This window comes from Haliotis cracherodii, unplaced genomic scaffold (genome assembly GCF_022045235.1).
Source record: "Haliotis cracherodii isolate W230 unplaced genomic scaffold, xgHalCrac1.p SCAF_1, whole genome shotgun sequence".
In the NCBI taxonomy this organism is placed as follows: Eukaryota; Metazoa; Mollusca; class Gastropoda; order Lepetellida; family Haliotidae; genus Haliotis; species Haliotis cracherodii.
In genome coordinates this window covers 77297483-77369571 of record NW_027266264.1, presented here as the reverse complement: position 1 = coordinate 77369571, position 72089 = coordinate 77297483, and the positions used below count along the sequence as shown (strand labels likewise).

The 72089-nt window shown below is 40.1% G+C and overlaps 3 protein-coding genes across 4 annotated transcripts; 1 reads left to right on the top strand and 2 right to left on the bottom strand.

Annotated features, from left to right (window-relative positions):
* Positions 1-36180: 36180 nt before the first annotated feature.
* On the bottom strand, positions 36181-39016 carry LOC139469155 (TIR domain-containing adapter molecule 2-like). Of its 2 annotated transcripts, none has more exons than XM_071251291.1 (2): positions 38945-39016; positions 36181-36858 (listed from the first exon to the last, which is right to left on the bottom strand). In XM_071251291.1, exon 2 carries the CDS (start codon positions 36842-36844, stop codon positions 36311-36313), a length of 534 nt encoding a protein of 177 aa, XP_071107392.1. In that variant the 5' UTR covers positions 36845-36858; positions 38945-39016; the 3' UTR covers positions 36181-36310. The 2 variants fall into 2 exon arrangements, with proteins under 2 accessions (XP_071107392.1, XP_071107401.1); XM_071251300.1 differs by having other exon boundaries at positions 38736-38977.
* A 4345-nt stretch (positions 39017-43361) lies between these two features.
* On the bottom strand, positions 43362-63684 carry LOC139477229 (ubiquilin-1-like). The gene is made up of 15 exons (XM_071259815.1): positions 63562-63684; positions 59799-59951; positions 59403-59450; positions 58814-58945; positions 58332-58457; positions 57331-57381; positions 56773-56850; positions 55886-56003; positions 54670-54849; positions 53794-53933; positions 53331-53414; positions 52182-52297; positions 51432-51660; positions 49284-49368; positions 43362-47206 (listed from the first exon to the last, which is right to left on the bottom strand). Exons 1-15 carry the CDS (start codon positions 63664-63666, stop codon positions 47145-47147), a joined length of 1707 nt encoding a protein of 568 aa, XP_071115916.1. The 5' UTR covers positions 63667-63684; the 3' UTR covers positions 43362-47144.
* A 215-nt stretch (positions 63685-63899) lies between these two features.
* On the top strand, positions 63900-67847 carry LOC139469144 (translocon-associated protein subunit beta-like). The gene is made up of 6 exons (XM_071251282.1): positions 63900-64000; positions 65198-65367; positions 65618-65716; positions 66035-66146; positions 67360-67437; positions 67662-67847. Exons 2-6 carry the CDS (start codon positions 65198-65200, stop codon positions 67770-67772), a joined length of 570 nt encoding a protein of 189 aa, XP_071107383.1. The 5' UTR covers positions 63900-64000; the 3' UTR covers positions 67773-67847.
* Positions 67848-72089: the final 4242 nt, after the last annotated feature.

Sequence of the window (72089 nt, the reverse complement as noted above, 5' to 3'; positions counted from 1 at the left end):
ACGCCATGGACGACGTCGGGCTTCATGATCAAAGATAAAAATCCGATCAGTTTGTTATCAAATCGTTCGACAAATGGCCATCCAGCCTGGGTTCTAGGGTTCCTGTCTGAGAGAGCTGACTATGAGCTTACTGTAATATACATGTGAAGCGTTCTCGAACTCGACATATACACTTTATTGTATATTTTTATTGTCCCGTTGGAATTTTTATCGCACTTTGGTCTAATATCGCCATTCCGTTTGTACGGAAATTCGGATAACTCGATATATTTTTTTCATGAGGACTTCGGGTTAACGAAGTTTCACTGTACATACAATCCACGGGGATGGGGAACATACGGGTACCGAAGTAGGTGTTATATATACTGTATATTATAATCTCGAGGACATGTGGAGACATGTAAAACAATGTAAAACGTTGTAAAATCAAATGTTTTGACATTACTGAAATTTGCAAATGCCCTTAAGTTTTTTAGCAGAATCCTCATGAAATTTCCCTCAAATAGTTTCAGGGAATATATAAAATGTGGCCCCCACTTGCTTGTAATACGGATTATGGTCAATCTTCGACCAGCAATATATCTCTTTGTACGGATTTTGAATGGGAGGATATGTCTTCAGGTTTAAGAGTCAGGCCAAAAGTTGTTAGTACTGATACGTGGTTTGGGCAAATGTCTTCCTCGGTTAACATACTGGCCTTATATGTGGCATAATCAGGTATCTCACTTATACCACGTTGTAGTGATGGTTATATATTATGGTTATGTTGCGTGAGGCCTTGTAAGTGTGGACAACAGGAAACTCATGAAGGGCAGGCAGACTTCGGGTGACAGCTGCCTGAGACAGAATGGTTTCATTACAGTTCTCATTCTGTTTCCTCCTTTTCCTCATTCTGTTTGTGTGTGAGTGGGTGAGTGAGTTGGGTTTAACGCCGCTTTTAACAGTTTTCCACTTGTATCACGGCGTGTAAGCTTAATGTGGGATGCAGTGATGCAGGTCTCAGATGGTTGGTTTCTGGCGTGTTTCAGTTTGTGCTTTCTACCAATAACAACGTCACGCACTGACTTCATCCACTCTGGAAGACATTCAACAGATTCATTTCTATTGGACCAAGTTAACTACACGCTTTGATAACCTCAATACTTATTTTACTGTTGTGATCCCAGTCTGTTCATGATATGGTTGGTCGTATTTGAATAACTGGCGAAGGCTGTTATTGTCAACACTTGTGAAGTCACCTGTGATTACATGACCAACAGGTTGGACGCACTAAGATGAGTCTTGCACCCACAAGTAGTGGAATGTACATTAGAAGCTGCCACGTCCCCGTTCTGCAACACGTTCCTAATATTGAACAAATAAGAAGAGATGGTGTTCGTATAAGAGAATGGAACTGTTGGTGGTTCTTGATATTTGAAATGCTTAGGGACATTTAGGGCAACTGATGTTTGTCTGAGAATGTTACATAAGTTCAAAGCATCAATTTTCTTGTTCGCAAAGTTCAAACTCAAGAAGATGCGGCCTGTCTTTTCTGATTTAGTGGAGTCTGTTTCTGATGTGGCGAAACGTTTCAAAGCAATATCAAAAACTATAATCTCTAGTCGAAAAACGAGTCATATATTGACAGGCAAGGCATGTAAGGGTTCCCAGGAACAGATATTTATGGATAACATCAAACAGTTAAGAAATGTATCTGTTTCGTTATGTCCAACGCAGGCATATCGACTCTACCAATTAATAATGGAGCAGTTAGATACATGATGTAATTTGTGGAATTAGTACACAATCCCACGTGAAACCCATGCTATCATATTATCATTAAGTAATTAGCTTGAAATCGATAGTTTCAATTTTACCCAGCTGAGTTTAACAAGATGAAGAAAGTTAGCCAGGAAATTGAAGCTTAACTTTGTGGGTCGATTAGCTTTTCATTAGTTCTTCGAGCTATAGTTTGTTTGTACTAGATACCTCCACAAGAACCACCGTCCTAATGTACCAGAGTCATTCAAACTGGCCGAAGTAAACAAATTAGATAATTTAATATGGACATACGTAAACCGTTAATTCGAGGAATGAGTTGGATCGATTGGCACCACAGCAACAGCAACTGATCAGGATGTTCGATTGGCACCACAGCAACAGCAACTGATCACGATGTGGATGTGTAACGTCTTGGCTAAATACTGGTAATATCTAGGTTTCCCTTGTTATTGATTCCCATTTGAATCATATTCCGTACCATGCGTGTACGTCACTGGTGGCTACACTGCGTGCAGTTTACAGGCCCGCATGAATATATATTTAGTCGATAGATAAATCAAAGATGTCTGCCAGGCGTCCCAAGCAGAGACAAGTGCGTGGAACAGGGGAATTGACTTCCGTTTTTAAGCCTGGTTGGTAGACAGTAACCTTGACATTAGGGTTATCAATGTAAAAACATTCTTACAGGATTAAGATGAGTAACAGTTACGACGTCTCCTAAACCTAACGTCAATACTGTTTGAATTGGTTTATTGCCAAACCGTTTGTGAAAACGTTGACAGAGACCTATTATTTGACGTCTAGACACCTTGAACCCATGACTGACAATATCAGCCTGCCACAGAGTAGCCCATCTGGATACACGCCGAGGCCAAGGCTACTACACACAAAGTGACCTTGACATTCTAAGTCAGAAAATGTAAATATAATCGACAACACTCTTTTCATTAGTCATAAGAAATCTCTGCCAAAAGCAGAGTTGATGGTACTATTCCAACTACACCATGCGCATGTGTTTATGAATCATAGTGATGACACCAGGTGTTCGCGAAATGTAAGGCTTGTTGATCTTTCAGTCAATAGGAGGCGCGGGGCCCAGTCGTGTAAGGCTCCGCAATTCAGTGTGAAGAATTGCGTCCCTGGCACGCCAGAAATCTTTGATGGTAGGTTCGAATTCCGGTTCGCCCACATTATGTTTCTACGTTTGTCCGCACCATACCCGTGCTCACGGGTTTCACCAAAGTGGTAAACGTCTGAGACCTGCGCCACTTCCGGCTTTCTTCAGACATCAAACAGATACGCCGTGATATAACTGGAATACTGTTAAAAGCGGAGTTAAACCCAACTCACTCACTAAAAGTGGTACAAGAATCCAACTTAATCACCCACTTACCTTCACTATGTTCTTTATTGTCTTAAAAACCTCTAAAGAGAGATTACATTCATTTACAAAGTGGACCACACAGCAGGAGATGATAACGTATTGCTTATCCACTAAAGAACAATTAATATTTGTATTACAAGCTTCGAAGAATCTGGTTATCTGAAATAATGTTGTATGTCCTGAGCCTTGGTGGGTGTCCGACTGACAAGAAGACCAGGGTGCGGAACTGGTGGATTCTGAAACAGACCAGTACCAATGTTTGTCCTGGTACTATTGTCAAACTATTTCGCACAGATCCTTCACCAACTGCCACAGTATACCACCAACTTTCTTCGTTAGTTTGTTTGTTGTTTAAAGCCGCACTCAGCAAAATAGTCCAGCTATATCACGGTGGTCTGTAAATAATCGGGTCTGGACCAGACAATCCAGTGATTGGTAGCATGAGCATCGAACCACGCAATTTGGATACGAGGACATGCATCAACCAGGGGCGGCCGGGTAGCCTAGTGGTTAAAGCGTTCGCTCGTCACGCTGAAGACCCTGGTTCGATTCCCGACATGGGTACAATGTGTGAAGCCCATTTCTGGTGTCCCCCGCCGTGATATTGCTGGAATATTGCTAAAAGCGGCGTAAAACCATACTCACTCACTCACTCATACATCAACCAAGTCAGCCAGTCTGACCACACGATCCCGTTAGTCGCCTCTTACGACAAGCATAGTTGCCTTTTACGGCATGCATGGATTGCTGAAGATCTATTCTACACCGGTAATGACGTTTAAGGATCTATGAGGGGGCGTGTTTGCCGATATAAAACATAATCGGGATAACAAATAAAAACTTAAACTTTGCAATACTGGTCTTACATTAATCTGATCAAGTGTTTTTATTTGATAAAATACGCTGTTGTTCGGGAACAAAACAATAGTTAGCATTCAGAAGCCCGCGTTTCTTTATCTACTTAAAAATCATGTTCTTTGCGGACATAACAACTTGTTAATTTCAGTTCTCACGTTGTGCAAATACACCAAGAAACTATTTCCAACGTAAAATCAACTAACAACTTTATAAGACGCCGGCAAAATGCCAGATGATCAATCTCTCTTCCTTTTCAATATTTGTCAAAAATATATCAAAATTCGCTGATATTATTTTCATCAAAGATTAGCTAGTATTTTCTTTCTCGTAAAATAAACGTTTCTTTAGATTATACGCCTTATCATTATGTCAAATAACAAATGTGCTTCCAACCATATCTTGAGGAAAATCACAACGAAGCCTGGTCGTAATCCTTCACGAATTTAATTTCATATTGTTTACATTTCATACCCATTAAATAGCATTACTTCAATCTGAGATTTAGATTTCAATTCCGTTTTAGCTATAACTGAGCACCATGTTTTAATGTTCTCAAGATGGCGCCTAATTCCGTTGTGATTCGGTCATAATTAGAACCCGTTTCCTCCAAAGAAACGACGACAAAATAATCAAAATGGCGTTCCCCTGGGGCTCGCACGGTTCAATCCTTTTTATAAACGAGCGTTCAAATTTACCTTCAATTAAGCGCACTAGCAGCGATAGAACTACAGGGAATTCACAAAGCACAAATCACCAATAGAAGGCAATGGCCGTTTCCCCTCCTGCTTGGCTGGTAATTTGAATTGATTGGTGCCAGAACGTCTTTGATAAAAGCACAGTAACCATGTGTAGGCCGTATGCGTGCGGGCCTTTTTTCGTTTGAGTTAAGATTTATCGTGTGTTTTTTCATCATGCGAGGAAGAACACTTTGTATCTCTTGTAAGGTCATCATGTGAAATTGGCGTTTGATGTCAAAGGGTCCTCTTTTTCGACATCTTTTCGCTTTTTTCTTTCTTTACACAGGAAGAACGGAAAGCAGAAACGACCTCGTCAGGATTTCTGTCCACAGAAGTGCCACGGCGATGCATCATAGGGGTAGTTATTGCAGCTTCATAGCGATGAGGGATATACGTATTCGAAACGTCGTATACATTCAGTCTGCACACTCTAAAACACACTAGTTTGCGTTTGCGTGGACGTTATCCGTATCCGAAAAAAGATCGATTTGGTATAAATAATGCAGGATAAAATACATGGGAAATCCTTAATAGGGGTCAACTTGCGCATCTTTTACGTAGAATGTTTACCTATACGTAATCGTAAGCATTGCTCGTATATGTTATGATTTGAGACAATGTATTCGCAAGACGCATACGCAGAACACACACGGGCTTACGCATATGTATACGTGAACAAACTGGTGCATTTATAACACAGTCCCTTTTGGTGTAATATATGCATAAACTATGACATCAAGACTCGGTATGCAGTTAATTATATCCACTACTTGTATGTACGTATACTTGGAATAAAAAAATATTGAGCGCCTGTTTATGTTGGAAAACGTACTTGAGCTCCGAAATAGTAGATATATCCTGATCTCAAACCACCCCGCGGCTACCCCCAACCCTTGAAAATCTAATGGTTGCCTGCGCAGCAGATGACTGCACGATGATAATTTCGGGAGAATGGGCCGTCAGTATCCAGCAATCGTTCAAGCTGCAGCCGCTGGTGAGTGAGTGAGTTTGATTTTACGCCGCTTTTAGCAATATTCCAGCAATATCACGACCGGGGACACTAGAAATGGGCTTCACACAGTGTACCCATGTTGGGAATCGAACCCGGGTCTTCGGCGTGACGAGCAAACGCTTTAACCACTAGGCTACCCCACCGCCCCTGCAACAATGGGGATGAGTTGACCAGTATGACTACTCAGTGTACATAGTTTTCTGAAGATCACCTAGTGTCTGGTCAAGCGTGCTTACTGTGCAAGTGACCGAGGTAGAGATGTTATCACCCGGATTACTGGATAATTCACACACTAATGAATCATATTTGTAATCCCACTGATTACTTGATAATTCACTGGCCTAATGAATCATATCTATAAACTGCTGATAACAAGATAATTCACTCTCTAAAAGAATCATACTTGTAACCCGGCCAATTACTTGAAAATTCACTCGCCTAATGAATTATATCTATAATTCCGCTAATAAATAGATAATTTACTCACTTACTCACATTTATTTAATTCAGCTGATTACTTACTAATCCACTCACTGAATTATTCATGTTTGTCACCGGGCAAATTACTTGATAATTCACTTATTTAATGATTCGTTATTGGTGAAAGGTGGCAGAAAATCTGCAAATATAGCAATGCAGATGGTCTGTAAAATTATGTATCGCATAATACAAAAAAAATCATAACAATATTTGAATTTTGTTTTTAAATTAATTTTAAAAATACGATTCCAGCATTTCTACAGGAAGCTTTCAGAAAACCTCCATTAGTGAAGAAAAAAGAGACAAATAACATTCAGCAAGAACAGGAGCACTTTATTCAAACTTTTATCCCAGCTCATAATTCCATTTAATATCTTCCTTAAGAGACATTCAACGGGTGGAGGTTGCTGGTGTTTTCAGAAGCATAATTCAGCGCCAGGAGTGAGTACTTTCTGCCATGACTAATATTTACTCATGATTCCCTCACCTAAGGTCTGAAATCTTGCAGTAAATATTCCCATACAACAAAAACACGTTTGTATTTAAGACGGCCTAATTACATTGATCGTTGTATACTCGTGCAAAATCAGATTTCTCATTTCCAGGCCACCTCGCAAATTGAGTTTTCGTGAGGACTTTTTTCACGCAATAAACCGTTCCTGATAAATCAGTTCTTTATGCAGAAGCGAGTTAAAGACTGCCATTTCCATGTTAAATCTCCAGCGCAAATCCTTCAGTACCAGAAGCGGGCCCAGAAATTCATATCCGTTCCCTGTCACACGACCAAAGTGCTTGACAAAAGTCGTTCTGTGAAACCTGCCAACACTGTTAGCTGCCATGTAAAATTCAAAGGGTTTGTCCGGAAGATTTCTCCTGGCCATATTATCTGGAGCGGTTGTCTCAATAAGAGGAAATTTGTCAGTTCAATGCGTGGTATCTGGATAGGATTAAAGAAACGTTGGTTATCAGCATTTCAGAGAAGCAGGATCAACGTGGCTTACTTTGAGATGGGTTGGATAATTGGAAATTATTTTTTTTCCTTTAAAGCATCAAAGAGTTATCCATTTTAGAAGAAGGTTCTATGATTTCATATTTTCTGTAGCAAAATGTACTTTGTGTGAATTCACACAATGTGAATGTACTGGCATTTTCATTGTGAAAGATTACATGTAAATGGTCTTAGATTTACATTAATAGCATGTAGGGCCGCCTATTTGACAACGTTGGAGATGTATCTGAACAGTTTTGCTACAACTGCCTCAATAAAATGAAACAGTTCACATCCAATGAAGTTCGTTTTTCTCCCAAAATAGTTCTTAACTGTCAAACATGGAACCATAATGTGTTTCAAGTTACATACGACAGACTCGACAGCGACAGACGGGCATTAAAGTAGCTTACTTTGTAAATAAACAGTCAATGGTTGGGCCCCTATCGTATTAAACATCTCTGCGGATATTGCATGCCAATCAATAGATTCTTTGCTGGATTTCCCGGTGCCTTTATCCGTTCGTGATCTAAAAAGATTTAGCCATCAATCACGCAATCTGGACTCCGATGGAGAAGAATAGGCTCTCAAAATTCCACTGTTACCCCTAAAATTCCGCTTCCGGATAGCGATTCGACATCTGGAAGAACCTGAGTATCCTCCATTTTGAATTTACGCTTTCCGCAGCGTGCTCTTCGTGTCGCTTCCTGACAACGGAACAAAACAGCAAGCTTGGGTATTGTTGTGAATACAACCGATCCGTTCTTGGAGACACTGAAAGGTTTTGAGAGCCACTCAAAGTTAACTTCTCGAAAGATTTGTAAGAGGATTAGTAAATTCGAGAGACACTGTGTCCGGTCTAAGAGTGTATTCGGGTTCAAACCCATTTGAAAACATTAATATATTGAAGTATTGAGTGTCGAAGGTTTGGCAAATAAAGAACTTGTCGACAGATTTGGTGTCCAAAGAATTGTCAAGGGGCTTGTTTTGTGAGCTACATGTGTTCAGTAGAAACACTGCAGTAATTGTGTAATAACACCTCTTATTGGAGAAACACGGCTGACGTTAGGAGGCTCACTTGTTTAATATCAATTCTGTGAGTTTTTGTTTGGACCTCTGTGAGACTATTTATATCATACCGCCTCCGCCCGGAAAGGGGCCAGTAGGGGTTCGATTCAAGCCGCGTCATACCAAAAGACGTTAAAAGATGGCGCTCGGCATTAAGGGGCTAAAACAAGGACTTGTCGACATACATCAAAAAATTCAGCGAGTCCGGCCAGCCGATCCCGTAAGTCACCTCTTACGAGGTGCAATGGGTTACCGAAAACCAATTATAACCCCAAACTTCACAGGTATCTTTTAATGCAGATGTGACATATGTCAGTGGTCGCTTGCCAGAAACATACAACGACCTAGCAAAGTGGAGAAGAAATAGGCCAACGTCTTGTTGGATACTGGAAACTCACAACACCCCGACGCCATAGGGTATGCCTCTTACCTGTCGATAGGTGCTCGGGGCGGAACGTTTCTGATCGTTCACGCCCTGGCCTCATAACGTGAAGATCAAATCATTCCTTTATGCACTTCATTTATCGGTTCCAGGCTGTTTTCATCAGAAGTAAGATGCATGTCAGCCTCTTCGATCCTTGCAGGCATTCATCAGGACCCAGTGACGGACAAACCGTACATTGGGTTAAGGTGACCTCGTTTGCGTTCATGGTATTAATGACGTCAGTGACACCCAGTTCTTTTTCTGTAAACTGTTACAACTTATGACAAAAGCTAATGGTAGCTAATGACAAAATAGTATGGCCGATAAACGTCTCTAATACAATCGTAGTTAATTGCCAATGTCATTATAGCTAATAAATGCCACAAGAACACCATTTACAACAATATCAGAACGTCTCTTGCGTTTATGTATATTACCATTGCGGATGTGGGTGCATAGCTGTAGTTTGATGCAATGTCTCAGTATAACATGTATGCACTGAACTGTACACCAATAGAGGGCAATTGGCTTGAGTTGAACAAAAATGTTAACCGTTTAAAATAAAATTAAAAAACAACGAAACAAACTGCTATTTGTGTAATCATATATCAAAAAGACATGTAACAAAATGTTACAGTATTTTTTAATGTCTTAATTACTTTTTATTCAAATTTGGCTTTCTATGACACGTACAGTACATTAAAAGGAATTCTGAATGTCCCTAATTAACAAACCTGACCATCAAGAATACAACCTGACCGCCAATGAGGACTTCGTTTAAGAGTGCACATGGTTCATCGCAGTCTTAACAGATGTGCTACATAATATTCGTGAATGGTTCCAACATCGCAAGATATAATACTGCAACACGACGTCATTTGACATAAATACATGCTCCTACTATACACTTACACTTAAAGTGATGACTTAAACTACATCTACATCTATTCTCTTAAACTCAGTTGTGCCAAGTCTCATACATAAAGGATTTCATCTTTAAAGTAACGAATTTATTCTCTGATAGATCGTCTCCGGGCGACTGCAGCCTTCTTCTAGTGAAACGTTTCCTCCTTGAGACGTTAAACAGTCCAATCTGTCTCTAGGAAACCAGACGCGGGGTTGTAGAAGGAAAACATCTTCAGATACGGGTGTGAGGAGAACTGGTTCGATTGTCTTTGAAATGCCACGGACGACCACTTCTACTAAAGTAACCGACACTGAAAGGGCTTACTACAACGATGATAGAATGATAATTGCGACTAAAACCCCTCATTATTAATAAAGGTGATCGTGAGCGAGAATCGCGGCCCTCATACTGAATGTATTTGCTGATGAAGTGTCCTGGACTCACAGATAGGACATACGGTCACGCAAGATCTCTCTTTGATGTGACAATGTCGGTTCGTTTAGTCGATTGTTATTCTTCATCCAAAGAGAGCCTTTAATTATCAGCAGGCGACAAATCGATCTGCCATGTTTCAGGTGAGAGGAAACGAAGATGGTGATCCTGGAGCAGACGACATCCTGCTACAGACGACATGGACTGACACACGCACAAAACTCTATTTGCTGAATATCTACAAATTCAAACAGAAAGAAAACTACTGATGAAGAATATTATAGAAAGCGGGATAAGATATGAAAAAGGTTGTCATTAAGACTAGCACATGGTACGTGCATTGTAAGCCATCATGAATTGGTTTCTTGAAGAAATTAATCTAGAATATTGCAATACAGGTATAAAGATATTCGCCGCCGGCTCATTGTATCCTTGTCTGCATTGTGTTTGAATGTGTCTGAATAGTAAGAAAGTCAAGTTCTGGGAATGATTAACATTTAGATTATTGTTGTATCCCTCGATGGCAAAGGATCGAATACCATATGCCCAGACTTGTGATATTTATGTCCGATTGGCCTCGCTATTAATGAAATGGATAAAGGGTCACATGTCTGTACATTAGTAAGACACAGATGACTCATGTATGCATATACATACAACGTCAATTAATAACGAGGTGGTGTTGGATGTGTTGGTGGGTTAGATTATATAGGACTCATAATCACTTATGTATAATGTGTAAAAGATACACGGCCGATATAAATATAAATATGTCATAAATATGTTACGGTGACAGTATAACTCGACACCCTCGTGACACTGAAATTTATAGCTCGAGACAAGCGGAGTATTGCTGTATGTCCATGCTACTAATAAGGGTTCTAACAGAATCTAACCATTACATCGTCTTAACCGGTGTATCGAGACAATGGAGTTCGAGTTTATGAGCTTTCATTGCAGTATATTTCAATAAAAAGGGAAAAGCACGAGGGTGGATTATGCTTAGGTTTGAAGAAAACGAAAGCAAATTCAAATAATCAAATTGACTTTTAGAATCTTCTCAGAACTCACAAGGCCTAAATATGTAAATTTTTGTATGATGTATGGAAACATGTTGTTTGCTTATGTTTGTAAAACTAGAACATAGTCGTTAACCTTTTAATACATTTTCAGACAAAGCTAAGAATTCCAATATTATTACACTGATGCCATGATGTTCTTTAACATCAAAGGGGCGTCCGGGTAGCCTTCACGCTCGTCACGTCGAAGGCCCGGGTTCGAACCCCAAATGGGTACAATTTAATGGGTGAAGCCCATTTCTCTTGTCCCCCGATATTGCACGAATATTAATAAAACGGCGTAAAACCATATTCACTCACTCAATCAATTTAACATCAAGCAGTTAAACTTACCTAACGTAGTGAGTGAAAATATCACAGAGTGTACCTGAGGTACAACTGCGTTGGTGCCTTTTTTCAACCCAAATGGTGTTTGGGGCTTCGGACCCTGAGCCTGTAAGACCACGTTATAAGCACCTACGTGTTAATAATGAAATGGTTTTGCCGCGGCCATGTACCTTCAAAACCCAGCCAATCTCAGTTATTAGCTGCTTGATCCTCAAACTGTACAAAGGGCTAAACTAGCTATTCCTGGTGGTCAGATGGAATTGGTTTTCTTGTCACTGATAATCAGACCCCGGCTAAACAAAATGGTGATTTGCTACTAATTTAGGTAATGTCTAAGACGGCTTGGAGACGCACATCTTTGTGAAGGGTTTTCAATTCGTGTTCCATCTCATCTGACGCTTCTTCATCTGAAGACCAATTTATATAATGTTTTTAAGAGTAGGGGGATGGTTTACGTCTGATCCACAATCTTCAACTTCATTTTAGATTGAATGTTGTTAAACGGCCCATCGACAATTTGCCAGTTTTTATGCGAGACCTGATTATATGCTTCTCTGTAACAGAATGTTTTCGACAGTACGTGTAGAAAATGTATCCACAATTTCCATTCTATCCGGCATGCTTTACTGCGACTGTGGTTGAATACATATTTACACTAATGGTAAGTATGGCGTCACAGCAAGTATAGTCTGGAAAAACTCCACCTGTTCCATTTTTTTGGGCAAACATAGTTTATCACCAGTATGTGTTAAAAATAAACTGTCTAACGTACACTGGTTGCGACTGTCATACCATACAACATCCCCCCCCCCCCCCCCCCTCCTTTCATAACGTCTTGACCTGACCCCCTGAAGCTTTAACTGTCATACCCCACCCAGCCACCCATCATTCCACTGGACTCCCCGTCACCCCGTGTTCACCTGACCCCCTGAAACTGACACTGTCACTCCACTGTGTTCCCCGTCACCCCTTGTTCACCTGACCCCCTGAAACTGACACTGTCATTCCACTGTGCTCCCCGTCACCCCTTGTTCACCTGACTCCCAGAAACTGACACTGTCACTCCACTGTGCTCCCCGTCACCCCTTGTTCACCTGACCCCCAGAAACTGACACTGTCATTCCACTGTGCTCCCCGTCACCCCTTGTTCACCTGACCCCCAGAAACTGACACTGTCACTCCACTGTGCTCCCCGTCACCCCGTGTTCACCTGACTCCCAGAAGCTGACACTGTCTTTCCACAAGACTCCCCGTCAACCCTTGTTCACCTGACCCCCAGAAACTGACACTGTCATTCCACTGTGCTCCCCGTCACCCCGTGTTCACCTGACTCCCAGAAGCTGACACTGTCTTTCCACAAGACTCCCCGTCAACCCTTGTTCACCTGACCCCCAGAAACTGACACTGTCATTCCACTGTGCTCCCCGTCACCCCGTGTTCACCTGACTCCCAGAAGCTGACACTGTCTTTCCACAAGACTCCCCGTCAACCCTTGTTCACCTGACTCCCAGAAACTGACACTGTCAGTCCACTATGCTCCCCGTCACCCCTTGTTCACCTGACTCCCAGAAGCTGACACTGTCTTTCTACAAGACTCCCCGTCAACCCGTGTTCACCTGACTCCCAGAAACTGACACTGTCATTCCACTGTGCTCCCCGTCACCCCGTGTTCACCTGACTCCCAGAAGCTGACAATGTCTTTCTACTAGACTCCCCGTCAACCCGTGTTCACCTGACTCCCAGAAACTGACAATGTCATTCCACTGTGCTCCCCGTCACCCCGTGTTCACCTGACTCCCAGAAGCTGACACTGTCTTTCCACAAGACTCCCCGTCAACCCGTGTTCACCTGACTCCCAGAAACTGACAATGTCATTCCACTGTGCTCCCCGTCACCCCGTGTTCACCTGACTCCCAGAAACTGACACTGTCATTCCACTGTGCTCCCCGTCACCCCGTGTTCACCTGACTCCCAGAAGCTGACACTGTCTTTCTACTAGACTCCCCGTCAACCCGTGTTCACCTGACTCCCAGAAACTGACACTGTCTTTCTACTAGTCTCCCAATGAATCTAAAACCGTAAGACTCCACATTAGACCATGCCCAATCACTATCACTAAAATACCCATCCCTTTAAGCATTGTGTAAGATTCACGATCACAAGACAATATCGATGATAATATGGTGACACGAATACCACAATACATTCTCGTTGATCCTTCTTCAATTAAGTACACCCAGGTAACCTACGCCAAATCATTTATCACAATTAAAATCTTCACATCCTCTCTTGATGGCTAAAATTGATTGAGTATGACGTTAATTATGATAAGACAAGACAAACCAGTCACTCGACAAACAGGTGCAACAATACTCTCGGATCTATTGCAGCACTCTTGTCTCTACTTAACAGGCTCTACAACAGCCACACTTCCAGATCGACCTGACCATCTTCATATCTAAATGGAACTTAATTCTCATAATCAATAGTCTTATCTCCATTATTGACCAGGTGATTAGTAGTGATTAATACGCTGTCTGCCAGGTACGCTTTATTACGCCGTGATGTTACCATAAACTGATGGACCGCTATCACGCACAGGATTCGTGTATACGAGGAGATTTGCCGCTGATAAAACAGGGATTAGGTTCCCTCTGTAATTTACGGCACATCGTGAGGAGGACGGGCCAGAAATACTTGGAAATTGATACAGATACAAAAAAGCGTGATGCATGTGTTTTGAACTGAAGTATTAACAAGTTTTTGAGAGACAATTGTGTTAATTATACTTTTAAGATGTCAAAATTTTCATTTCCCGTTAATTTTTAATGATATAATCAACGGCGCAAAAACAATTATGTGCATTATGGACCAGAATTGTTTACAAGTGAATACAAATATGATTCAGAAAAGTGGATGAATATTTCTCTTCTTGTCTCTGTAGATCCTCAGTGCCGCATGATGGTGTACAAAAAGGCTCACATAGGACGTGGCAACACCGGTTGTTAGATATGTGAGTGAATGAGTTGGGTTCAACGCTTTGGTTAACAACCCAGTTCTATCTCGGCATGTCAACTTAAGGTGGGAAGAAAACCTGAACTAATACAGGTCTTTAAAGCTTTCAACTTTGGTGAATCCAACGTGCACGGGTATGATGCTGAAAAACCAAGAATCATAATCAGGGCGAAAATGTGATTTGAACCCACGATCATTTGATTCTAGTATTGTAAAGGGACGTAGCTCTCCATCTTTTCGACCCGTGAAGATTCCTGGGTAGAATAGGTCTTCAGCAACCCATTCTTGCCATAAAAGGCGACAATGCATGTCGTAAAAGGCGACTAACGGGATCGGGTGGTCAGGCTCGCTGACTTGGTTGATGCATGTCATCGATCCCAATTGGGTGGATCGATGCTCATGATCTTAATCACTGGATTGTCTGGTCCAGACTCGATTACTTACAGACGGCCGTCATATAGCTGGAATATTGCTGAGTAAGGCGTTAAACATCAAACCAACCAACCATCTTTTCGCTGCCACCAGTCACAGCTCACCACTGTGATAGGCGGTCACAACTGACATAACTCAAATACACGTTCGTCATGTTTTCAGACAAGTGATGATCCGTGACGACGAATACTCTTCTCCCAGGTAAAGTATTTTCTTTGTCTGTCAATTTCAATCTCAACTGTTTGTAATTGGTGTAGTGAGCGAGTTTGGGTTGGGTTGGATAATTGGAAATTACTTTTTCCCTTTAAGCATCAAAGAGTTATCCATTTTAGAGTGAGTGAGTTTGGTATTACGCCGCTTTTAGCAATATTCCAGCAATATCACGGCGGGGGACACCAGAGGTGAGATGAAATGGGGTTTAACGTCGCATCCATGATTATTGCGCTAATATAGCGACGTGGGGGACACCAGAAATGGGCTTCACACATTGTACCCATGTCGGGAATCGAACCCGGGTCTTCGGCGTGACAAGCGAACGCTTTAACCCGACCGCCCCTTTCATTGGTGTAGTAAGATTGTTAGGGGAAAGTTGGGTGTTTTCCGTTAGTTTGCAATGTGTAAAATGACTGAAATTTTATTGTCATTTTACAATTATTTTTCAGTCAGGGCTTTAGAACATCTCAATAGACTAATTATCCTGGATTAGAAGCCCCAAAATTAATATTATACATTGACTTCCGTTTTCGTTTTATCCTATCATTTTCAGTCACTGGATAATGAAATAAAGCCTAAATATGTTTGGAATTTGACATCATAATATTATAAATGGAAACATTATTGCAAAATGAAATATTTTGACGTTTTGTGAATTGCCTAGGTGAAAATTTTAGTCATTTTAAACATTGACTGTAACATTTACACATCCAATACATCCCAAAGATATACACAAATATTATATGTGTACATTGTTTCAAGGAATTTGAACATTGCATATACCACACTCAAGATCGAAAACGAAATCAAGTAGCGGCTTTGAGTGGACCATGTCTTCCAACACCCCGGTTCGATTCCGGTTTCGAATAAGGAGAAACGTTCACCCCGACTGGTGTCATGGCTGCCATCACATTTTTTATTTTTTTTATTACGTTTCACAGACCTGTGTCAAGACTGATATCGCATAATTCCGTTTCACTTAATTCTTGGTATACATGCGTCTGACATCAAATACAACAAGCATTTGAAATGTTTATTATTCTTTTTAAATATGACCGCCTCCGTGGCCTAGTGGTAGAGCGTCCGCCCGGAGAGCGGAAGGTTCGAGGTTCGATCCTCGGTCGCGTCATACCAAAAGACGTTAAAAATTTGTAGTTGCTGTTACCCTGTCTGGCACTCGGCATTAAGGGACTAAAACAAGGACTGGTCGGCTCGGAGTCAGTATACTGTGTCTGAGTGGAGTATTCATGTTAAACTGCGGCATGGTATCTTCAGTGGGCTAGCACTATAAATCGGCATCAATCCAAGCAGCCACACACACAGACATAATTTTATAAGTGCAATAATCTTTAACGCGACGTTAAACTTCACCTCACCTCTTTATATATATATTATGTTAAATTAATTGGTTAAAGTTCTGACAGTTGATTCATATCCTTTCAACTTAATCTTGGAAACATGTTTCAGAACCTCGACAGATGTATTCGGAATCTCAACAAAAATGATGTGTATGATCTATTCGGAAATAATGGAAATTGTGTTATTAATGTTATTAATCGGATTCATCATTAATAGAATGTGCAGATTGAATCCATTGAAATTTTTTTCAAAGGGCCGAATTGACACCCCCTGAGTAATGCGTTCCAAGTGAATACCGGCACATAAAAGCATTCGTTTTTCGAGAATTGTTCATCAAAATATGACAACTTGATGGCTTTATTCAAAATGATGACCACGCTTTTTAAGAAGTATCTAGAGATCTCCACATTGAAGAACAAGCTGCTCTCAAGCGAAGTGGTAAATGCATTATGAACATTTGTGAAGTTTGTCCTGGTAGATGAAAGGGGCAGTTTTGCTGGCAGTCTCTTTGAATCAATTACTGCAAAAACGTAAAGGTTCAAAGAGAGATAATTCAGCCCTCGAGGAGGTTACAAAGAACATCTCTTTACAGTTTCAAAAACGATTTTTTTGTTTTCATTTTAAGAATGTACTGTGTTTAAGAACTATTGTTTCCTGCCAAGCCAGCTCAACCAGAGTTCGCTTAATGCTTTTCCTGTGGAACAACGGGTGATGAAGACCAAAGGCTCCCATCTTGTCTAATCAAAGCTCCGTTTGCGCGATGCTCTATCCTAATAATAATATCACTCAAATATACAATAATACAACATGCGCTTACGAATTCCCGAAAATGATTCTGACGTATTTCTAAGGTCTGTTCATGAACATTTAGTAGATGGGCATCCGGCACAGATGAAGATTGTTAACCTACAGTTAAGGAACATTTGAATATAATATGTTTAAAAATACACAAGGCTAAACGACTTTTAGTAACATCTCCGCCCATGCTAGGTTTCCACTTTCCATTGTATCAAGTTAGTGTTAGCGTGCTTACCAACATGCATACTAAATACAGGCACAGATAACATAGTCAAAATATTTCACATCGGTAGGGTTGTGTCATACAACTAAAAGTGTTGGCATCAATACCATATGAATAGAAATGACAAAATATATTGATATCGGTAGTTCGCGAAAATGTATGTCTGAAGGTTACTGTACACAGGTTTATGTATGAACAATGTATGTCTGAAGGTTACTGTACACATGTTCATGTATGGACAATGTATGTCTGAAGGTTACTGTACACATGTTTACGTATAGACAATGTATGTCTGAAGGTTACTGTACACAGGTTTATGTATAGACAATGTATGTGTGAAGGTTACTGTACACATGTTTATGAATGGACAATGTATGTCTGAAGGTTACTGTACACATGTTCATGTATAGACAATGTATGTCTGAAGGTTACTGTACACATGTTCATGTATAGACAATGTATGTGTGAAGGTTACTGTACACATGTTCATGTATAGACAATGTATGTGTGAAGGTTACTGTACACATGTTTATGAATGGACAATGTATGTCTGAAGGCTACTGTACACATGTTCATGTATAGACAATGTATGTCTGAAGGTTACTGTTCACATGTTCATGTATGGACAATGTATGTGTGAAGGTTACTGTACACATGTTCATGTATGGACAATGTATGTCTGAAGGTTACTGTACACATGTTCATGTATGGACAATGTATGTCTGAAGGTTACTGTACACAGGCTCATGTATGGACAATGTATGTCTGAAGGTTACTGTACACAGGTTCATGTATGGACAATGTATGTCTGAAGGTTACTGTACACATGTTTATGAATGGACAATGTATGTGTGAAGGTTACTGTACACAGGCTCATGTATGGACAATGTATGCGTGAAGGTTACTGTACACATATTCATGTATGGACAATGTATGTCTGAAGGTTACTGTACACAGGTTTATGTATAGACAATGTATGTGTGAAGGTTACTGTACACATGTTTATGAATGGACAATGTATGTGTGAAGGTTACTGTACACATGTTTATGTATAGACAATGTATGTGTGAAAGTTACTGTACACATGTTCATGTATGGACAATGTATGTCTGAAGGTTACTGTACACATGTTCATGTATGGACAATGTATGTCTGAAGGTTACTGTACACATGTTCATGTATGGACAATGTATGTGTGAAGGTTACTGTACACATGTTCATGTATGGACAATGTATGTCTGAAGGTTACTGTACACATGTTCATGTATGGACAATGTATGTCTGAAGGTTACTGTACACATGTTTATGTATGGACAATGTATGTCTGAAGGTTACTGTACACATGTTTATGAATGGACAATGTATGTGTGAAGGTTACTGTACACATGTTCATGTATGGACAATGTATGTGTGAAGGTTACTGTACACATGTTCATGTATGGACAATGTATGTGTGAAGGTTACTGTACACATGTTTATGTATGGACAATGTATGTCTGAAGGTTACTGTACACATGTTTATGTATGGACAATGTATGTCTGAAGGTTACTATACACATGTTTATGTATGGACAATGTATGTCTGAAGGTTACTGTACACATGTTCATGTATGGACAATGTATGTGTGAAGGTTACTGTACACATGTTTATGAATGGACAATGTATGTCTGAAGGTTACTGTACCCAGGCTCATGTATAGACAATGTATGTCTGAAGGTTACTATACACATGTTTATGTATGGACAATGTATGTGTGAAGGTTACTGTACCCAGGCTCATGTATAGACAATGTATGTCTGAAGGTTACTATACACAGGTTTATGAATGGACAATGTATGTCTGAAGGTTATTGTACACATGTTCATGTATGGACAATGTATGTGTGAAGGTTACTGTACACATGTTCATGTATGGACAATGTATGTGTGAAGGTTACTGTACACATGTTTATGTATTGAGAATATATGCCTGAAGGTTACTGTACACATGTTTATGTATGGACAATGTATGTGTGAAGGTTACTGTACACATGTTTATGTATAGACAATGTATGTGTGAAGGTTACTGTACACATGTTTATGTATAGACAATGTATGTCTGAAGGTTACTGTACACATGTTCATGTATGGACAATGTATGTGTGAAGGTTACTGTACACATGTTCATGTATGGACAATGTATGTGTGAAGGTTACTGTACACATGTTTATGAATGGACAATGTATGTGTGAAGGTTACTGTACACATGTTTATGTATGGACAATGTATGTGTGAAGGTTACTGTACACATGTTTATGTATAGACAATGTATGTCTGAAGGTTACTGTACACAGGTTTATGTATGGACAATGTATGTGTGAAGGTTACTGTACACATGTTTATGTATAGACAATGTATGTGTGAAGGTTACTGTACACATGTTCATGTATGGACAATGTATGTGTGAAGGTTACTGTACACATGTTTATGTATGGACAATGTATGTCTGAAGGTTACTGTACACAGGTTTATGTATAGACAATGTATGTGTGAAGGTTACTGTACACAGGTTTATGTATGGACAATGTATGTGTGAAGGTTACTGTACACATGTTCATGTATGGACAATGTATGTGTGAAGGTTACTGTACACATGTTTATGAATGGACAATGTATGTGTGAAGGTTACTGTACACAGGTTTATGAATGGACAATGTATGTCTGAAGGTTACTGTACACATGTTTATGTATAGACAATGTATGTGTGAAGGTTACTGTACACAGGTTTATGAATGGACAATGTATGTGTGAAGGTTACTGTACACAGGTTTATGAATGGACAATGTATGTGTGAAGGTTACTGTACACATGTTCATGTATGGACAATGTATGTCTGAAGGTTACTGTACACAGGTTTATGTATGGACAATGTATGTGTGAAGGTTACTGTACACATGTTCATGTATGGACAATGTATGTGTGAAGGTTACTGTACACATGTTCATGTATGGACAATGTATGTCTGAAGGTTACTGTACACATGTTTATGTATGGACAATGTATGTCTGAAGGTTACTGTACACATGTTCATGTATGGACAATGTATGTCTGAAGGTTACTGTACACATGTTTATGTATAGACAATGTATGTGTGAAGGTTACTGTACACATGTTTATGTATGGACAATGTATGTCTGAAGGTTATTGTACACATGTTCATGTATGGACAATGTATGTGTGAAGGTTACTGTACACATGTTTATGTATAGACAATGTATGTCTGAAGGTTACTGTACACATGTTTATGTATTGAGAATATATGCCTGAAGGTTACTGTACACATGTTTATGTATGGACAATGTATGTCTGAAGGTTACTGTACACATGTTCATGTATGGACAATGTATGTCTGAAGGTTACTGTACACATGTTTATGTATAGACAATGTATGTGTGAAGGTTACTGTACACATGTTTATGTATGGACAATGTATGTCTGGAGGTTATTGTACACATGTTCATGTATGGACAATGTATGTGTGAAGGTTACTGTACACATGTTTATGTATAGACAATGTATGTGTGAAGGTTACTGTACACATGTTTATGTATGGACAATGTATGTCTGAAGGTTATGTACACATGTTCATGTATGGACAATGTATGTGTGAAGGTTACTGTACACATGTTTATGTATGGACAATGTATGTGTGAAGGTTACTGTACACATGTTCATGTATAGACAATGTATGTGTGAAGGTTACTGTACACATGTTCATGTATAGACAATGTATGTCTGAAGGTTACTGTACACATGTTCATGTATGGACAATGTATGTCTGAAGGTTACTATACACAGGTTTATGTATGGACAATGTATGTGTGAAGGTTACTGTACACATGTTTATGTATGGACAATGTATGTGTGAAGGTTACTGTACACATGTTTATGTATGGACAATGTATGTCTGAAGGTTACTGTACACATGTTCATGTATGGACAATGTATGTGTGAAGGTTACTGTACACATGTTTATGAATGGACAATGTATGTGTGAAGGTTACTGTACACATGTTTATGTATGGACAATGTATGTCTGAAGGTTACTGTACACATGTTCATGTATGGACAATGTATGTGTGAAGGTTACTGTACACATGTTTATGAATGGACAATGTATGTGTGAAGGTTACTGTACACAGGTTTATGAATGGACAATGTATGTGTGAAGGTTACTGTACACATGTTTATGTATGGACAATGTATGTCTGAAGGTTACTGTACACATGTTCATGTATGGACAATGTATGTCTGAAGGTTACTGTACACATGTTTATGTATAGACAATGTATGTGTGAAGGTTACTGTACACATGTTTATGAATGGACAATGTATGTGTGAAGGTTACTGTACACATGTTCATGTATAGACAATGTATGTGTGAAGGTTACTGTACACATGTTCATGTATGGACAATGTATGTGTGAAGGTTACTGTACACATGTTCATGTATGGACAATGTATGTCTGAAGGTTACTGTACACATGTTTACGTATAGACAATGTATGTCTGAAGGTTACTGTACACATGTTTATGAATGGACAATGTATGTGTGAAGGTTACTGTACACATGTTCATGTATGGACAATGTATGTCTGAAGGTTACTGTACACATGTTTATGTATGGACAATGTATGTCTGAAGGTTACTGTACACATGTTTATGAATGGACAATGTATGTCTGAAGGTTACTGTACACATGTTTACGTATAGACAATGTATGTCTGAAGGTTACTGTACACATGTTCATGTATGGACAATGTATGTCTGAAGGTTACTGTACACATGTTCATGTATGGACAATGTATGTCTGAAGGTTACTGTACACATGTTCATGTATGGACAATGTATGTCTGAAGGTTATTGTACACATGTTCATGTATGGACAATGTATGTCTGAAGGTTACTGTACACAGGTTCATGTATGGACAATGTATGTCTGAAGGTTACTGTACACATGTTCATGTATGGACAATGTTTGTCTGAAGGTTACTGTACACATGTTCATGTATGGACAATGTATGTGTGAAGGTTACTGTACACATGTTTATGAATGGTCAATGTATGTCTGAAGGTTACTGTACACATGTTTATGAATGGTCAATGTATGTCTGAAGGTTACTGTACACATGTTTATGTATTGAGAATATATGCCTGAAGGTTACTGTACACATGTTCATGTATGGACAATGTATGTCTGAATGTTAAATTTATTTTAAACAATTTTTAAACAAATGTCAGACTCTTTTGACCAGGAACTCTTTAACAAAGTTTGAGATTAATCTAACCAATGGTCCGATCGAAAATGTCGAACATGCAAAATCTTAACAGAAGATGACAGAAGATAGACCATGCCACTAAGGCATTTGCGTTACAGACCAGATGAGCTTAATGGTTCCTTCGTCTTTAATGTCTTTACATTGAAACAATGAAGCCACGTTCTTCCTTTAGTGAAAACCTGATGTCCACCTATATTGACAGTTTTTGATGTATGGCGATTCGGCCTAAGACGATTCCATGTAAATTAAAGCGACAAAACTTACTGTCATTATCGTTTCAGATCATCGATACTTAAACATACATTGCCACAAAGCTTTCAAAATGTTTTACTGTTGACATGTTTCAGGCATTATTGATAAAAGTGCAATTCCCTATTTTGACTTGTATCATATATTTTCGTGTTTTCGTCAGGTGAGGTGGGGAGGTGAAACGGGGGGTTAAACGTCGCGTCCAAGATTATTGCACTTATATAGCGACGTGCATGTACGTGTGTGTGTTTGTGTGGCTGCTTGTACTAGTCCGGACTGATGCCGATTTATAGTGCTAGCTCACTGAGATACCATGCCGCAGTTTAACATGTATACCCCACTCAGACACAGTATACTGACTCCGAGCCGACCAGTCCTTGTTTTAGCCTACAAGTACCATATTTTAACGTCTTTTGGTATGACGCGGTCGGGGATCGAACCCCGGACCTTCCGCTCTCCGTGCAGACGCTCTTTCTTCAGGTGTACAACTGACTTGCTGTTGTATGTGTTAGTAACGGGTGCAAGTGGTGGTGCAGGATACGCTTACCTTTCAACGAACACCTGGTATCATCACTATTTGATGGTGAATCATAAACACGTGCTACTGATATTGTCCGAATCGTACAGTTGACTCGTAATATGATTTACTAAGACCTTGGATGTTATAATCCTCCTCAAGCAACTTTTGAGCAAGAGTCGTATGTCTAGGGAGTTATCATGATAGCAATATCCAGACCTGGAATAATGACTGATCATCAGAAACAAAACACTTTGTCTCAGGTAACGTCACACTCATTATACGTGGCACAATCATAATGATCGTCGTTACAATATTTCAAACGAAGGCACACATGTTGCTGACAATGCCAGGAAAACACGGGATAAATTGGGATATGGATAAATAAACAGTAGAGCCACTATGATTTGTAGCTCATCTGATTGTTTAAGAAGTGATGTATGATAGCGTAAGACCCTTCATCCGCACTACAGTGACAAGGATCAATAGAGAGTTTAAGGACGAATTTAGAAAAAAAATACATATTTTTTGTAAAAAAGTCCAGTACCTTGAACAACCTTGAATTGTCTCATAGTCATTATCATCAACATAACATTCAGCTTTCTTGGCCTTTTGGCTCAAAAGAATTACCTTTTAACAAATATTTTGTTAACTTTTACATTTAAATATTTTGAACAAACAAAATTAAAAAATTGAAATAAAAAAAGATGCCATTATAAGAGGGGATATTCATACCAAGTTTCGTGGTCAGTGCCGTGGCGGCTTGTCGTCACAGGGTTATATAGTCTGTCATATGAAAGAGACCAAACTACGGACGGCTGTTGGTCCCTTGCCCATGCCTTGCTCAGACAACGAGTGTTTTCGCTTTCACCGCCCTTGTTGTTGGTTGGTAGAAAAAGCGTTGCCTGGGCCATCCTACAGACAAACGGTCCTTGTGTTGCTCAAACCTTTTCTGTTTAAAGTCTCGTCTGGTTGCCATGTCAACCATAAGCAAAACGTCTAGTTTGCTCCGCAACGTATACATACAACGCGATGGAATATGGTGGTAGGGTATTGTATATTGGAGTAAAAGATATTATTTTACATTTTTGCGCCTTCTTTGACTTTTATTAGCCATGACGACATTTTCACTTTGGTGACTATCATACTGTCAGGTGCAAAGCTCATATAAGGGTCAAAATTCATAACGGAACATTTGTGTTCGGCGTGGATGCCATTTTTAAAATTCGGTACGAAATTCTTGCGTCACGTGAGCGCTGAGTGTTCATTCATAGTTTTAGCTTCATACACGTTGTAATTTCAGTCGATATCAAATAATTGGTGTATATCAAGTTTCATAACAATCCATGCAGAAATGGCTGAGTTATGGGCATCAATACATTTTCTTATGGCTTCCGCGGAGGCCATCTTTAAAATTTAATCGGATTTCTCGGAGCACTTAAAATACTTAAGCGGGAATCCTCCGTGTATGATTTCAATTTTTAGATCTTGTAGTTTCAGGGGAGATGCCGAAAATACAAAAGTTGACTGAGAACTGGACTGACGGACAGCGTGCCACGACACAAGCTCACGTTCAGTCAGGTGAGCTAAAAATGTCCATTTCAGTATTTAATGAACTGGCCGAACATCGGATACAGAGGACGCGACCTCCTGATGACGATAGGACAGGGTTTCTTCACATGCCACAAACAGACTTGTTGGATGATTGGACGCCCCGGAAACTAGTTCCGCGGCAGCGTCTGGGGTGACCAGGTAATGGTTGCCGTAATAGGCTGTTTGAAGGATGTAGTGTGATAATTACTCTTCTTCAGATCGAACATATGCGTTATTTCATATTACAATAGGCCTATTTCGGTTTTACTATCTTGATATTCTATTGGAGAATTGTAGTTTTCATTTGTAAAGCAGCGTTTACAAAAAGGTATTTTTTTACACAAATGTAACAGAAGCAATGAAAATTATGCCATTAGAGTTCACTCTTGGGAGCACATGAAACACGGATCATTTACCCATTAGGGAATGGCCGTCATATTTTGAAAGCTGTTACCGATCTTTCTGGCAACCTGTGATATTGATTCCTTATATCGAACCATTAGGGCAAAGCTTGATGTTCTTTGATGTCAGGTGAAATGGAGAAAATCATATCGATTCATTGTTCCTCTTACATTGACGAGAGAAATCGGATTTGTACTTGATTCTTAGGAACGTAAGAAAACAATCTCAACGCAACTCTCTAATGTAGAATGTTATTAATTTCAAACCGTTATTTTGTTTGGACAAGTTCTTTGGATTGCACATTTTCTTTAGGTACCTGGTACCCCTGTGTTACGCATGATATCAGTAATATCGAATTTCGGATCTGTTGTGAATTATTTTTAGAAGTTTTACTATAGATTTACCTGATGGATTTTCCGAGCGCGTTTTACGACGATTGTTGTGTTAATTCCAAGTTATTTGATGTTTGAAACAACAAAATCTTAACCAAAGCAAACACAGTTTCTTTATTATTATTGACATGCTTTATAAATGTTTCCATACCTGTTTAGAATGTATTTCCAAACGCTGTCTTTGATCATTTTATCAACCAAATAGTAGGACCAAGGGATTCGAATTCTGATTGAGTGAATTTTTTCCAATTTTAGCAACACAACTGCACTTTAAAGTCGAAAGAAATCTGAATATCTGGTTTGCAATATGGGTCGTGGACTATTCTACCACTGGTTCATCTCATACAGACTCTACGCGTGAACATCCGGGTTAGAATAGGTCTTCAGCAACCCATGCTTATCGTAAGAGGCGACTATGCTTGTTGTAAGAGGCGACTAACGGGATCGGGTGGTCAGACTTGCTGACTTAGTTGATGATGCATGTCATCGTATCCCAATTGCGTAGATGGATGCTCATGATGTGAATCACTGGACTGTCTGGTCCAGGCTCGATTATTTACAGACCGCCGTCATATAGCTGGAATATTGCTGAGTGTGGCGTCAAACAACAACACACTGATCCAGATTCGAACATTTATAGGTCACCGTGATTCTGATATGGTATAAAGGCCCCGATTTACTCAGTTACTTGCAAGGTCTTCGTTATCTGATTTACTGGGGTAATTCTTGTGGGTCATAAATTTGACAAATTGGACTGTTAGTCATTGTCTGAGATTGGATTTGTTTATTTATAAACAATTCCCTTTAATAATTGACAAATGCGTATGATTTATTTTAACGGTTCAGGGAAACGACTATATTTAACATGTGATCGTAGAGATATATGTGTTTATGTCAATTTCATGAGAAGAGTTATTTTTTATAGCCTAGATTATCTATTTTTCTACATAGCTGCGACATTCCATTTCGGTATTCCTGATTGGTTCTTTGTTTCAATCGTTTCCCTAAATATTTCACTTTTTCCAAACGCTCAAAAGACAAAAACTTTCCTTCTTTGTGAACTTTTGCTTGCTTAAACTTTTTCTTTAAAGAATTGCGAAAAAGAAAACTTTCTCTTCAATGACAAGCAAAACCCATTACGAAATTGTGTGATAAACGTTCATGATTTGGAGACGACGAAAGCACCTGAGCCCACCATGTTGAAAGTGTCACACTCGTCCCCGGTGCCGAGTTCAAGATTACGCAGACTCGGGGAACAAAGCTATCCAATCAAACTTCTGATTTCCGACCATAGTCACAGACGTACAGAAAACTCAGATGTCAGGTACCGAGGTTTTCTGTCGAGCTCAAGAAACAATAAATCAGACAGTGAGTTTATCACCCAGCGGCAGGTGGCGACAGACATAACGATAGCCATTTTGATGGCTGTATAGCTTGCCTGCAGCCTAGAGGACGAAGGTGACGGTAACATCATACAAGCGATAAACACACTATCATCATGGTGGCATTTGCATATGTGTCTTTAGTGGAAATGAATTACGATTTCTCTCTGAAGGTTGCCATAATAATGGCCGTTATGGAAGAAAGTTGCCCGATCACAGCATTATCTGGCAGCCGTTATGTCTTTGGCTAAAAGGGTTTGATTGTTGCTGCTACTAATATATCAGATGAGCATATGAGCCTGCCAGGTGCGGCGAACACTATTTTTCATATCCCGTTATGCCCATCTGGGGATAGTTTTTACTTTGTGGGTCAACTACATCCGGAGTCTTTCATATTCGAAGTAGTTCTTGCTTCTGTGTCAAATGTAAGGCACAACCTAGTTACGGAATATGATAATTGATATGATCAAAAATCTCTGTTTTACCTTACTTTGTCTAGTGGTTAGCTTACCCAGTGTGCCTCCTAATGTTTTGATAACTAAATGTTTCCACCTCTAGTCGTCTAACCAAATGTTCCCTCAACTAGTCGTTTTGCTAACCGCTATCCTCTCGTCTAATCGCCTCGCTTATCAAATGTTCCCTCATATAGTCGTCTCGCTTACCAAATGTTCCCTCGTCTTATCGTCTCGCTTATCAAATGTTCTCTCATCTAGTCGTCTCGATTACCCAATATCCCCTCATCCCATCTCACATACAAACGTTCGCTCATCTCACTTACCAAATGTCCCCTCACCTCGTCTCACAAACATTCCCTCGTCTCACTTATCAAATGTCTCCCCATCCCGTCTCACTTACAAATGTTCCCTCGTCTCACTTACCAAATGTCTCCCCATCTCGTCTCACTTACAAACGTTCACTCGTCTCACTTACCAAATGTCCCCCCATCTCGTCTCACTTACAAACGTTCACTCGTCTCACTTACCAAATGTCTCCTCATCTCACTTACAAACGTTCCCTTGTCTCACTTACCAAATGTCTCCCCATGACGTCTCACATACAAACGTTCCCTCGTCTCACTTACCAAATATACCCTCATCCCGTCTCACTTACAAACGTTCCCTCGTCTCACTTACCAAATGTCTCCCCATCTCGTCTCACTTACAAACGTTCCCTCGTCTCACTTACCAAATGTCTCCTCATCCCGTCTCACTTAAAACGTTCACTCGTCTCACTTACCAAGTGTCTCCCCATCTCGTCTCACTAACAAACGTTCCCTCGTCTCACTTACCAAATGTCTTCCCCATATCGTCTCAGTTACAAACGTTCACTCGTCTCACTTACCAAATGTCTTCCCCATATCGTCTCACTTACAAACGTTCCCTCGTCTCACTTACCATATGTCTCCCCATCTCGTCGTCTCACTTACAAACGTTCCCTCGTCTCACTTACCAAATGTCTCCCCATCTCGTCTCACTTACAAACGTTCACTCGTCTCACTTACCAAATGTCTTCCAATCTCGTCTCACTTACAAACGTTCCCTCGTCTCATTTACCAAATGTCTCCCCATCTCGTCTCACTTACAAACGTTCACTCGTCTCACTTACCAAATGTCTCCTCATCTCGTCGTGTCACTTACAAACGTTCCCTCGTCTCACTTACCAAATGTCTTCCCATCTCGTCTTAATTACTAACGTTCCCTCGTCTCACTTACCAAATGTCTTCCCATCTCGTCTCAATAACAAACGTTCCCTCGTCTCACTTACCAAATGTCTCCCCATCTCGTGTCACTTACAAACGTTCCCTCGTCTCACTTACCAAATGTCTTCCCATCTCGTCTCACATACAAACGTTCCCTCGTCTCACTTACCAAATGTCTCCTCATCTCGTCTCACTTACCAAATGTCTCCCCATCTCGTCTTGTCACTTACAAACGTTCCCTCGTCTCACTTACCAAAAGTCTCCCCATCTCGTCTCACTTACAAACGTTCCCTCGTCTCACTTACCAAATGTCTTCCAATCTCGTCTCACTTACAAACGTTCACTCGTCTCACTTACCAAATGTCTCCCCATCTCGTCTCACTTACAAACGTTCCCTCGTCTCACTTACCAAATGTCTTCCCCATCTCGTCTCACTTACAAACGTTCACTCGTCTCACTTACCAAATGTCTCCTCATCTCGTCGTGTCACTTACAAACGTTCCCTCGTCTCACTTACCAAATGTCTTCCCATCTCGTCTCAATTACTAACGTTCACTCGTCTCACTTACCAAATGTCTTCCAATCTCGTCTCACTTACAAACGTTCCTTCGTCTCACTTACCAAATGTCTCCTCCTCTAATCTCCCGAAGGTTTCCCCATCTTGTCGTCTCGCTTACCAAAGGCTCCCTCCTCGGGTCCATTACAAATAATGTTGAGCTGTGACATAATCCTTGAAACATTACATTTTATTGAAATGTCTGATTTGTCTGGTTGCAGCTTTCGGTGAAGATATGCGAGGGATCTATTTGCGCTCAGCGGTACCGATGTTGAGTTGGTAGTAGTCATATGGTGAAACCACCACAATGTCAGCTCAGCGCCAAGCACTGGTGATTCACAGTTATTGTCTATCACTTTGCGGTGAACGTATAATTGTCATTAATGATATAGAAAACTTGGACATAGTTGTGAGGTGCATCTATTAATACAAAATAAATATAGATATTTCACTTGAGAGAAACAACACTTTGTCGAACCGACTTCCAGACTCTCTTTTTGACACTTTGATTTTCGTCAGCAAGAAAATACATAATTATCATGAATACATAGAGGATATATAACACTACTCACACTAATACACGTATATCTGGGGACCTGAAATTGACCTCTTCACGCGGAAGAATGGCCGGTTATTTTATAGTTGTTTTAAGTCTTAAATGCCAAACACATGTGCACTTTTGCATTCATGGATGAATTGTTTCCGGTTCAACAACCATCCTTATCACACATGACTGTGAGGAACAAACGACTTGTATTCTTTATTATGAATCACACTTCATTAGAATACGCTACATTTTCCACCTAATTTCTTCTACATGAAAAAAAGATGTGATTAGTCCATACGTCAAGCACCAGGATCGCCGTCGTCAGTTGTCCGGGAAATAATAATCATTTCTGCTATTTTACCTGTAATTAAGCAAAGGTTTCTCTCGGTCGCCGATGTGTGTTATTACAAAGCACGCTATCGCCTGTTAATCATCATTCGGGCTAATACGGGAGCTGATAAAATACGGAAATTTGATTAATATAATGAAACCATCCAACAAGAGAACTGATGAGCTGCTATTCTATGACTGGTGGTGTACGTTGCTCAAAACTACTTTATTCCAATCAAGAACGAAATGTTGATTTGGGAGAAAAAAGTCGCGAGTTTCTTTACAAAGAGAAGCTGCAGGCAAAGTCTAATCAAAATTTGATCGTAAATGTCAAATTGCAATAACAAAATTATCACAAGATTAATAGATATGAGGTTTATGGGTTCCAATTTTAAGTAGTTCTCGTTAGTAACTAAATAAAGATTTCACAGTCGAGTTTGTAGTCTATAAAGTATCTTTTTACATTGACTTAATCATGAAAAACTTATTGGTGTAAGGATTGACATTCATATAAAAATTAATACCTTCATGTGGAAGACAAATTAGTTCTAAAACGACGAAGGTAATTATTTCTTCGGGGAGGGGATCGCAGGCATTAGAGATATACAAGGAACTTGGATAGCGGATATTTATTGTATATTGAATTATTTATAAATATCTGAACATGAAATTATTCATCTTCCAGAGGCAAGTGTATCCACTAGCCTGTATCAAAGCCTAGTTTCTACGTGAAACACGACTTTGGTAAAAAGGCTGGTGGACGCTCTCGCCTCGGGAAGGTGGAAATTACTTGGTATAATTCTTTCACATACAGAATCAAAAGATATACAACTTTCAACTTAACTTTTTGTTTGTGAGTTTCGCCACTGACATAATGCTAATGAATGAATAATGAAAATACGGAATGTTATTATGATACGAACATAGTATATTGAGTTCAACATAAATTTCTCGTCAGATTCACACCTAAATTTGTACACGTGTTTGTGTATAAATCAGTTTTTTAAATCTGAAAACAAACTAGTTTCGAAAACAAAAACAAAAACAGTTCTATTACTCTAGTTTCACCCAGAATCAATCAACTGTCAATATTGGAAAATATACGTGGCTGTACAAGTTATAAGACAAAATTGAGTTTGGATTTTTTGCAATTTATTTATTAACTTATTTACAGTGTGGGGGGCAGTAAAAAATGTATAATTAATTTATGGTCATAAACACAGGAATTTCATCAATATAAGGATTATTTTCAGTAGTTTCAAATTTATAAATTACCAAGTTCTGTTCTATTTTAAGGCCGCTCCTTGTATTACTTCACAACTATAGAATACGGTTGGTGTCTATATGTTAATCCCAACTGTTGTTTTCCACAACCAGTTGCTGTCACGTGACTAAGATCCGTTTACCCCAGATTGTTTGACACAAGGTTATTTCACATTTGTATATAAGATATTTTACGGCGCATCAAACAATATGCAACTATTTCACAACGTGAGTGAGCGAAGGTGAGGTGATGTTAAATGGGGTTTCATGTCGCGTTTAAGATTATTGCGCGTACACAGTGATGTGCATGCACGTGTGCGTGCGTGCGTGCGTGCGTGCGTGCGTGTGTGTGGTGACCACCCGATCCGTCGAATTTCTAAAATTAAAATGTTTCAATTTGTAGAAAAAAAGTGTCTAGGTTTTTCCCGATCGGTCGAATATATACTACCACTCAACCATGACTACTTACTGGGCGCATCTACTTTCACTAAATAAGGGGTGAACGGATGGTAGCAACTAAGAGGCTTACAGTAAAAAGATGAGGAGATTAAGCTTATATGATTTAAAATGAAAACACAAAATATGTTTGTTTTATATTTTTGAATCAAACGTGGCATGTTGAGCTCGGAGATTACTTATGACAACATTACTTCAAAAGTTGCGACCTTACAAGGTGCTTATAAAATAAATTGATGTTTTAATATAAAACAAAGGTGATCTTTGACGAAGATTATTTGATAAATATTTATATTTATGATTATTTATTATGTTTGTGTATGTATGTTAACGTGGCTATTGTAAACGTTTTTTATGAATAAAGATCATGAAAATTGTTAGAATCATCAAGATAAACTAAATGTTTGATAATATATATATTGATTATTTATTATGCTGTTATTGCTGTATGTATGTGAAAATGTATTGTTATATCCTTGTTACAACAGAATAAAGAATATGAAATCACCGAGTCCTCGTGTCAAGTTCCCTATCACCCCCATGAGAAAAAATAATGGAATACTCTAACTGCAGACACGTTAAGTAAACACGAATATACTTTCCCGATCCGTAGAATAATTTTACCTACCTTAATTTCAGAAATTCCACGGATCGGGTGGACACCGTGTGTGTGTGTGTGTGTGTGTGTGTGTGTGTGTGTGTGTGTGTGTGTGCGTTCGTGCGTGCGTGCGTGCGCGCGTGTGTCTGCTTATACTACAAGTACAATTTTATAGTGCCAGATACATTCCCTGTAGGTTCAAACACATGTTGTATAACATAGTTGATAAAGTAGGTTTAGTGAGGTCGTTATTTTTGGTATTTAGTTGAAAAATGAAATGTAGTTTGTAATACCCTTACTTGCAGATTTAACCTCAAGGTTGTAAATTCAATTTATCACAGTTGCATCTACAGGTGACCTGGCCCTACATTGAAAACACAGTATATTTATGGTGTTACTTTACTTGCCATATTCATGTCAACCTATTTCAGCACTCATGAACATTAAGAGGTATACAAAGATTTTTACAATTTGAAATCATAACAACAGGTGTTTAAGGTATATATTTCTTTAAAATACATATGCATGTACTGACGCTTGAGATGAAAATCTGAAATTCTTTAAACGTAGCCCTGATACTCAAAGGACCACTAATTTTAAAAACATATTTTACTGTATATACAGCAGGTGGTCCATGTGTGATATGCAAGTGCCAAGTAGTTTTTGAATTTCACAAATCCTGGCATTTCACTCATTTTGAAACATGGCTCTATTTTTGTCAGTAAAAAATGTTTCACACAATTTGCATGAGGTGTCCATGTTTAATGGGACAAAGTCATCAGATAGACGACGTCACATTATTCAAGTGAATTAATTTGGTATGTAATAGTGAATTAGAAATAATTAATTCAATTGAAATAAATACTAAATCAAGACTGAAAAGTAGAAAAAAAGCAGAAATATAGGGTTAAAAGAATGACAAGGCTTCACCATCACATTAATCCCACAAGGTACTTTTGTATAAATCCATTGATCAACAATCTTTCAGAAATAATGGCGCAGTAGACTTGTGGTGCCCCAACCTTTCTTGTCTGCAATGTATCACACATATATGTATTTAACTGGTATACTGATTTTGCTGGTATAATTTGTCTACTGTCTGACACCCTGTGGTGAAACTGAACCTCAAACCTTAGGGACCAACCATTTGATAATCTGAGGGGACTGGGGTTTTATAAAAAAAACAAAAAACATATTGTTCTAGAACAGGCTTATAAAAAAATAATTATGCATTAGACTGTTGAAAAAATAAAAACTGTCAGCCACCAAAAAATTCATTGATGTAGGAAGTTTTTTAATAACAAAATATTAAGGCTCATAATATGATATACAAAATATCTGCTTTTGCAGATGCAGCTGGAAAAATATCTATTCTCCATAAAAATCCCAGGCACCACTGAGAATATCAATTGGTTGGTCACAAACAACAGAAATAGTGATAACATAAGAACAGTCTCTAAAAAAGCATGTTCCTGTGAAGATTCTGGGGTAGAATTGGTCTTCAGCAACCCATGATTGTCGTAAGAGGCGACTTACGGGATCAGGTAGTCAGACTCGCTGACTTGGTTGATGGATGTCATCGTATCCTAATTGTGTAGATCCATGCTCAGGATGTTAATCACTGGATTGTCTGGTCCAGACTCAATTATTTACAGATCACCGTCATAAAGCTGGAATATTGCTGAATGCAGCATTAAACAACAAAACAAAACAAAAAATCTAAAAAGCATGAAATTCCACTGCCCCTTAAGATACCTTCAACACAGACTAACTGAGACAGCATCCCTGGACACCATTTATGAAATCTGTTACCATATTCAACATAATAAGCGCGCTCAAAATTAGAAATAGGGGGCACTTATTAGAATATAATTTTGGTGGAAAAAAAAAAGAGAGTTGAAAGATCATAATTTTATAAGGTTTTTGCTGACAGCCTGAAATGTTTATATACGACAGATATATTTTTCCATAATTTAATTTCCCATAATTAAGGGGGCATATAACACACGAGTGCGTATCATAAGCGAATAAATAATACTTGTGTACATTGATCAATCAGAAGGGGTGCTAATTGGGATTGTTCACTAGCCAGTATATTAGCAAATATCAATGTGGGCGCTTTTTAAAGCAGGGCGTTTATTACCTCGAATACGGTATTTCCTAGCAACAAATCAGTTGAAGTCTTCAGACATCAGGAGTTCTAACCAACTAATCCACAGATAATTTCACAGACTATGCATTTGTTATTATGAAACATTCCTAGATTCAGTGTCAAAACTTTAAAGTTTGGTATACACTACAAACCTCCATCATCATGAAAACGTCCTACCGCTATGCGGTTTAGTCCCTTCTAACCAACGAATCACAGTCTAGTTCATGAGGAGGGACACCAAAGAGTGCTATGAGCCCTCAATAACATCACACAAGCAGCAACATTTCTCATGCAACATGGCACAGCAAGGTGGCCATCTTGTCCACACATTAATTCAATTTCAGGCAGGTGGGGTTCATACAAAGGTCATGCATGGAGTAGGCTTATTCAACTTCTGTGAGTTCCAAATGGCTTCACTTTTTATGTTGATCAAAATAGACAAACATATACTCCATATTGAAGCCACATGTCTTCAGGTCTAAATCCAACCCTGGTGTTGACAGTCCACAGTCTGCTATCATGATTTTTTTAGGATGAACAAAACCTTCCAAATGGCATGCTGGTTTTCTTAGGGGATTAGTCAGCAAAGAGCAGGAGTCACAGGAGACAATTCACAAATTTATTTACAAGAACAATTAACAATGAACAATATCTCAAATATAGCTGTGGATGCTGCAGAGAGTCGGTACAACCCTTTGGGCTGTGGGAGAGAGGTCTGCTTGGTTAGAGCGTCAAACCCCTTCTGCCTAACATTTTGCTTCTGTATGTACTTAACAAAACTTAGAACAATAAAAAGGAATATGATTGGTTGATACACGATGGGGTGTGCCTTATGGTTAATGAATGGCTAGACAGAGGGGAATACTAAATCCTGTTAATCCTGTTGGACTGGCACTAATCTTGTTGACATATTTACTGGTTGCTTGGAAAGAGATTATGGTATCACTATAGACGAGCTTGTATGGGGGCTAATCCTTAATGAGTCTAAATTGAAGTAATTGCTGATTGTTATTCTAATATAGGTGATGACAGATTTACTTAAATAAAATAGTTCAAGGCAATCTATAAGACTATCTCCCTCAGTGTTGTACCGACTCTCTGTGGCACCCTCTGTTATTTTCTAAGTATAAATTGTAAATTGTTCATTGTTAATTGTTCTTGTAAATAAAATTGTGAGTAGTCTCCTGTGACTCCGGCTCTTTGCTGACTAATTTCCCAAGAAAACCAGCACGCCATTTGGAAGGTCTTGTTCACCCAGAACAGTTCCATGATACTGCCATGAACACTCAAGCCTTGGTTCAGCAAGATCTGTCGAAATGTACAAGATGTCCCTCAACAGTCCACATACTACTGCTCTTGTCAGGTGTTGCAGATATGATTCAAACTTTTTTCCAACTTTCCCCAAAAGTATTCATTTTCTGCCTGGTAGGGGATTCCTTGAATAATTCTTAATGAAGCTGGCATGCGATTAAAGTCGATATCAACCAGTAGAGGCAGCAGTCGGTTTGTAATAGATGTATCCAACACAGAATTATGTAGCCCGGTATGCATGGCAAATGTCTGAAAGTTGCACTGGAAGAATGACTCGGACAAAAGCATGATATAGGCCTTGCAGTTACCAAGGGCAAAATCTAAATTCTGAATGACGGTAGACCCCGCCTTGCCATCACGGTCGTCCAGATAGCCCCTGAACCTCCCCTGTCTCTCCAACCTTTTGGTTATTTTGAATGCCTCTTCCCTGTCACTCTCTGAGTAAAACACAACAAAGTCATATATATCACTGGTAGATACATCTCCCCCGGCTTGTAGCCTGTTGTCCTCGGGGTCAACACTGGAGTCAACACTGAGGTCACCACTGAGGTCTCCACTGTAGTCACCTCTGGGGGTCGCCATATATCTGCAGGTTCCTGCAAGTACATAAATATCATGTCAGTGAAAGCCACGCACTCCTAGCGTTTCAGATCAGTTAATTTTCTTGGGCGGTGGGGTAGCCGAAAGTCTGGGTTCATTTCCCTATATGGATAAAATGAGTGAAGCCGATTTCTGGTGTCCCCCGCTGCGATATTGCTGGAAGATTGCTTAAAGCTGTGTAAAACCATACATACTCACCAACTCCTTGTATAGAATAAAACACGCCTCCAAGGTTTTTGTTGACAATGTAAAACTGTGAGCGAGGTACCGTATTCGACGTAATAAGCGCCCCGCTCTAATTAGCGCCCACGTCGATATTTGCTGATATATTGGCTGGTGAACAATCCAAATTAGCACCCTTTCCGACTGATCAATGTACACAAGACTTAGAGCTTGGACCTGTGTCTTCCTCAAGTTCAGCAATGGTAATACATCTATCTTAAAGGTATTTCTATCTTGTTGATTGAATCTTCATTGATGGAAGTTGAGGGACGTCCATACCTAGGGTCATCATCAAGGCTTGTTCTCCCAGCCTTAAACATAGCTGCCCAAACTTTAACAGTGGAATAGCTAGGCACTTATCCCCATACACTTGTGACATGCGGTCATGAATTTCTTGGGGAATACTTTTCTCAAAAGTAAAAAATTTGACGACTGCTCGGTCCTCTTTCTTTTCTATTTCTGTGTCCATTTATACCCCTAGCAAGTTCAAATGACTGTAACTTCTATACAAATGGCCTCAACAGACCAAATACACTTGCAATGATCTACTCAAACAATGTACTACATTGACTAGTTCACTTCAATATGTGGCATAGTAGAAAGTTAGTCAGACTCAGAACTATTCACCAGCCCTCGTAGTATCAAACAGGGTTCTACCTTCACTTAGAAAGTTGGGGGTACTGGGGACCCCCAAATGATTAATTTTAAGGGTCATTGCAGGCAATATGAGGGTCCTGTAAAGTCATGAAATGGTGTAGTGAACTGTACGTTTAGATAATTAATTTAGAGCCTGGAATGAATCAATGATAATGTGGACAGTGGTCAAGATTGATGGATGAAATAACAGACACCCATAACTGCTTTTGATGCACTGTAGGTACAATGAATATTATTATGCGTCCCTTTGGACACAGTATTTTTTTTTCTGCGTCCATTCACTACATTTGTGCGTCGCGTAAGAGTGAGTGAGTTTGGTTTAACGCCGCTTTTAACAGTATTCCAGTTATTTCACGGCGTGTCAGCTTAATGTGGGAGGAAAGCCTCGAAGCGATGCAGGTCTCAGAGCATCGCGTAAGACCCTGATCAAACAATAAATACATAAATAAATTAATTCCCCAATTAATTCAGATTAAATGTAAACAGTATAAAACTTTCCATTTTATTGTGTATCAAGTGACTAGTCATAACTTACAATCAATTAGATTGATCTTAGGGTAGTATTTAGCTGACCCTACCCCCACCCCCCCCACCCCCCATACACCAAACACCACAACCCCTCCTAACATGTAACATTTGTCCATGATACCCCCTCCTCTCCCCATCATAAATGACAGTAAATGGCAGTACCTATATAATGTTTAAATATATTACTTTTTTATTTTAGAAGTGTGTCAGTACTGTGTAATCATGTAATCGATAGTCATCCTGCATAATATTTACCACAGTAGTAGACAGTAGACAAGTCTGGATCACACAAACAGTACTAGTGGTCGAAGAACGAGCATTGACATTGTCACCATAGTACCGCGATGGGGTCCGAAAAACAAGACATGACCATCGATCACGTGATTGTGTTGTTGACTCTCGGTTATGTCGTTGGAGACACACACTGACCACCCAATTCTCGTTTCTTCACGCACTGGACACTCACCGTCAGGCCGTTGGATACATGTTCGGACCACGATGACCCCGATGACAGGAACCACTGAGCCGTGGTCAAGACACGGTCAAGACAACACGCAGTTGATGACACTACTGACAGTGATTATAACACTGACATTACTGTAAGGTATAGTATCATCTATATCTAGCTGATAAGGTGTGATACTACATTGTTGATCACAACTAAAATACATATACCTGTCTGCAACGGACCTCTTAGCTTAGTCTCCGGCGAGCCTGAGCATTCAGGGCATTGTGTACTTCCGTATTTGAGAGTTATCTCCCCTCCCTATAGACTTCCCATGCTCCTTCCCAGCGCGTGACACCTTCGTTACACTCTCGGTAGTATAAAGAGCTCCGCGAACGGACTATCGCTGTGAGGAGCTTGTAGACTTCCGCGCATTTGAATGCAGTTAACAGCGTACTTGAAGAAACATTTTTTAAGTTGGCAAAAAAACACATCAGATGACCATTTGGTAAAACTTCCGCCCGTAACCCCTGCCTCCATTTTTTTTAAAACATAACCCTTGGCTAGAAATATTAAAAAAACCTATAATGTTGCTAATGTGAATAACTTTATGTGTATATATATATATTGTAATTATGTAGGATATGGCAAATATAGATTGAATGAAAAGTTGATTTTTGGAAATAAGAATCTGATAATGATGTTTCCTCACCACTGATTATGGATACTTTCAATCAGTCATTGGATCTTTATACGGTAACCGATCAATAATCGATTAGAATCGATCGTCAGAACATCACTGAGAGTCTCTCTATAGGAATAGTGTGCTATGTTGGTTAGATTAAGGACTTCGTATAGTGCACATAATTTTGATTACAATGGCTGCGGAGTATGATCAGAGAATACAGCCATTTGCTGTATATATGTCATAATATATATATATATATATATATATATATATATATATATATATATATATATATATATATATATATGCCGTCGTGAGAGCGAACTCACAATGGATGACAATGTACGTTGCTCATTTTAAAAATCCCTGGTTTGTCTGGTCCCAATCTCATTAAAATCGGATCTTAGTTTTCGCTAAGATGTGATTTTAGTGAGATTGGTCTGGTCCAGAAGCAATGTTTTCCGACTTACTGCGAATAAATAGGAAAAGTCCACCAAGGTTCGCGACTTCAGGACTTAGGACCGCAACCGTTATTGTCAAAATACTTTTCATTCGGTTGTGGACATCCGAATTTTTACTATACCCCTGGAAGAAAGTTAAGCACACCCAGATATCTCGGATCGGATAAACAAACGTGAACAGTGCCGTAGCTCTAACAAACAAAAAAACACCATCCACCATCGTTAAATTTGTTAGCTGAGGTTAGATTTTTATCACCGTATTGTAGCACAGCCACCGGTGATGTCTTCATCCCCAAACAACATCACTTTTAAGTATGGAGCGGCCGAGTTCATACGATGACATCAGGTGGCTCTATCTGGATATAAAGGTCACTTTGTGTCCGTAGATGACATCCGTAGTTCATAGGCTCAGTATAGCGAGAAAACCCTCCACGTGTCTGGATGGCGGCCTCCGCCCTGCGTCTCATCTCTCCAGCCTGACGTCGGGTCTGTTGAAGGGGCAACTGCCACTCCCAACGCAAGATTGCTTCCAATTCACGCATTCTGTACAGAAGGTTCCAGTGCCTGTATGCGACGCTCAAGGACGTCCCAAATGTGCCCCAGCGTATTCACTCTTGGCAGGCCCAGGCAGTGTCGTCACAGCGTTGTTCTAGAGGTAGGCTGTCATTGCCCGGAATCGATATGGTCTGGCGTTATCATGCATTTACTGAGGTCTTGTGGCGATTGGGTGGTTGTCGAAATGGAGGGCAACAATTGGTTCCAGGACATGTCGGATGTAACGATTACCTGTGAGGTTGCTACCCGTGAAGATCCGGGGTGGAATAGTAACTTCAGTAACCCATGCTCGCCGTAAAAGGCGACTGTGCTTGTTGTAAGAGGCGACTAATGGGATAGGGTGGTCAGCCTCGCTGACTTGGGTGATGTGTGTCATCGTAGCCAAGTTGCGTGGATCAATACTCATGGTGTTAATCACTGGATTGTCTGGTCACGACCATTTACAGACCACCGTCATATATCTGGAACATTGCTGAGTGCTGCGTTAAGCAACAAACAAACAAACAAACCTATGAGGTTGCTTTGTTTGGTGAGTGGGTTCAGTTTGCAGTCGTGTGATACACCCCCACATCTTTAGCGAGCCTGCACCATCAGGGACATGTGGCCTGAAGTTGTTGCCTGGGTGTACATGCCGTATTCCTGTGCCTCCAAACCCCTAGTCGTCCATCCATGACATGGAACAGGAACTTGCTTTCGTCCGACCAATGGATTTTCCACCAGATCCTCAGTTTCCAAGCCCTCTGGGATAAACACCATGCCAAACGGAACGCCTGATGGTGATCTGGCGTTTGACTCTCCTGGGCGCCTTTCTTGCTGCTCTCAAGCGGTTCCTCAAGGAGGCCAGACGTCGATTGCGTAGTCATTGTCGTTCCAGGGCAATAATCTTTGCAAATGGTTCTCGACGTACTAATTGAAGTAGTTCCTGTCTTCACGCCGCTGTGACGTCACCGGAGGTCGTCCTGATCATCGCAGGCCCTTCACATCATTGGTCTGACCATGCTTTCTTATGATACGGCAGATTATTGTGCCATGACAGGCCAGTTAACGCCCGGAGTTGTTCAAGGACAACTCTGTAGAATGCGTTCAGGTTATTTGCCATCTTTGCGCCCCTGATATTCTCCATTTGTTAGTTAAGATTGATTAAACATTGCAAGGTTTAAATACTAATTTGATGTCTGCATGGTGGGGACTGCATGGAGTGGCATGCTGGACGTGTAAGCCACGGCGAGTTTGGAAATCTCACCGTCAGAGACAAACGGTCACATCCTTACGATGGAACACCATTCTTTTTGTGTACATATAATAAACTGAATATCATACCCGTGGTGGGGTGAGGTGAAATTGGGCTTAACGTCGCGTCCAAGATTATTGCACTTATATCGCGACGTGCATGCACGTGTGTGTGGCTGATTGTACTAGTCCGGACTGATGCCGATTTATTGTGCTAACACACTGAGATACCATGCCCCAGATGAACATGAATACCCCACTCAGACACAGTATACTGACTCCGAGCCGACAAGTCTTTGTTTAAGCCCTTTAATGCCGAGCGCCAGACAGGGTAACAAGTACCATCTTTTAACGTATTTTGGTATGACGCAGCCGGGTAACGAACCCCGGACCTGAAAATACGACATTCACTAAATCTGACGTCCCCTAATTACGGGCTGTAAAGGACAGGTAAAGCTCAAAGTCTGGATTAATAATAGATATTTTGATCATCTAGTCTTTCTGCAAGCTTAACCCAACGACCATGATAGTATATTCCAGTGTATGATTGGGTTGAGGGTCCACGAACTGACATCAGATTCAGCTGAACACATACAGATGAGTGTGACCTAAAAAATCGAATGCCATGGTTGGAATGTGTGTGTTCTTAACGCTTCCAACTGTATATAATTCTGGACGGTACAATACAGTGATTGGTATTATGAACAACGATCTACACCGTCAGGATACGATGACACGTAATCAACAAAGTCCCCGAGTCTGACAACCCGATCCATAACGTCGAATGTAGCCCATGAAGGTCCCGGTTAGAATTGGTCTTCTGTAACCCATGCTTGTCGTTAGAGTCGAGTTACGGAGATCGATGCTCATGTCAATCACTGGATCCAGACTCGATTGTTTACAGGGAGCCGTCAAATAGGTGGAATATTGCTGAGAGCGGCGTTAAACAACAAACAATCGTCGCCTCTTACAAGAACAGGTTGCTAGTAGCAATTCTAACCCCGAGACCTCGTTATTGAGGGTTATACTTTCACAAAGTGATAAACAATCCGTCTTTTGTAGACATGTTAAAACGGATATTTACTGAGAACAAACTTATATATGACGTTGTTCGGTTGTATGTAACAGGTAGATGCTGATGTAGGTGGTTTTCCGGACAATGGCGGACATACGGGTTAGAAACTGCCTGAAATTGATTTTCTTTGAAAACAATGGATAAAGTAAAGACTTATATCGGCCCAATTCCAAAACCGATCTTAGCGTTACCACGACTAGTACTCCCACTTTCTAATATAAGACCTTTGCTTTATTAGATCCGTTTGTTTAAATGTCTGGCCTTGTCTGAATATCTAGACTTGCTTGTTTTTTAAGGCCACACTCAGCAATGTTCTAGTAATGTGACGGCATGCTGTAAATAATCAAGTCTGGGCCAGACAATCCTGTGATTGATATCATCTAGCATCGATCCATTAAGTTGGGATACCACCACCCGCCTCTTACAAGCTTAGGTTGCTGGGAACCTTTATTGGGGCAGAATGGGATTGAACTGTTATAGTATCCAAACCATATCTATTTAGCCATGACAGGTATTCACAATTATGTCGTTTCTCCTTAATGCATGGCCTTCAGTTTCATATATCTTTCATGCAAATAAAACACCACACTAGGTGATTATTCAAGCCATTTATTTCCAAAACAGCAAGAAAACTCTTGATGAAATCGACTGCAGTACAGACTGACAACATATATACCGGTATTTGTCTGAGGGAAATAATGACAGATGAATGCTCCTATCTGCTTAGTTGAGAATACCTTATATAAACACTGATGCATGGTAATACTTGGTAATACCATGGGGGAGACGATATTAAGTGTATTGGGTAATGCATATGGAAAGGTTCTTGTACCTCTCACACAATACATAGGAGAAGTGAAAAGTAGGCCTAGAAAGACACATCCATCACAACAGGTCTGTTGGGGTCATAAGCCACGACACAATCAATGATTTTGGCCTTCTGGGGAATCTGGTACAACTTGACCTTCCAATACAACCATTGGTGTTATATACTACTCAAAAGAAGTTAAAGAACACCTGATTTCTTCCATATAGCTATAGTTAATCTGTCATGGCTGCCGGTATTGCAACACAGCCTGCCAATTGTGGGTGTACTTACTACTACAACTTGTTTTGAGTAGTATACATTGGTTGATGTCCTACAATGAACACTCATATAGGTGACAGATGACCATACCAGTTTCATTACTGTATATTAGCACCTGCAAACAATACCAGTCTTGCCAAATCCACTTTCCTGAGTATTGATATAAATTCATAAGCAAACATCCATCAAAGTGGACATATATTTTCCTAAATACAGAACTAATTTCTGTAAAGAGTACACATGCCCCGACTAGATCCTGTAGTGACCTAGAGACAAAGGAAATTCCAGTCATCTAAGTTAACTACAATCTTTACCTCACTCTGCTGCAAAAATCAGGATAAGGTATTTATTTGTGCAAAATAATAATTTAAAAAATCAATAATATAATAAAAAAATCAGTACTAATTTTAACAAAATGCCCCCAAAACAATCATTAGAATTATTTCTTGTTGCACATATGACAATGTCCTGAGTGGCGCAGAAGTGAAGAGAAAGGGCAAGCACAACTTTTTAGGCTGAAATTTTCTATTAAAAAATGACCAGTACTTTCTTTATTCCTTTTTTCATTATTGGTAGAAATTGCATTTAATAAGTACTGACATGAAAGGATATAAAGCTGACTCATCAAAAATAATAGACATTATAAATACTGTTAAATTTTCTGAAACTTTTGCTTGGCTCCTATTTTTAAAAACCTTTTTTCACCCCAGACGAGATTTTTGCTGCAAGTCATTTAGGTATTCAATATGTGAAACATTGAGAATCACACATGTTAATTGGTCAGCTTTTGTATTTTTTTTTTATCATAAATGTTTCAACCATTATCAAAAGAATTGATTTTTTCAAAGCAGAGGCCCCTTTTCACAATTCATATCATTTGCAAGTCTAACTATATGGTTCGTCATTTGTCAAAACTGTCACTCCAAAATGTAAAAGCAGATTTGGTGATATGATCATTGATCACAATATCATAACTCATTAAGCATTAACTTCACAAGTGGTGGGTTAATAATGTAAATAGTGTATGTAATCACATGGCATATGTGCAAACCAAACATTCTGTCTCTTCTCAAAACAAGCCCTTTCTTTTCCAGGAGAAGTGGTCACATTCACAGTGACTCTCAATCATATGTTTCACCTCAGCTGCTTCAACTCATTCCAAGGATGAAAATTAACAGATGATGATAATGATACAAAGGTGTATGTTAATTTATTGTGAGTACAAAGTGAATAATCACAACACAGAAATCAGTACGTCTTGATTGGGGGAGACACTTTCCACAATGGAACACAAAACAGGGATATTATTTTCTGGCCTATCAGCCCCAGAGCCCATGAAGAATGTAACTGTGAAATGCAACTGGCAGTACATCAACAAACCAAGGAACTCCTCAGCAATCAAATGGAAACCAATTCCAGATACCGTTTTGAATAATTGAAATAAGCGAGTTTGATTAAATGTAGCAATGACAGTATTTCAGTTATATCACCTTTGATAACCGGACATGTGCCCCCTGAAAACTTAAATACTAAGTTTCCCCCCTAATGATGAAGCTATATTCAATCCCACCTGAAAAAAGGGTTGATTAGAGGTGAAATCACCACTGCCTTGGATGACTGGGTCCTTGTTATAAATATAGAAGCGCTGTGAACATGCAAAACAGCAAGATTCAGTGATGCATTTGGCTGTTTACAAAATTGTGATAATTTCATGCAAGATAAATATCCATAACTGAATTATTATAACATTTACAGGTTACTCTCCAGGACCCAGTCCACCCTGTCATTTTCATTTCATGTCTCAAGGGCTCGTGCAATGTTTGTCTCAGAGTGGAGTAACAATACTTCCTGAAACATCAACACGGAGTCCAGTCTCCCATGTACCACAAAACATTTGTCTTTTTGACAAAACAGTAGCTGCTGCAGTAATTCATAATATTTTAAGCTTTTATATAGAGAATATGTTTTGATTAAAAAATCTGACAAATTGGAAAATGTCAAACAAATAAATGTTTATGTTAATAATGGCTTTAACAACCTATTAACATACTCTTTAACACCTACAAATACTGAGCCTGAGCATCAAAGATACAGCTATGTACACATGAAATCTCTTCCATTCTGAATGATCATTCTCAACAAGATATTTACGCCCTGAACATGCTGAACACACAACTACTGTCTTCAATACTGAGAATAACATAATTTTGAAAATACAGTGAAGCCTTCTTAACCTAAGCCTTGGGCACCATCATTAGAATATCAAGTTTTCTATACTATGAGGCATGATGAGCTTAGGATTCGGCCAGGACTGTCATGTCATATCGTCTTAACCAGAACACCATGTTAAAGGATTGTTACAAGGTTTCAATATTAACTAAATGATAGTATGAAAACAAGTGAATGTGGCCAGTCAAGTGGAGAAAATTATATTCTGATGGATTCAACCTTCAATATATAAATCAGTAACCTAACAATAATTGCCAACTTATATGAAATTCATGAAGAACAACCGATCCAGGAGTAAACCTGGTATATAGTGAAATTAAAAGAAGAAAACAAAGACGTAAGCACAGATCTGGTGTTTCAAGTGTAAACTCTGTTTATCTGCAACCAACATATTTTCATGTACATAACAAATAACTTACACATTCAACATCGCTCATTGAAATGCTGATAAATTTCAACCCTAAATTTCTTGAAATGGTCACTAACTGTTGTACATAAACCCTTCTGTCATCTACTGGCTGAGTCATCATGGCTGGTAATGTATTTGATTGATGCAACTTATTAATCCTGCTTTGCCTCCAAAGTACAGTTCTACTTGAATTTTACTGCTTAATTGTATCCTTCCGTTGGGGCATCACAATATCACAGTTTTCAAGTACATGTTTGTCTGTTGTCAATCTCTTTTCTTAAAATCATCATAGAATGTATGAAATTAAATTAAATGTTAAAATGGTCTCACAGAGCTTAAACAAAAGCAACAGAATAGAGTTTCACTTATCTGCACATTCTTATTTTTTCATCCAAATATAAGATACTGTGAAATAAGAAAAATGTACAATTGTACCAGATGTATATAAATATATACATGCACAAATCGGTCATTAACCTGCACAGGTAAAAAAATCTCCTTTTCCTTGGCAGTTTGGTTACCAAGGTTCTCATTATGATCCATAGTAAATTTGCCAACTAATACACAAAATCAGTACCTATCATAGTCCACTGAATGTCACTATTTCCAAGCCATGTGATGGCATATTCTTTTTTTCCTTATTTTCACAACAAAGAAATCCTCTTAAAGCACAGTTTTTCTTTTATCTTAACCACATCATCTTTGTTGTAGAAGCCTATCAATGGCTGCATTCACATCACCAAGGGTAGCCGTCAACGCTGAAAAGAAGTACAAAACAACAATCAGTCATCATAGTGTAGATTCAGGTTTTCAGATCGGTTCATTTACTACCACATTAACTGATACTATTCAAAATGTTCTAAAGAGTTTATACCAATATGGTAATGATATATGCCCTATAAAAGGTTTAAAACATCATCTAAATATCCCCTTCTTCCCAAGGCAAGGGCGCTTACTGACTATAAAAGTCCAGTTTCCACCATTGCAGAACTAGGCTGGAATTCTGGAGTTACATTTTGGCTGGACTTATTAGCGTTTCTATACATAGTCCAAACAAAACAAACTAGACATTCAGTTCGTAAACAATTTGGATTTCAAAGAGCAGATTTTGGTCGACTGCAAGATTTGCAAATCATGTGAACTGTGAACAGATATTCTGCAAATCTTTCCATGTTTTTAATCAAGGTGCCCAAGTGATTTGATGCACTTTGTGGAGAAAGAGCAGTTTTATTACAACATAGATCTTGATTATTGATCAGAACGTCTTGACTGGGTGCCGCCAATTTGTTTGAAGCAAAAGCAAGTGATATGAGTAAAGGAATCTGATTGGTCAATAGGAGGGACATAGAAGAGGCATGACTCATAATGGCCACTGGTGACACTACGATCAAACCTGTAAATTCCAGCGTGGTTCGGAAAGGGTGGGAACTGGACTTTTATAGTCAGTAAATACCCTTACCTCAGGAAGATGAAATGTCCCATGCAAAATGACTCTTGTAAATCAGTGAGATTGCCATCACTTCCATAGAGCAAGTGGGCATGGTGTCAAGCCCTACATCACTTCCATATAGCAAGTGGGCAGGGTACAAGCCTCCATCATTTCCATGGAGCAAGTGGGCCTTCCATCACTTCCATAGAGCATGTGGACCTTCCATCACTTCCATAGAGCAAGTGGACAGAGTATCAAGCTCTCCATCACTTCCATAGAGCAAGTGGGCCTTCTATCACTTCCATAGAGCAAGTGGACAGAGTATCAAGCTCTCCATCACTTCCATAGAGCAAGTGGGCCTTCCATCACTTACATAGAGCAAGTGGACAGAGTATCAAGCTCTCCATCACTTCCATAGAGCAAGTGGGCCTTCTATCACTTCCATAGAGCAAGTGGACAGAGTATCAAGCTCTCCATAACTTCCATAGAGCAAGTGGGCCTTCCATCACATCCATAGAGCAAGTGGGCCTTCTATCACTTCCATAGAGCAAGTGGACAGAGTATCAAGCTCTCCATCACTTCCATAGAGCAAGTGGACAGAGTATCAAGCTCTCCATCACTTCCATAGAGCAAGTGGACAGAGTATCAAGCTCTCCATCACTTCCATAGAGCAAGTGGACAGAGTATCAAGCTCTCCATCACTTCCATAGAGCATGTGGGCCTTCCATCACTTCCATAGAGCAAGTGGACAGAGTATCAAGCTCTCCATCAGTCCATAGAGCATGTGGGCCTTCCATCAATTCCATAGAGCAAGTGGACAGAGTATCAAGCTCTCCATCAGTCCATAGAGCATGTGGGCCTTCCATCAATTCCATAGAGCAAGTGGACCTTCCATCACTTCCATAGAGCAAGTGGACAGAGTATCAAGCTCTCCATCAGTCCATAGAGCAAGTGGGCCTTCCATCACTTCCATAGAGCAAGTGGACAGAGTATCAAGCTCTCCATCAGTCCATAGAGCATGTGGGCCTTCCATCACTTCCATAGAGCAAGTGGACAGAGTATCAAGCTCTCCATCAGTCCATAGAGCAAATGGGCCTCCCATCACTTCCATAGAGCATGTGGGCAGGGTACAAGCCTCCATCACTTCCATGGAGCATGCGGGCCTTCCATCACTTCCATAGAGCAAGTGGACAGGGTGTGATGGTATGGTGTATTCTTGTGATGTAGTCCGATATAACAGCTACCTGTTCTGGATATTAATGACTGAACAAACTGACCAATAGTGGAGAGCATGGATCCATACTGTGGGGTAAAATGGCTGTATATTGTGAAGGTGAGTTCTCAACCCTTCATTAGTTCTCCCCTGGTATGTTTCCTGATCTACATAACCCATGGATGTTACTCACCTCGTATGTTTGCCTCTCTATCTACAAAGCCCATAGATGTTAACTGTTCTAGCTGGGATGCATATCTCAGATCTGGAGGCTGGTTCTACATGAAGGAAAAGTAAGGATAAGTTCAACTGCATACATTCTTCAAATTATGATAATAAAGTGAGGACACAACCCCATATAACTGTGTCATGTCAGAACCATATACTACCCCATACAGCTGTGTCATGTCAGAGAACAATACCACCCAAAACAGCTGTCATATCCATATACCTCCCCACACAGCTGTGTCATGTCCATATACCACCCCACACAGCTGTGTTGTCTATATACCAACCTACAGATGTCATGTCCATATACCTCCCAATACAGCTGTGTCATGTCCAAATACCTCCCCACACAGCTGTGCGATATCCATATACCTCCCCACACAGCTGTGCGATGTCCATTTACCCCCCCCACACAGCTGTGCCATGTCCATATGCCAGCCCACACAGCTGTGTCATGTCTGTATACCAACCTACAGTTGTCATGTCCATATACCTCCCCATACAGCTGTGTCATGTCCATATACCTCCCAATACAGCTGTGTCATGTCCAAATACCTCCCCACACAGCTGTGCAATGTCCATATACCTCCCCACACAGCTGTGCGATGTCCATATACCCCCCCACACAGCTGTGCCATGTCCATATGCCAGCCCACACAGCTGTGTCATGTCTGTATACCAACCTACAGTTGTCATGTCCATATACCTCCCCACACAGCTGTGCCATGTCCATATGCCAGCCCACACAGCTGTGTCATGTCTGTATACCAACCTACAGTTGTCATGTCCATATACCTCCCCATACAGCTGTGTCATGTCCATATACCTCCCCATACTGCCGTGTCATGTCCATATACCTCCCCATACAGCTGTCATGCCCATATACCTCCCCATACCGCTGTGTCATGTCCATATACCTTCCCATACAGTTGTGTCATGTCCATACACCTCCCCATATCGCAGTGTCATGTCCATTTATCTCCCCATACAACTGTCATGCCCATATACTTCCCCATACCGCTGTGTCATGTCCATAAACCTCCCCATACAGCTGTGTCATGCCCATATACCTCCCCATACAGCTGTGTCATGCCAATATACCTCCCCATACCGCTGTGCCATGTCCATATACCTCCCCATACAGCTGTGCCACGTCCATATACCTCCCCATACAGCTGTGTGATGTCCATATACCACCCCACGTAGCTGTGTCATTCCCATATACCACACGACACAGCTCTCATGTATATATACCACTCCATACAGCTGTGTCATGTCCACACACCACATCATACAGCCGTCATGTCTTTATACCACCCTACACACCTGTCATGTTCATATACCACCTTACTCAGCTGTCATGTCCATATACCCCACAAGGCAGCTGTGTCAGGTCCACATACCACCCCCATACAGCTGTGTCATGTCCATACACCAACCCATACAGCGGTCATGTCTATATGCCACCCTACAGCTGCCATGTCCATATCCCAGCCTGCACATGGCTGTTCTGTCCATACGCCACCCCATACAGCCATCATGTCTATATACCACCCCATACAGCTGTGTCATGTTCATATACCATCCAACACAGCTGTCATATTCATATACCAACCAACACAGCTCTCATATCCATTTAAAACCCAAACACAGTTGCCATGTCCATATACTACATCATACAGCTGTCATGTCCATATACCACACCACACAGCCATCATGTCTATATACCACCCCATACAGATGGCATGTCCATATACCACTCTGAGCAGGGTCATGTCCAATTTCCAACCCTCACAGCTGTGTCATGCCCATATACCATCCCACACAGCTCTGTCCTGCCCATATACCATCCCTCACAGCTGTGTCATGCCCATATACCATCCAACACAGCTGTGTCATGCCCATATACCATCCTTCACAGCTGTGTCCTGCCCATATACCATCCAACACAGCTGTGTCCTGCCCATATACCATCCCACACAGCTGTGCCATGTCCATATACCACCCAACATAGCTGTGTCATGTCCATATACCACCCAGCTGTGACAAGTCAGAAAACCATGAGGAGAATCTGGCAATGAAGTGAACAGTGACAGTCAAGCTTGGCACCCACCATCTGACCCCCGACCATCATCTGCATCATTTGAGCCATCATATTATTAAACTGGTCTGGGTTGCCAGGGTCTGGCGCCGTCCCCGTCCCTGCTCCTATGGGTGAAGCGGGAGTTGTTGTGGTCCCCGCTGTTGTTGTTGCTGTGGAGGGGGAGGTAGGGGAGGTGGTGGAAGTGGCAGTACTTGTGGTGGGGGTGCTGACACCCGCTAGGTTCGGCATGCCAACAAGACTGAAATACAACAGAGTGAAGGTTGTTTAAAGCTGCAGTCATGTTCAGCAGAAGGCAATATACCAGTTCTTTCAATGATCTTAGCAAATGAAAGCATAGCCAACAATATTTTCAAATGCAATCAGCCAAGTCACAGGGCCTGACAAACCAATTTCTATCCCAGATATTGAGGCAATCTTAGTGTTATATATGTATAATTATAGGTATAGGATTCCTTTGCGTAATGCTCTAGCCGAAATGCTTGGGAAGAAACAGATTACATATGGGCAATGTGCTGTCCAGTAAACAACTAACAAGATCAAGTGGTCAGGCTTGCTAGCTTGGTTTATTCCATGTAACAGCATCCCAATTGCGTAGATAAATGCTCATGATGTCAATCACAGTATTGACTGGTCCAGACTCAATTATTTACAACTGCTGTCATATCACTGGAATACTGCTAAGTGTGATTTGTTAACAAGAAACAAATAAAGCAGCATGACTGCTCCAAGCAAGTAATTCCTTGAGTTATCTCCCCCTACCCTGGGAAGGCCCCCGGTGACTCGTGCTGCAGCTGCTGCAGACCCTGCTGAATCTGCATGATGGCTGACATCGCCCGTGGGTTGGTCATCATGGTCTGCATCTCAGGGTTCTGCATCTGAAACAACAAAACAACAAACTGCACTGCTGGACTGGTGAGTGAGGGATCAAGATTTCACACACCTCGCAGAATTTCACCAACATCAAGAAGGGCCTCACATAATCGGTCCATGTAGTGGAAAGAAACAAACATATTGGCATGACCAATGAAAGGCTCAACCAAACACTCCTGTTCCTTTGGCTAATGTACATGAGAGGTGAGGTGAACATCATGTCCAAGATTATTGCACTTATATAACGCTCTTTCTCTCTCTTTTTCTCTGTGCGTGCGTGTGTGTATGTGGGGGGGGGAGGTGTGGAGGTGTGTGTGTGGGGAGGTGTGTGTGTTGTGTGTGTGTGTGTTGTGTGTGTGTGTGTTGTGTGTGTGTGTGTTGTGTGTGTGTGTGTGTGTGTGTGTGTGTGTGTGTGTGTGTGTGTGTGTGTGTGTGTGTGTGTGTGTGTGTGTGTGTGTGTGTGAGAGAGTCTGGACTGATGCCGATTTATACTGACTCAAGCCGACCAGTCCTTGTTTTCGCCCCTTAATGCCGAGCGCAAGACAGGGTAACAACAAGTACCATCTTTTAACGTCTTTCAGTATGATCCGGCTGTGGATCCAACCCCAGACCTTCCGCTATCTGGGCGGACGCTCTACCACTAGACCACGGAGGCGGTAGTGTCCATTAGAAACACTAGAGGGCTTGTTAATAAATTGATCAATTATCTATACTCTCACATAATATTGCCACATTGTGATATGAACATACTGGTTGTATTTCTGGACTTCTTTTATCAACTAGGTGGCTAGCAGATTGATCCTTCTATGCCATGCCATGTTTAATGTCTCTAGCTTCTTTTAATCAATGCCATTTCACTTTGATCCCGTCAACCAATGACACTCATATGCAGTCACTCTGGAACCTGGGCCATGGTACATTATTTTCTCATTGTTTTGTTGATTATGAGTAAGTCACTACCAAGATCTAATGGAACTGGATCACAAGCTTCACACATCTGATGCTATTGTTCATTTTAGGAATACATCTCAGACATACCTGGTTAAGGAGTTGTGGAAGGTACATTCTAAAATGTTCTTGTAACTGGGGGTTGCCTTGAAACATCGGGTTGCTTCCAATAATCTGAAATTATATACAGAAACATAACAGAACATTGGTGTGACATCACACGTTGGAAGCAAACACTTTATATCCTGTATCTATACAGAGCATCACTATTGAGTGCTCACACAGATAATAAGAGATAAAAGTATTAAAAAAAAGTCACATTTTCAACTTCCAAGAGTGCAGTTCAGTTGCATGTGTTTTGGGTAGCTTTGTCCATCACTTTCAGTGTTACACTTTTTAATGTTTTAATAGTCCTTGTCATTTTTTCCAGTTTCATATAAGCATCCAGTCAGGATAAGGCATAAACAACACGTTCTTCAAATGTTAATCACATATTCAACAGACTGAAGCCAACTGGGGTGTGTTGGCATATGTCTATGTTTGACGCTAGTACCTGTTGAGCTAGTTCAGGATTGGTGGACATTGTTTGAAGCATGGCCTGCATGTATGGAGCCTGCATCATGTTCTGCATCAGTTGAGGGTTCTGGGACATCTGGGACATCAGGCTCTGCATACCCGGCGTGTTGAACATACCTGGAGAACACAAGCAACATTAACCGTGAGTGGAGGAGTTAAATAGCATTCCAGGTCTTGTTCACAGCAGGTCATCTTGATACAAGAGGAAAGCCCAAAATGATGCAGGTCTTAGACATCTAAAACCACTCTGGTAAAACCCACGAGAATGTGTATGGTACCAACAAACCTAGTGAGTGAGTGAGTTGGGTTTAATGCCACTTTTAACAGTATTCCAGTTATATCACGGAGTGTCAGCTTAATGTGGGAGGAAAGCCCAAAGTGATGCAGGTCATAGATTTTTACCACTTCAGTGAAACCCACGAGCACGGGTATGGTGCTGACAAACCTAGAAACATAATCGGGGTGAACCGGGATTCAAACCCACAATCATAGGTTTCTGGCGTGCCCAAGGGACACAACTCTGCACAGCGAATCGCGGCGCCTTAGACGACTGGGCCACCTGTGCCCCCGCCAACAAACCTTGAAGGAACAGGATTTGAAACCATTACCATAGGTTTCTGGCATGCTGAACACTGCACAGCAAACAGTGTGACTAAGTTGATGGTGTGTCAACTTATCCTGACACCATGTTGCTCATAGTATCAATCACTGGATTATTCGGTGTAGGATGGATTATTTACAGGATGCTGACACACTGCAGGAATATTGCTGAGTGTGGCGTTAAACAACACAAACACACACGCATCTTTCCTCAATACAATCACCCCAGTGTTCAACCACAGATATGTCTCACCAAACGGTCCAGTTGATCCTCCAGTGTCTCCCGCTGTTGATGAAGATGTTGTGGTTGCTGGCGTTGTTGTCCCTGTTGTTCCTGTCGTCCCTGTCGTGGAGCTGGTGGTGGATCCGCCTGAAGCCCATGGGTTAGGGAGAGGAGCCGTGTTTTCACGCCCTTGTTGCTGTTCTCCACCTCCTGCAACAGTGAAACATCAGTCAACAAGCATGCAGTACTCATATCCCCTGCCAATACAACATGTCCGATTGTATGCAAGGAATTAGTCTAAGTCAAAGTCATTGCTATGGAAACTCAATAAGGAATTTTTTTTCAAATCACAGACTATCAAAAGGCACCAGTTTACCTGTAGACCTATCTATGTACCAAGTTTGGTGAAGAAATATCGTACTGTTTTCAAGATCTGCTATGGAAAGGAGCACTACTGCCATTTTCTGTCTCAAGTCAAAGTTGTTGCCATGGAAATTCAAATGAAAATTTATTTATTTTTAATCTCCAACTATCAAAAGGCACCAATTCACCTATCATTGTGCCAAGTGTGGATAAGATATCTTTCATGAAGTTTTAGTTCTGCTCCAGAAATGGAGTGGGACAGAGGGATGGAAGGACGGACAGACAACACCCATTCCTAATAATAATGTCCCTGTATGCATCACTGGGCAGGATCAGTAAACACTGGCTACATGTCTGAATCATTGCCCAGTGACAGACAAAAAGACACCGGGTAATAGGCCTTTCCATCTCAAGTAATACTAGAATTGGAAAAGATCATATTTCCCCAAGGTATTCCATGTTCACAAAACTATGTAGTATAAAACTATTTTAGATACCTGCAGACATTACAATTCAAGACAAGTCAGGTTAATCCTAAATATAAGCTACTGAGTGTGAGGAAAACATGATAAACAGAGATTATTATACCAACATGTGTGTCTTGACTTGACTTTATAAATAACATGGATTATTACACGATTTTCAGAAAACATATGACACACATGTGAGTGAAATCATTTCTTTATTACCAATTATTTCATAATCCTTTAAGGTCCCCTTTGTAAAAATGCACTGATCATGACAACCGTTGAAGTTGTCTGCATTCAATTTTTATGAACTTGATTATTTCCAACCCTTTGAAATATACATCAATTTACAACACATTTCTGCAGATGTTTGTTTTGGTGCCTAATGAATTCTTGGAGCAGTCCAAACCACTGACCGTTGTTGACCAGGCCTGAGAAAGGATTGTTTCCAAAACCCTCCTGTGCTGCATTCATCATGGGTTCCTGGATGTCTCGATACATTCTCTGTAAGGCGTTAAAACCTCCAGGAATACTCTGAAACATAACACAACATCTCAACAGCCATTCAGAACACAGCAAACAGCCATTCAGAACATAGCAAGCAACCATTCAGAACATAGCAAGCAGCCATTCAGAACACAGCAAACAGCCATTTAGAGCATAGCAAACAGCCATTCAGAACATAGCAAACAGCCATTCAGAACACAGCAAACAGCCATTTAGAACACAGCAAGCAGCCATTCAGAACATAGCTAACAACCATTCAGAACATAGCAAACAGCCATTCAGAACACAGCAAACAGCCATTCAGAACACAGCAAACAGCCATTCAGAACATAGCAAGCAGCAATTCAGAACACAGCAAACACCATTCAGAACACAGCAAACAGCCATTCAGAACATAGCAAGCAGCCATTCAGAACATAGCAAGCTGCCATTCGGGCACAGCAAGCAGCCATTCAGAACTCAGCAAACAACCTGAACATAGCAAACAGCCATTCAGAACAATGGGTGTTGACAGATCTTTTTCAGTTCTTTTAATATTTTAAATCAACGTACTCAAATTATTTGACAGCTTCGTGAGGTAAGACCCATTTATTGCAACATACATTTTGATTTGTGATCAGATCGTCTTGACTGAGCTACGCCATTTTGTTTGAAGCAAATGCAAGTGATAAGAGAGGTTGAATCTGATTGATGACTGATATAATGAACATCATCCCCACGGAATTGTTACAGCCTTGTACTACAGGACACAAACATGTTGTGACATGACAATGTAAAGTAAAACCCCAGTGCTGACCTCTAGGTTGCTCATGGCTCTGTCCTGCGTCCGCATCAACTCCTGCAGCATTGCTGGATTTCTCGCCAGCTCCATCGTCTACAACACATTATACCCCATTATGTCATCACTTGAAAACTACTTAGTGCGCCATGCAGAGTATAGGGGTACCTCCCCAGCACAGTATGTTACACCATCAGACAATTTTGCAACCTTGTTACAAGCTTTCAAAAAGAAAAAATATATATCAACAAACTTGTTCACCCGTCTGTCTCAGACAATTTGAAGACATTTGTTTTTCACATGATTATTTAAATCTATATTACTGTTTAATTTGCATAATAAAATCCTTATTTTTGATCATTAAAGCATCTGGGTTAACAAATAGCAAGGAACTGCCGATATGTGTTGTGTTAAACAATGATAAAGTTCTTGACAAGTAACCTTCATCTGTGGACAGAGTTACCAATTCAAACCCTACATGCACAGATTAAAGAAAAAGGTTGACAATACTTAGTCTTCTGGAACATTCTGATATAATACACTTACTACATTTTAAGAAAGCCCAAGTTCACCTACCTGGCGCATAAGTTCAGGGTTGTTCAACATGTGGGTTATCTCGGGATTACGCTGCAATCAAAATGACAATAATCAAGGGAGAAAAGTATATACACTATCAACAAAATAATGTCATAATGGTTGCAATTTCATCCCACAACATACAGTTAATATGATACTTGATCACACCTGGTAAATGGTGGATAAGCCACAATGCAACAAGCACCTTCAATTCTGTGTTTCTAAAACACAAAGCCAATTCATAACAAAGTGGTGCAACTGTGCGCTTGCTCAAAAAATAAAATAGTGTCTGGGAACCAAGTCTGTTCTTGGTGGTAAACTTTGATGATGTTGATGTAGATCTTAGAGACTTGAATTTGGACAAGATTGACCTTAATACATATTAGGGAGCCATTGTACAAAGTGATCTTAGCGCTAAGGTGATCGAAACATCCATACCTTAACATAGACTTACAACAGTCAAAGCGCTAAGGTACACTATCAGCATCATTCCAGTCTGTCAAACTTTCATTTGAAAGGACACAGATCTAAATTTAAATGATCCAGATTGAATGTTCAATGCCGCAGTCAGCAATATTCCATCCATATAAGACAGTATGTCCAGTAGATGAAAAAGTCTGGACCATGCAAACTAGTGACGGAAAGCATGTACATCCACACGAATAGAGTATGATGGCACATAGTCAGTTAAGTCATAAAGGCTGACAACCTGATCTCTATTTTAGTTGCCTCTCACAGCAAGCATGAAGCAATGGGTGACCTGAGCTGATATCTCCAGATGGGAAACTAACAGCTAATTTCAAAACCTTCATATGATGTCCTGTACAAAGAAACACCAGGTGAACTTACGCTACAGAGGACATCCCTATGTTTTCAGCCGAAATTAAGATTCAAACTAGGAACGTTTTCAGTTTATGTAAGGGAGACAACCCTGAACTAACATAACCTGCACTCCCCACAGCAAAATAAGACTCCTGTCTGATGTGACTAGTTTAGCATACCTCCATCAGTTCCCTCATCTGAGGGTTATTGGTAATGAGTTGTCTCATCACATCAGGGTTGGACATCATCTGTTGTACAAATGGGTTCTCCATCATCTGGCGGAGCATGTCGGGGTTGCTCAAAAGCTGAAATAAACACATCAACATAATTATTCAAACAGGAAAAAGCTACAAACCAGTTTATAACATACCACCCCTATTTAAAATTTACTCTTTTGGGATGTGTTGGCCTTTCTAAAAGGATTGGAGCAACACAGTGTATCGTGATAAGCTTTCTCATTTGGACACAAGACTAATGTGGTTTTACACTGAGTAACCCATACCATAACCTTAGAAAACTTATACTGTTCTTTTCCTCATCATAGTAACCAGAAAACTTACCAGGGACAAGTTACAAGTTACCATGGTTACATACTACACTGGAATGGAGCAGTGATTTACACAAGCACTAGCTTGTGGTCGACAGTAACATGGACCCTCACCTCAGTCTGCATCCTCTGCTGCATCTCCATGAAGTTGGCGGACCCCATCCCCAGGTTACCCAGGCCGGCTAGTCCTCCCAGCCCTCCAAGTCCCAGGGGACTCGCAGACACGTTGGGCTGACTCGGGGGAGGCTGTGGGTGAACAATGTCTCACATTGAAGACGTGTTTGGAGGAGAGTTTAACAAAAAGTGTACCATGACAAGACATAACAATAAACACTGTATTTCCCTGTGTATAGTGCGCACTTGAGTATGAAGCCAACCCTCATTCTTGCATATGTTTCAGGACAAAAGGGCTCTTTTGTATGTTGTTGAAAAAACTACATTGTACTGCTTCAGGTGAAAGAACTTGAGGTTACAAACTTGGTCAATGAAAATTTGAAATGTGCAATAAACATCACTAGATATGATGATTTTCATGTTATGCTAGACATTGTTTTATATCTAGTGAGCATGAGGTTAGGACAGTTTGATTTACCTATGGATCTACAATGGTGCATATAGATAAGCAAAGGGCCATAATGTATGTACAGTTTAGTCAAGATGTCAGCTATTCACTGTATACATGTTGCTAGAATAACCACAATACCTGTGATGTTGTACTTGCTGCTGGCTGAGATGAAGATGACTCGTTATTCTGCAAAAGATTGAAAAAAGATAAGACTGAGAAAGTTATCAAATGCACAATCCTTTGGTTGGCAGTGAATACTGGCAAATGATGTGGACTGGCAACATATTTCTTAGTGTTCATGTACAGAGGAGGCATTTTGATTGGTTTCAAGTTCACCTCAGAACAAGAATGTGTGTGCTCAGTTGTGATGAGCGTGATTGAGCTGCTAACGTCACTTCCCCCCAAAAAGCAATCAAGACAAATGGTCCAGGGTATTTATAGCAATAGAATTGAGACATAATACCATGTATTTTGGGGGAAATGATGCGTGCAGCTGTAGAACCACATCCTAACAAACTCTGGTATACTACTCACCCTGTTAGCTGACTTGACAACCAGATGCACAGTGAGTCCATCTTTGATGCCATGATGTGTCAGTGTCTCATTTTCTTTCAGAATCTTGCCAGCAAATATCAGACATAGTTGCTCAACTGGGGCACCAAACTCTTTAGAAACTTTCTCTCTCAACTGGAAAAAAGATCACAATATATCATTACAAACAAAAGTATAAGAACTTGTTTTGTGGTTAAGGTACATTAAGCCAGAACAGCCATTATTTGTATGAAATGTTTTTGTATTGGATGAGGTGGGATGAAATGGGGTTTAACGCTACGTCCAAGATTAATGCACTTATATAGCGCCGTGCATGCACATGCGTACATGTGTGGATGTTTGTACTAGTCCGGACTGATGACGATTTATAGTGCTAGCCCAATTAGAAACCATACTGCAGTTTTAAGATAAATACCCCACTCAGACACAATATACTGACTCCAAGCAGACTAGTCCCTGTTTAGCCCCATAATGCCGAGTACCAGGCAGGGTAACAACAAGTACCATCTTTTTAACGTCTTTTGGTATGACGCAGCCGGGGATCGAACCCTAGACCTTCCGCTCTCCGGGCGGACGTTCTACCACTAGACCACGGAGGCGGTCTGATTACTTAACAGGCTTGAGATATAACCTTTACAGCTTTCGAAAATAATGTCAGACTTGGCTATGCCAGAGCCATCAATACATGTATGAGGGTTAGTCCAATTTTGTTCCTATTTGTTTGTTTTGGACAGTAGAGTGCTGTTGAACCAATACAATCTTTCGAGTTGTTCAATACGCAGCATTGTACAAGAACACTTATCATATATTTTTTTCTGTTAGTGAAGCCCTGTTTATCCATAAACATCTGATGAATGATTTAAGAAACTTTCTTTTGAATCAGTCATTGTTAGGGGGGGGGGGGGGGAACATAATCATGATAATATTGACCTGGAACAAGTACTAAACCAAACAGAGTGTCATGAGTAGCTAGTTGACAGTGTAAGAGATGCTACAGCGTCAACAGAGGGATTAGACATGATCCCGGTAAGCTGATCAGTGTGGTCTCCTCAAGGCAGGCGCAGCAGCCCTGTACACTGCCACTAGCCCAAGTCTAAACGGAAACACTCAATAACTATATAAAGTATTCCCCGCATGCCTAGAACAATGTGTCACTTGTCTGTTTATTGCTGCACTCTGCAATATTCTAGCTTCCGGACCAGACAATCTAGTGATTGACATCACGAGCATCAATCCATGCAATTTGAACAGATAACATGGAATCAACCAAGTCACAGGGCCTGACAACCTGATCCATTAAGTCGCATCTTATGACAAGTATAGGTGGCTGGGTAGTAGATATTGCTTAAATGTAACTTTCGACCTCGGCATGCATGGCAAGCATAGATGGGGATGTTGACTAGGGGCTGGGATGAGTAACTCGATTCTGAGTAGGACCTGGGTTACCACAGGACTACCCAGCCCCATGGTTAGTCATGTGATATATTGTCTGATTAGAATAACAATAAAAGTTGCTCATATTCATATTTCGTTCCGACTAAGCGAACATTCTGACTTTTATACTTTTGAGTAAAGATAAAACTTCAGTCAACGTCAGTCTTCAATTTCCAATCGGAGTCCTACTCTTGAGGCCTACAGTGATTACCAGGGTAGTAAATATGGACTCGTCCTGGACTTAATGTTGACAGATTGTTTGATAAGTGTTGATAACGTCGACTCTATGGATTGTGAAGCACAACAGTGTTCTTTCAGTTCTCATTTCAAGTGTGCGAAAAAGAATTAAAGCTTTGCAGCATGTCATTCATCATTCATCATGTTGATACATAATATAAACCAGTCTAATGTTGGATTAAAGCCAAAGGGACACAAATAGAAGACATTTATATATTGTGATTTCCCATAAGAGAAAGATGATAAATGACAGTGATTAAAATTGGGCTAATCTAAGATTCAAAACATTTTGTGAGCATATCCTGGCATTACTAAGGGACATAATTCTCCACGAGGTGTTCCACATTTTGACCACATGAAACTCCTTCCAACCATTATCATAAAGGAAACCTGATACCATTATCTACTGATTAATACATTTTTTTTCACCACTACGATCATGGCATCCACATTAAGGCATCAAACATGTCAAACTACATAGTAAAATACAGGATATAATTTCCCTCAGCTTTGCCTTTGAGAACAAGTGTCATTCTGACCTTCATTCCCCTGTCCCTTAGGCATGAAAGTCATTGTAAAGTGCAATATATCTTTCCAACTTGATTGATTGCATGACTTAAGGCTACAAGTAACCATCAAAGTTTCTCTGTTTATGTCGTACTGACAATCTGTGTAAATCATAAACAAGTACACAATAAAACATACTGTAACAAAACTGATTCAAGATTTATACAATTAAAGTAGTTTATATTACATTCATTAACAAAGGTAAAGTTTATCAATAAATTATATTTCTATTACTTTCTGACAAATAAAATTGATAGATACTATGATAGATAAAGACCATGCAGAGTGTGCATCACATAAAACATTATGTAAATGCGGTGAACAGATCAAATTGTCTTTGGGATTTGGAGGTAAACCTTTTTGGGAAAAGTTGAGGAACTTGATGAATGACAGTGTAAACTTGGTAAAGAGATCATAAAATAACTGCACTATTTGCCAACTGCTCAAACTCCAACAATGAGATGTTCCCCATCTAAGATAGTTATCACAAAGTAGTTGTTGTAAAGTAACATTGGAAAAGCTTCTAATCTACACCCTCGTTAGCTGTTTACTTAGCAAATCCAAGCATGGTGTTTCATTGTTTGATTGAAAAAACAGGACTCGATGAGTAATGTCACAGGGGCATTAAAAACATATATTAACTTGTTCATAATAGTTTCTGTAATGTTTTAGATGTGGCACTACCCCCATGTCCATTCAAAATCGGGTAGAAAATAACCCACTTGTTAGGATGATCTCTTTTGACCCGACCTATGTCATGTGAATAATGATGCATATTTCATAAAAAGACATGATGTAAAGCTCATATTCCACATGTATCACACATGAAAAACACATGCAATAATACAAAGTTGACCCCATCTAATGTTTGTCGATCCCATTTAATGAAACCAGCATCAATGTATCGTAATAGATACATCAAAAATGTGAAAAAAAATACACATTGTGTGTCTGACAATTTTAATGGTCAGTTAACGTGTGGCAATATGATCAATTTTCAATTAACTTTTTCTATATGGTGTACCATGCTAGTAGCTGCAGTAAATTAATGCCAAAAAAATATGGTAAACAAGTAAGCATATTTATTTTCTTACCTCACGAATATCTTCTCAGACAACCTTAACCATCATCTTGACTAAAGAGTGTATATATCGCATGTAGACTATATCATTATCATTGCATCCATCATGATCGTGCATATTTTCATGATCGTTTACTTGAGCGTTAAGTAATACCATACTGAAAATTACTGCACTCAAATGAAAGAATTTCTGGCATGGCGACCAACACCATATCAGCATTAAAATAACGTATGTTTCAAACACAAAGTAAGGACATTGTTATCATAAAAGCTCGACTTCAAAGATCACATTCATCAACATTATCATGCGATCAACTGAAACAGAAGATTTTACCGATGCATATTCGGGGCACCTGTTACCACGATATTCGGGTGATGTGGGTGATATGAAAACAATGTGTTCGATCACACAGTTATTTATTATACCTCCTTTACTGAAGAATCCAGCGATAGTTTTATATCATGTTTTTCTTTCGGTGTTTTGACAGTAACTGTGATCAAAGATCCAGAATTTTCCGTACTCTCCGCCATGATTGTTCTTTTTCACTGAGGAACTCTGGGAACGACTGACGGATATCCGGTTTAACAAGGGACCAATCCTTGTTTTTACATTTAGAACATTATAACAAATTATAACTACACCATAATTTTGTATTTGATTTGCTGGTATTTACACACCCACTGTTTTCATTAATATTATTTCTTCTGCCATTAGATTTCATGGATCTTAAGAAAATGCTTAGCTCGTTAGTAATTAATTTCTTATAAGAAAGGGATTAGTTCACTGGAAAGTAGTATAAAATCACTAGCCCACAACACACTGGACTTCCTTTTCACATTGGCCGGCTTTTGAGGAGGAAGCGTGGTAAGTTTGTGTACATGTCGCAGTGTTTATTTTCATTATCACCAAACGATCATTTTATTTTATTTGCAAGTTACTTCTCTAATATGTATCTTGACACATCCGTGCATTGATAATCGTGATAATTCGATGTATACACAATTATGGTTCTCCCATCAGAACATGTCGACGTGGCGAATAGCCAATACATGCTGGAGACAGGTCAGAGTTGAATTAGCCGATCATGATACGTCACATACGCTAATGAATTTGAATAAAAATCTCATAGTTAAAGCAATGACGGCTGCTTTGTAAAAATTATCACTGCAACCCCTTGTGTGTGTTCACGTTTATTCTGATCAGCTGATGGTGTTGTTCAATGGATGTGTGTCACAGATTGTTTGGAAATTGGAGACCTGTATCTTTTGACTAGTAATAGTATTATGTGAAACATGTGATAGTTAGTAGAGGTGTGGTAAAAGTTACACGTGAAAACAATACTGTTGCAATTTTATCATGAATATTGTGTGTGATGGTTTATGTGGTGGCGTGATCAAAATATCTGTTCACTAGTATTTTATCAATACCAGTTTGGATTCATTATATATACTCGGATCAGGTGTAGAAATATGTACCCACATTGAAGTATTGTTTTTCAATTTACCTATATAAATGTATTGACTGGACACCTTATTTATCATGTTTATCTATTTAATTGGGCATGCAGTGAAATCTATGGCATAATGAGTAAAAAGATGTGAAAAACGGTGATAAGAAAACATGTCACACAAACCACTTTCATTATTTCTACCCTCAAGGGTTGTTGACTCTTTGCTATCAAATCCGTGTAATCTGGATTGTAATCCAAGGCTATTGTTACAAATGTCATTAATTATGGTCATCTTCCTGTTGCCCAAGGATATTTCATTAGTAGCAATAAAAATTGTCAAACTCACAGGGCTTAATTTGATGGCCCCAGGTAGCACCTGTCATAGATGTTATGTAATCAACTGTTTGCTTTGATGTTTTTTTCAAGATATATAAGGTATATATATATATATATATATATATATATATATATATATATATATATATATATTTATATAAGGGCACCCAGATATACCTTTTAAGTATCAGTTGTTAGTTTGTCTGGCTGCATGTAGACCGTCAGGTGTGTCTGACACATTTTCAACATATTGACAATTGGTTTTATGTTTCCAGATGAATCTGTTGGTAGCTGCTGTGTTTCTGGCCGTGAGCCTATTTGTTGTGTGTCCAGCAGAAGATGTTAGTGAAGCCAGGTTATTGGCATCAAAGAACATCCTCAACCAGTATCTTGTAGAAGGCAAAGACTTGACAGTAGAATATAGAATATTTAATGTGGGAGGAAGGTGAGATATTCTTTTGCATATTTTAGATGTATCTTCCTGACTATTTTCAATTTGTGAGTTTTGCTCTTATGCATGTACTAAGGAATATTATTGTATGTTCTGGTGATCAATTTTGTCATGTGTAAGGTGTATACCATTCCGGCACTGGCTGAAGTTGCTAAACTTTAATGAAAACAGATCAAGTACTGAACATGCTGAAGTTTGCTGCAATTTGTGCTGTTGTTTTCTATCACCTGTGCTTCTGTTTCAGTGCGGCTTTAGGGGTCCAACTAAAAGACGATAGCTTCCCTGAAGCTGATTTTGAAGTTGTGAATGGAAACCTACAAGTTCAGTGGGAGAGAATAGCTCCGTATCCTTTTTATGTATTTTGATATGAATTTTTACTGAGATTTCTTTATTTTTTCTCAGTTATTTTTCATCGATAAAGCACACACTAAATGTGTAACCCTGAAAGTCTCTGAAAGACAGAAAGTAGTATGGACTGTCCCTTAACCATGTTAACTGGACATGCAGACTTACATTTGTGCTCATGTATTTTCTTTCTGGATCCTTGCTTAGGTACTGTTTGCGTTGTGTGAATGTTTTTGTAACAAGGTAAATATATATTTTATATCGACAATATTGTTATGGCATCTATCTTTTCATGTTTTACCTTAACCCATGTTAGAAATTCCAATGTGACCCACGCTGTCATCTTGCGGCCCACAAAATCTGGATACTTCAACTTCACCTCAGCTGAGGTGAGCTACAAGGTTTCAGAAGAGGCTGCAGAGACTCAGGTAAAGTAAACACATTTTCAATGTTTTGTTTACTAATAAGTGACAGTGGTCCTAAACGTGTTGATGATATATACCAACATGAGAGATATATAGAGCGGTAGAAACTAACAATTTTAGTCCACTAGTCCTTATAATGATAACAAATAGCAAAACCCTTAAAAAGGGCAAATTTCTACTAGTCCTTTAGATGCCTTAACTATTGGGTGAGTTTGGCTAGGACTAGTGCCAATTTCTAACACTGATATATATACACACTTCATGATATATACTTTTCCATGTTCACTGACCCATGAAGATCCGGGATAGAATAGGTCTTCTGCAACCCATGCTTGCAGTAAAAGGCGACTATGTTTGTGTCTGGTGGTCAGACTCGCTGACTTGGTTGAAGCATGTCATCGATCCCAATTGTGTGGATCGATGCTCATGATATAAATCACTAGATTGTCTGGTCCAGACTCGATTATTTACAGACCGCTGTCATATAGCTGGAATATTGCCGAGTGCGGCGTAAAACAACCAACCATTTTCACTGGGTGCACTTTTTTGCCATCAAATTAGCCCTACATTGCTACCCTGAACAAAATTGAGTAGAATACTTGAATAATTGTTAAATTTATTCTAATGCACTCTTAAGATCATGAAGAGAAGCTAGGACGGAGATGGTAACGGCAAACAAAACAACAGAGGTCATAAACATGATCCCCAGCATGCCCAGTGCACTCGTGGCTATATATGCATATAAAATAAGATTCAGGATTTTGCAACATAAAGGGATGTCATCTATCTCTGTTCCATCTGGCTTTATAAACTGCCAGTCCAACTCTAAAAGTTACCCATCCCCCCACTTTTTGTCAGTCCCAACTTTCAACTAATGAAAAAAAACGTCTCAAAATTACATTGTTATAATTCATTCAACAGCATGCTGAGTGCAATGACCTCATCTCTGAAGTAGCTTAGTTAGATCGACATGTCATTTACACAAACTTCAGTCACAACTTTCTCTTTTTTAATATTTCAAGACAAAGTCACTGCATATGAATATTTAACCTCGAAGCTAAGCGAAATGTTATTGACTTGCACTATAAATAGACATAGGGACACCCTGATGGCAACAGACAAGCTGACTTCCTTTGAAAAATATACTTATATGAATTTCACTGATGTTTTGTTCATGTCTGTCTGTCTGTCTCACAACTGTTATTTATGTTGACAGTTTGGCTACACCAGTGCCCCTGGTGAAGGAGGTATTGTCAACAAGAAGGACTTTGAGAGGCGTTTCTCCCCACATGTGGTGAGTACATAGGGATGTATCTGGACCTGGAATACCCAGATTGGAATTAGAAATTTCCCTTAATATTGATATTTTCTAAATGAATTGAGCATCTATCACTTATTTTTGCTGATATATAATCATAATAATAGGACAACTTTCATACATATGTGTTAACACTGTGCATGTTCAGGAAGAGTTACGGTGGTGCCATTGATGCTGACGAGTGTGTCCCATTGTTTCAGCTGGACTGGCTGGTGTTTGCTGTGATGACCCTGCCTTCACTGGGAATCCCCTACCTCCTGTGGTACAGCAGCAAGAGTAGATACGATACTCCCAAACCCAAGAAGAATTAACATTCTATGCAGACTTTAGTCACTCATGTATCACATTATTTTTTCCTTTTTTTTTAAATAAAATTAAAAACATTATTCTCATGTCTTTTATTTTTTGTGCACCCATCACTGAAGACCTTGCAAGCAGCAATGACATAATGACAAGTTGAGATTCAAAATCAGCCAGTGAATTATAAGCACTTTCTTTGGTCATGAATTTGAACTCTCAGCCACGTAAACCTGGTTGAATACGATAGGGTCTATGAATTTGACCCAGTGTGTACTGTTCAAAACAAGTTAAAGAACACCCACAATATTGAAAGGCTGTTTAGAGATGCCCACCAGCCCGATCATTAACTGTAGTCATGAACAAACGTGTGTTCTTAACTTCTTTTGAGTATTATATTTACTTGCATCTGAAGACTATGCACTGTGCATGTTGTTGAGTCTAAAACAACACTCTATCCAAATAGCTGACTCAAATTCACCAGCTTGTTCCATGACCACAGCTTGGCCACCCAAGCTGTCTGAGGGCCATAATTTGCTTTACAGAGTTACATCCCTTAGGCTTGCCATGATTGAGAGTGAATGCCAGATTTCCCCAGAAATGATGAGGTTCCTCGGCACCATTCATATGCTCATGGGTTTCACAAATGTGCCTTAATGTCTTGACTTTCTTCCCACATTAATCTGACATATCGTGATATAACTGAAATGATGTTCAAAGAGGTATAAAACCAATCACTCTAAAACCAACAACCATTGATGCAAACAGCCAGCCTCACTGATTGACTGGAGGTTCATTTTGTGATGAACACCAAACTGCAAGTTATCAATTGTTGGGGAATAGAATTTTGATATTGTTACACCAGTTCCTCTATAGCCAACTTCATTAATCACAAACTAGATATTGTGAGGGACAAGGTTGGGACATTAGTTTGCTTAATCAACTGTTATTTGGTTCACTGCATACATTCCAGATATCAAAGCTCACAATGGTACATGCTGAAATGTCAGCAATTGCCCACAGCATCATTTTCGGTATGGCATCCTAAGATACCAAGTTTAAGTTTCTGTCAGCAGAACTCGCTTCCAAACTCTAGGCGTTTAAAATTTGGAACCTTGTGTTTTCCTTTTCTCTTAAAATATATAGTTTCAACATCACCCACATTTGAAAACAACATGAGTAGGTTTATTTCCTGAAAGAAACAACATGTTAAACACACTTACTGGAGATGATGCAAGTACTAAAGACTGCAGACCACCTCCGTGGTCTGGTGGTAGAGTGTCCGGGGTTGAATCCCTGGTCGCGTCACACCAAAAGACGTTAACAGATGGTACTTGGTACCCTGTCCGGCGCTTGACATCAAGGGGTTAAAACAAGACTGGTCGGCTGGGAAAAGTATACTGTGTCTGATTGGGATATTCATGATAAACTGCAGCATAGTATCTCAGTGAGCCAGCACTATAAATCAGCATATATAATTTGTTATATAAGTGCAATAATCTTGGACGCGACATTAAACCCTTTTTCATCTCACCTAAAGACTGCAAGTAGAAATAACAGAAGTGGACCATGATATCATTCACTACATTGGGTAACTGAAGATAGAGGTGTTATTGCTGGCATCAGTCATGCAAATTTCAAATTTGTTTGTTTTTTGTCACAAAAGAGAGGCCCGTTCAGTTGAGCTGAAACTTACAAGCACAGAGATACAAGTGATGAATAAGTTGGGGGTCACAAGTTGCTCAGTGGATGTGGAAATCAGAGACCATATATATCATGTATATGGTCTCTGTTGAAATTATGTACTTAGTTGTGTTAGATGAGCTGGTCAATTTGGGCCCATTGTATTCCTTCCGTCTTGGTATCACCCACAAAAGAGCAACAAGAGGCTTTCCCACAAGATTAAGCTGATATTCTCAATTATTCAGTGATATTACTGAAATACAAGTAAAGTGGTGCTAAACCAAAATCACTCATCGTTGTAAGAGGTGACTAACAGGATCAGGTGGTCAGACTCACGGACTTAGTTGATACATGTCATCCTATCCCAATCGATGGTCATGATGTCAATTACTGGATTGTGTGGTCAAGACTCGATTATTTACAGACTGCCTTCATATCTGGAATATTGATGTGTTACACAATAAACAAACAAGTCATATTTCATTGTATCCCAATTTTGATGTTCATGATGTCAACCACAGGATTGTTTGGTACAGATTATATGCATCCCGCCATCATATAGCTGAAGTATTACTGCGTGCGGCGCTTATGATTTCACCCATTTTCACATAGGTTACATATTTTATAGATGTCAAGTTAATAACAGACAAACCCAGAGGCAAGGGTCTGAATACATTAAACTCAGGTCAAGTATGATAAAGATTTGTTTGAAAGTTCAATGCTCAAGCATTCCATGCATGCTCAATTAACTCACCACCCATCCAATAGGGATTCTGGGTAGTTTAGCTCCACAGTATCACATGCTTAACATATGATAAATAGTGAGGATCAAGTGGTTACAATGTGTGGCCTGGCTGTGTCACTGTGCCCAACAGTGTGGTTACAATGTGTGGCCTGGATGACTGTGTGTCACTGTGCCCAACAGTGTGGTTACAATGTGTGACCTGGCTGTGTTACTGTGCCCAACAGTGTGGTTACAATGTGTGACCTGGCCGACTGTGTGTCACTGTGTCCAACAGTGTGGTTACAATGTGTGACCTGGCCGACTGTGTGTCACTGTGCCCAACAGTGTGGTTACAATGTGTGACCTGGCCGACTGTGTGTCACTGTGCCCAACAGTGTGGTTACAATGTGTGACCTGGCCGACTGTGTGTCACTGTGCCCAACAGTTTGGTTACAATGTGTGACCTGGCAGACTGTGTGTCACTGTGTCCAACAGTGTGGTTACAATGTGTGACCTGGCCGACTGTGTGTCACTCTGCCCAACAGTGTGGTTACAATGTGTGACCTGGCTGACTGTGTGTCACCATGTCTAACAGTCTGGTTACAATGTGTGACCTGGCTGACTGTGTGTCACCGTGTCCAACAGTGTGGTTACAATGTGTGACCTGGCCGACTGTGTCACTGTGTCCAACTGTGTGGTTACAATGTGTGACCTGGCTGACAGTGTGTCACTGTGTCCAACTGTGTGGTTACAATGTGTGACCTGGCTGACTGTGTGTCACTGTGCCCAACAGTGTGGTTACAATGTGTGACCTGGCTGTGTTACTGTGCCCAACAGTGTGGTTACAATGTGTGACCTAGCTGTGTCACTGTGCCCAACAGTGTGGTTACAATGTGTGACCTGGCCGACTGTGTGTCACTGTGCCCAACAGTGTGGTTACAATGTGTGGCCTGGCTGTGTTACTGTGCCCAACAGTGTGGTTACAATGTGTGACCTGGCTGACTGTGTGTCACTGTGCCCAACAGTTTGGTTACAATGTGTGACCTGGCTGTGTTACTTTGCCCAACAGTGTGGTTACAATGTGTGACCTGGCCGACTGTGTGTCACTGTGCCCAACAGTGTGGTTACAATGTGTGACCTGTTTGAGTGTGTGTCACTGTGCCCAACAGTGTGGTTACAATGTGTGACCTGGCTGACTGTGTGTCACTGTGTCCAACTGTGTGGTTACAATGTGTGACGTGGCTGACTGTGTGTCACTGTGCCTAACAGTGTGGTTACAATGTGTGACCTGGCTGACTGTGTGTCACCATGTCCAACAGTGCGGTTACAATGTGTGACCTGTTTGAGTGTGTGTCACTGTGTCCAACAGTGTGGTTACAATGTGTGACCTGGCCGACTGTTTGTCACTGTGCCCAACAGTGTGGTTACAATGTGTGACCTGGCTGTGTTACTGTGCCCAACAGTGTGGTTACAATGTGTGACCTGGCCGACTGTGTGTCACTGTGCCCAACTATGTGGTTACAATGTGTGACCTGGCCGACTGTGTGTCACTGTGCCCAACAGTGTGGTTACAATGTGTGGCCTGGCTGTGTTACTGTGCCCAACAGTGTGGTTACAATGTGTGACCTGGCCGACTGTGTGTCACTGTGCCCAACAATGTGGTTACAATGTGTGACCTGTTTGAGTGTGTGTCACTGTGCCCAACAGTGTGGTTACAATGTGTGACCTGGCTGACTGTGTGTCACTGTGTCCAACTGTGTGGTTACAATGTGTGACGTGGCTGACTGTGTGTCACTGTGCCTAACAGTGTGGTTACAATGTGTGACCTGGCTGACTGTGTGTCCCTCTGCCTAACAGTGTGGTTACAATGTGTGACCTGGCTGACTGTGTGTCACCGTGTCCAACAGTGTGGTTACAATGTGTG

What these genes read in the sequence shown, in the direction of transcription:
- LOC139469155 (XM_071251291.1), bottom strand. Translation starts at nt 36,844, where the DNA reads ATGGCGACCCCCAGAGGTGACTACAGTGGAGACCTCAGTGGTGACCTC.
- LOC139477229 (XM_071259815.1), bottom strand. Translation starts at nt 63,666, where the DNA reads ATGGCGGAGAGTACGGAAAATTCTGGATCTTTGATCACAGTTACTGTC. An exon ending in CTCAGGCCTGGTCAACAACG is followed by an intron (nt 54,850 to 55,885) that starts GTCAGTGGTTTG and finishes TCACTGTTGCAG; the next exon opens with GAGGTGGAGAACAGCAACAA. An exon ending in ATCCTGAACTAGCTCAACAG is followed by an intron (nt 53,415 to 53,793) that starts GTACTAGCGTCA and finishes ATATAATTTCAG; the next exon opens with ATTATTGGAAGCAACCCGAT.
- LOC139469144 (XM_071251282.1), top strand. Translation starts at nt 65,198, where the DNA reads ATGAATCTGTTGGTAGCTGCTGTGTTTCTGGCCGTGAGCCTATTTGTT. An exon ending in ATATTTAATGTGGGAGGAAG is followed by an intron (nt 65,368 to 65,617) that starts GTGAGATATTCT and finishes CTTCTGTTTCAG; the next exon opens with TGCGGCTTTAGGGGTCCAAC. An exon ending in CAGTGGGAGAGAATAGCTCC is followed by an intron (nt 65,717 to 66,034) that starts GTATCCTTTTTA and finishes AACCCATGTTAG; the next exon opens with AAATTCCAATGTGACCCACG.